The 71,078-nt window shown below is 44.4% G+C and overlaps 4 protein-coding genes and 2 non-coding genes across 8 annotated transcripts; 3 read left to right on the forward strand and 3 right to left on the reverse strand.

The window, feature by feature from the left end:
- Positions 1–13,441: 13,441 nt before the first annotated feature.
- Positions 13,442–17,833, forward strand: scoca (short coiled-coil protein a). 2 transcript variants are annotated; one of them, XM_028405183.1, is made up of 4 exons: positions 13,442–13,623; positions 15,674–15,745; positions 15,820–15,900; positions 16,008–17,833. In XM_028405183.1, exons 2-4 carry the CDS (start codon positions 15,724–15,726, stop codon positions 16,148–16,150), a joined length of 246 nt encoding a protein of 81 aa, XP_028260984.1. In that variant the 5' UTR covers positions 13,442–13,623; positions 15,674–15,723; the 3' UTR covers positions 16,151–17,833. The 2 variants fall into 2 exon arrangements, with proteins under 2 accessions (XP_028260984.1, XP_028260977.1); XM_028405176.1 differs by lacking the exon at positions 13,442–13,623 and adding an exon at positions 14,457–14,591.
- Positions 17,834–18,295: 462 nt separating this feature from the next.
- On the reverse strand, positions 18,296–27,574 carry clgn (calmegin). Of its 2 annotated transcripts, none has more exons than XM_028405164.1 (15): positions 27,387–27,574; positions 24,154–24,393; positions 23,992–24,065; positions 23,852–23,910; positions 23,393–23,534; positions 23,191–23,272; positions 22,825–23,017; positions 22,542–22,731; positions 22,229–22,342; positions 21,987–22,143; positions 21,238–21,453; positions 21,025–21,141; positions 20,796–20,946; positions 20,532–20,713; positions 18,296–19,106 (listed from the first exon to the last, which is right to left on the reverse strand). In XM_028405164.1, exons 2-15 carry the CDS (start codon positions 24,391–24,393, stop codon positions 19,032–19,034), a joined length of 1,992 nt encoding a protein of 663 aa, XP_028260965.1. In that variant the 5' UTR covers positions 27,387–27,574; the 3' UTR covers positions 18,296–19,031. The 2 variants fall into 2 exon arrangements, with proteins under 2 accessions (XP_028260965.1, XP_028260956.1); XM_028405155.1 differs by having other exon boundaries at positions 20,532–20,716.
- Positions 27,575–28,061: 487 nt separating this feature from the next.
- On the forward strand, positions 28,062–31,441 carry exosc9 (exosome component 9). Its single transcript, XM_028407500.1, has 11 exons — positions 28,062–28,213; positions 28,304–28,398; positions 28,487–28,606; positions 29,316–29,418; positions 29,507–29,644; positions 29,729–29,811; positions 30,150–30,282; positions 30,357–30,592; positions 30,670–30,857; positions 30,940–31,012; positions 31,087–31,441. The coding sequence occupies exons 1-11, from the start codon at positions 28,148–28,150 to the stop codon at positions 31,151–31,153; spliced, it is 1,302 nt and encodes a 433-aa protein (XP_028263301.1). The 5' UTR covers positions 28,062–28,147; the 3' UTR covers positions 31,154–31,441.
- A 144-nt stretch (positions 31,442–31,585) lies between these two features.
- trnaq-cug (transfer RNA glutamine (anticodon CUG)) lies at positions 31,586–31,657 on the reverse strand. Its single transcript has one exon. It is a non-coding gene; the product is annotated as a tRNA-Gln (tRNA).
- Positions 31,658–31,961: 304 nt separating this feature from the next.
- Positions 31,962–32,035, reverse strand: trnai-aau (transfer RNA isoleucine (anticodon AAU)). The gene has a single exon. It is a non-coding gene; the product is annotated as a tRNA-Ile (tRNA).
- A 3,186-nt stretch (positions 32,036–35,221) lies between these two features.
- LOC114445332 (adhesion G protein-coupled receptor L1-like) lies at positions 35,222–47,545 on the forward strand. The gene is made up of 10 exons (XM_028420342.1): positions 35,222–35,370; positions 36,776–36,895; positions 38,822–38,999; positions 39,289–39,398; positions 40,759–40,966; positions 41,447–41,711; positions 41,785–42,124; positions 42,208–42,263; positions 42,492–42,544; positions 47,524–47,545. The coding sequence occupies exons 2-10, from the start codon at positions 36,826–36,828 to the stop codon at positions 47,543–47,545; spliced, it is 1,302 nt and encodes a 433-aa protein (XP_028276143.1). The 5' UTR covers positions 35,222–35,370; positions 36,776–36,825.
- The last annotated feature ends 23,533 nt before the right edge of the window (positions 47,546–71,078 follow it).

Below are 71,078 nucleotides of genomic sequence, written 5' to 3' on the forward strand. Positions count from 1 at the left end.
TTATATTATTATTATGAAAACATGTGGCCCTTTGCTTTTCTTATGGAAGTCTATGTGGCCCTCGCGATAATTGCCCACCCCTGATTTAGGGGCTAACACATTAGCTAATTCCTCCACAGACCCACTAATAAGGAGCAATAATCTGCTTCCTTCATGTTACAAGAGAAGAGAAATACACACAACACTCTGACATCATGTCATTCCACCAGATTTCTATCAATTTCCAGGATGTGATATTTTGACAGTCATTACACATGAACGTGTGATCAACATGTGGTGGATGACAGAATGCTGAGGTGAAGCACAGGTCACCAAAGACGCATTCACACATGTTTATCTCAGACACATGTGGTTTGTTTGTATGTTATGTCACAGCAGAGGCCTCTCTCTCTCTCTTTCTCTGCCTCGCTCTCCCAGTTTTATTTTTATCTGCCGTGTCATGTGGGAGTTCTGAGCTCCATCCCCGACTGTTCGGGCCATATGTGCTCCCTTGTCTCTTTCTAACCATCCTACCAGCACGCACACCCCCTCACATACTGTACACACACACACTCGCACTCTGCATGGCAGTTAACCATGGACAGCATGTGTCTGTGCTTCCACTCCATTGGCTCTTATTCATTCTCTTGTTCCTGGATGTTGTGACGTCCTAACATGAACCAACAGGTTCTCAGACTGTTCATCTTGTCACCAGAAGGACACGTTTACTGGAGTATTTCCATTATTTACTGTCCGACCTCTGCAGTTCTTTCCATGAAAAGTCGTGCAGAGCTTTGTTTAGAGTCAACAGAAGAACTTAAGTTTCAAAGACAAAGACAGGAAGTCACATTCTGACTGAATATTTCTGGAAAAAAAACCCTAATAACACAACTGATCCCCAGTAATCTGTGAGGGGTACAGCGTGAAGCGGAGGACGTCTTTGTTGGGTGGTGATGCGACGCTGTCAGTGGCAGCAGCTAATTCTTACCACACTGTTTCTGACTGTTTCATCAGCCCCCATCTGCCTGACCTGAAGCCACGAGGATTTCTGACAGAACATCTCGGCTTTGGCGATGCTTTGTAGACGGAGCAAGCAGCTTTGGTTGGCGTGCAGTGGTTGGAGGAGTCGTCTTCTCTGGCCCTGGGCCAAATATTGGCTCAAATAATTCTTCCTGCTTTTTCTTTTTATGATGTGCACCTGCTTCAAAAAGACATTCTCAGACTCAGACAGACTGATCCACAGTGGATTCTTCCACCATGCACTAACCATGTTTGGGCACAGTGAGTGAATATTTATGTTTTTTAACATAATTATAGCTCAGGTCGCTGCCACCTTTGCTACACTCACACGTCACTGCTGTCCTCTTTTGTAGGATTAGCTGTGAATTAGCCATGATTTTGCCAAATAGAGCCACCAGACAGGAAACCTGCACCCCCGGTTCTGGTAACAACCTCACATTTAATTGCATGAGATTGCATTGGTATGAAAAAAACAATATCTGTGATCAAAAGTCAAGACATGAGTCCACCGTCACTGCAGTGTCTGCTCTGTAGACTTCTGACAGTGACGTTACTTCCTACTTTTTTATCCAACAATAACAAATTAAATTGGAAGGTATCAATGAGCATTTAAACACAGGTCAATGTGACATAAGCTAGCAAACAATCCAAAACCATCCCTGTAAAAACATGTATTTTTGGGCCTGTGTTCCATCCACTAACATGGAGGAGGGTTTATGACCTATACTGCAGCCAGCCACCGGGGGGCGATACAGATGTTTTGACCTCACTTTTTAGGAGCGGTTTTATCGTCCATCTTTGTATGCAGTCTATGGCTGTGTTTGAAATCACTCACTCACTCCCTACTCCCCATTTGGGGAGTTCAGTGTAGGGCAGAACAGTGAACTCATCGTGAAAGCATTTTTGGACATTTCGGACACTACGTACGTGATTTTCTGTCGCCTTTAATGCCGATCTCTGCCGGCTAAACAATCTCTGTTGTTAGCAATTATAATTTGCGCCTTTATAGCCCAATAAACGTTTTATGGCAAAACATAAATAAACAAACACAACCGGTCATGCTGCATTCTTTAAATGATCGTTATATTTATATAAGACAGGTGACGTAACTTCCGTTCCCGTTCTTTTAGCCGGTCTGCGCAATGCATGATGGGACACATCGCTAAAAGTAGTGACCATCGGATGGACACTACTTTTCAAGATGCATTGTGGGATACATTGAGGGCCCTATGTGGGGTCTAAAATTTCTCACTTAGAATTCGGACAGCACTACAAAATGGCGGAGGCTCTATATAGGGACATATGTAGTGATTAGGGAGTGATTCCGAACACAGCCTCTGTCCTGAAACAGCAGGAACGAGCAGCCATGTTTCAGCATTACTGTCCACTCCCAGCATGGTTAACGCCTTTATAGCAACAAAGAAAGCTGCTCTCAGTCAGCAGCTGGTTTGAAAACTGTTGGGAATGTCTGAGTCATGTTGCACTGGTTTGGACTGTGAAGTTAGAACTTATTCTACGCTTTTATTCGCTTGTTTTTCAGATTTGAGAGCAAATCAAAACACGTCTTTCAAATATTTGACCTTGGTCTGACTTATCGCTGCAACTTCCTCCTCTACTCCCCTGTGCAGCACAGACCATGACCACTACTCTGCGTCAGATCAACCAGCTCGTTCTACAAGCAGCCTGATAAAGAGACTCAGCTGTGTGTGTGTGTGTGTGTGTGGGGCTGTAACTGGTGATCTGGTGATGCTGCCCAGTCTGGACGGCTTAGTTCTTCAGGAATGAATGGAATGTTGTTTTACGCACACACACACACACACTTGTTTTAGAGTGCGATGGTTTTACTTTCCATCCCTTCCAGTCGTCAGCAGCAGCAGCAGCAGTGTGGTGGGAGTGGGTGGCTGTGGATGTTTGCAGGTTTTTGGAGCGGGGGAGTGTCCAGCTGCATTCTGACTCTGAAGCAGCCATTGTTAGGTTAAAATACGACTTTCTTTCCCACCATAAAAAAAAAAAAGAAAAGAAAAACTTCAGCTAGAGCTCCTTGTGATGCATTCAGACGCCTCGGTGCCCACAGCAGATACAGTGTTCCACACACAGGTAGCAGAGTGTCACACCTGGCGTTTAACTCTTGCAGTTAAAGAAAGCTTTAAAGTGATTATTACGACGTGTTAATGGCTGTTTTCCCTGGATCTGCCTCTGCTCTCACACAGAAGCACAAAAGATCATCTGTTGTTCGCCGGTGAACAAGCGAGAGACGGATTTCTTTTCTTTTCTCACTGTCATGCCGGTTTGTCTGCTCACGACTTCAAGTGTGGGTGGTAAAGAATGAGTTTACACAAAAGGCATACAAGTAGACACACACACACACACACTCACACTCAGCGGTAGAGAGGACGTGTGGTAAAAATCAGCAGCGTCTGCATCACAAACCAATCAGAGCGATTGAAAGCAAACACAAACATCCACAGAGAGAAATGTGTTGGACCTAATTTGAAGACTTCCTCCCACGCTGACACCACACGCCTCCTCCTCTTCCTCCTCCTGTTTTTCCATGTGGCTGTTTTAGCCATCTACCTCTGCGCTCGCCACATGTGCAGCGCTCTGACATTCAGGCCGAGCTGTTTCACCCTGCGATGACCCCCAGTGATGCCCGCGGGAGGGGAGGGGGAGCGGGGTTCTCCTGCCCCTCAGGTTCTTCCGGAGACTCCCGGGCCTGCGGAGTGGCACAAAGGAGGAGGAGGAGGAGGAGGAGGAGGAGAGACAGAGGAGGAAGAGCACCAGGGCTCTGTGTCGTTCTCTCAGTGGAGAGGTTGCCGGGCTGTTGCACTAGACCGCTTGCCTCTAAATATTTAATGTACGCTGCGCCGACTCCGAGAGTGAGATAAAGAGAGAATCAGGGTGGCTGATGTATTGATGAGCCACAGAGAAGAGGGGAGGACGAGGGAGGAGAGGAGCACGGCGAGCTGGACGAGGGAGGAGAGGAGCACGGCGACCTGGACGAGGGAGGAGAGGAGCACGGTGAGCTGGACGAGGTGACAGCAGAGTAACCTGAGGGTTCCAGTAGCTATATTATGTTCTCACATGTGTGTACACACAGGGGGCCGTGTGAGTACACACATGTAGGATGGAAGAAGTGTCTCTTTTCCTAAACCCAACCAAGTACTGCTGCATAATCCCAATCCCAGACTATGAGTTTCTCCCACCACCTGAGCTACACCCACCACCTGAGTTTCACCCACCACCTGAGCTACACCCACAACCTGAGCTTCATGCACCGCCTAAACTACACCCACCACCTGAGCTACACCCACCACCTGAGCTACACCCACCACCTGAGCTATACCCACCACCTGAGCAACACCCACCACCTGAGCTACACCCACCACCTGAACTATACCCACCACCTGAGCAACACCCACCACCTGAGCTACACCCACCACCTGAGCTATTTCCACCACCTGGGCTTCACCCACCACCTGAACTACAACCATCACCTCAGCTACACCCACCATTTGAACTACACCCACCACCTGAGCTACACCCACCCTGTATGTTTCTGACTGTGACAGATGTATAACCCGAAGAACACGCTTCACTCAGTCAAACATGGCGGAGGCAGTATAATGCTGTGTGGGTGTTTCAGTGCATCTTTAACAGGTAAATCCTGTCAGTGTGGAAGTAATCATGAAAAAGAAGCAGTCTGCAACAAAACTGAGTCTTGGTCATGGTTTTTCTCTTCCAACATGACGATGATCTGAAACATACGCTCTTCTAGTGAAGAACTACCTCCAGCAGAGCGAAGTAAGCGTTACTGACTGACTGCACAAAGCTCTGATTTAATTCCATTCAACATCTGTGGAGTGGACTAAAGACCATGGTCAATGCCAGGAGACCATCACATCTGAAAGAGAGAAGAATGGACGGGGACTCCTCAGGAGACGTGGCTCAGACTCAAAATAACTTCTGTGAACATGGTAAAAGGATCTGTTGCTCAACATCTGGGGAGTTTCTTATTAAAAATATGAGTGTTGTGCACTGTGTGTATGAGCACAGAGTCCGTGGCCTGGCATCACACTCAGATGTGAAGCAGTAACTGCTCCTTTTCATACAGGAATGCTATTGTTACCCACACATCACCACAGTGTTTACTCCGTGTGCACGGTGCCGCCACAGTCTGAAACCTCTGGCTGGGAAACATGGAGCGGTGACCACATTCACTCATGGCGGCTCGAGAAGACGGTCACATTGTGTGTTTGTTTTCTGCAGGATCAGCAAGAGAGAAACAGTCAAGACTCCACTGACAGATGAAGAAGACGTGCGCTGGGAAAAACATCAAAAAAACATCATGAATGGGTTAAAAAAAAAGGACACACACAGAACGAGGGGGTGGACTGTTAATGACAATAAAAAGGCTGAGATAAACAACCTCCCCCTGTAAACAATGCAAACACACATACACATGCACACAGTTGTGTTGCACACCCACGTGTGCGTGTCATGATCACAAAGGATGCTGGGTAATTATGCTAATGATGCTATAATGAGATGCACATGCCCTCTTTCATTAAGAAGCGACATCTTCTTTCCTTTCAAAATATGTTAATATCTTAAGTACCATAAACACACACACACACACACATACACAAATATGACTGACACATCCCCTCGGTGCATAGCTGACTACATCTTAACCCTGTACACACACATAGCAACAAAAACACACACACACAGACCAACACTTCTGTCACTCCAGGGGACATCACATTCATTTCTAACCCTAACTTCGAACCAGGACTGAAATGTTTACGGGGACGTTTCTGTCCCTGAAAAGAATGTAAGACACAAGAGTCCCCACAAGGTGACTAAAGCAAACCCATGCGAGTCCTAACACAGGAGGAATACAACAAACACAAGCCTTCATTTGCATATGAAACTGACTGACGTGGATAAAACGGCTGCTTTAAACAACATGGCGACATTGGATTTTATGAAAGAAAAACACATAAATCATGTTGGACAAAAACAGCACACACACACACACACACACACACGATGACTGTCTCGTCACAACGGTGCATGTGAAGGATAGACAGCAAATCGTCATTTACCACAGAACACCTTCAGTACCTCCATTACTACATGAAGCACACTGTGTGCTGGCTTGCGTTGTGTGTGTGTGTTCTAACAGGATTGTGTTGTATCAAATGGACAGTGGGCATTTGTTGAATGGCTAATCTACTAAGCTAACTCTAGCTAATAATTACAGGCTGCTAAAGGCCAATAAACATGCTAATGGCTTCTATGAGACAACATCCATGTGTAAAGCTGTTTCAACCTGCTGCTGCTTTCACAAGTTTGATAACTGTGTGTGTGTGTGTGTCAGCTACATAGAAAAGCTGAAAAGTCGCGATCCTATCTTCCCTTTTTACTCACTGTTACGGCTGCTTATTTTTAAGTTTGTCTGTTTAATTTGATGCTGATGTTATTAATCTATCTCATTTATGCACTATGTTGTTTTTCCCTGAACATTTTTTTTAAATCTCTTTTTGAGATTGTCCTCTCTGGATCTGTCTCATTATCAGTATCTGTGATCTCTGCACATGTGATTGATTAGCCAATCAAAGTACATGTGAATTGCACTATTGCACATCTATAGTTTCATTGATTGACTGGTGCTTGACTTCATTATAGAAACCTTTTTTTGTTTTTACGACAGTTAAACACACACTGCACTGAATCTCTTACTTCACAGTTCATGAATTAAAAAAGAGGAATGTATAAATGTAACCATCCATGTCAGCTTGCGTTTCACACACACACACACACACACACACAGGCACACACACACACACACACACACACACAGGCACACACACAGTCACTGTCTGACTTCTACACTCAGATTATAATGTGTGTTTTTGACTTCATTGGGACATGTCTACACGGGCCGGCTGCTGCAGAAGCAGCAACATTGCTAACCGATGTCAATAACACACACACACGCACACACACACACACACACTGACTCAGACTTGCAGAATATCCTTTAATCACTGTTATTTGATTTTTTTTGTCGTGTCATGGTGACGCAGGACAAAGAGAACAATTAAATATGACGGATGTCTGTACAAAAACAGAAAAACAAAGGTGGCCTGAACTGGGAAAAATAAAGAACTGAAAAACTATTTTCCACACAATACAATAAAAATACGTAATAAAAAATAATATAAAAAAAAAAACAAAAATCCGAAACCTGCTCGGACGCTAAAGAGGCCAACATGATGGCAGCTTAAACAAAACATACCTGAAGGTGCAAAGACTCTCCAGGTCTGTGTGGGTTTTGTCCGGGTACCCCGGTTCTCTTTATTCTCAGCCCTGTGTTAGGCTGCAGCCCCCCATCACCCTGCACTATGGGACATTTCTGCATGTGAATATTTTCGATGTTTGCTTTTCTTTTTTCTTTTGGCTCACACACAAATGTACTTGGGCCTTTGTGGTTGTGCACAGACTGTAACACCTGTGAAGTCTCTGTTCGGTTGTCATGCCCCACTCATCATCATCATCATCATTCATCCCTCGTCTCTGGTGCAGCCTTTCTGTTGGTGTGAGCCTGTGTTTGTGTACGTCTGAGCACATATTTATTCAGACAACAGGACGTCCATCGTTTTAAAAGTACTTTCAGACACATCAGAATGTGCTCGGCCGTGCTGTCGGCGATAAAGTTTTATGTGGTTGAAGTCGCTCCACATCATGCAGCTACTGATGGTGGGCGGATGACGCCCCGGGCTCTGGACTCACAGGGGGGCCCTAAATGCATCTGCTGTCTAAAAACCTTTGTACTTTTAAAATGCCAACTTTTCAAGTAATGAGATAAATGGCCTTTCTTTTTTAAAAGCTCATCTAACATGTCTCATTAAGCTTATCTGTCGCTTCTGAGGAAGCTCAATGAGCCAAAGTGTTATTAAAAACATAAAGAGGGCTCCTTCCATCAAAGAGGAGATATCAAAACCACCACCGCCAGATTAAGGTTTAACATGAGACACTGTGTGAGAGCTGTGAGTGTGGCAACCAGCCTGCACACATGAATGAACTTCAGTGTTAAAATAGTAAGGTAGAGGACTACACAGCATTATTTTGTGTGCTAAAGGAGCCGCAGTAAGTCATTTTATTTGTCATAATCTGGTTTTTGCCATCTGAAGCTGCTGTAATCCTGTAAAAAAACAGCTTCCTGTCTCTGCTGAGTGGACCGCCCAGCGGTCACGACTGGTCAGTGTTGCTCTCGTGCACCAGCCTGGATTAACGGCATCGCAGTGGTAAACATATGTGCTCATGCACAATCCAGATAGCCTTTAAACTGGATACGTTCAGACCTATTTTCAAATCTGGCCATCACACATAGGCCCCGTTCACACTGGAGAAAGTCATTCCGGCTAGAGTAGGATTGAGTCCAGACAGCCTTTAAGCTGGATGCGTTCAGACCTATTTTCAAATCTGGCTAGCACACACTTGTGTCCGCACTCAATCCGGCTTCATCCAGCGTGTTTGCTGTCCTCCAAACCACTAGGTGGCGCCTCGTAATATACAGAGTCTGTTCAGGCCGCTGTAGAACCGCGTTTGCATGCGTCGTGCAGTTTTTTGTCCCGTGTCACGCCCCGTGAACCGGAAGTAGCACATCGCTAACCGGAAGTAGCATGTCGCTAGCCGGATTCGCTAGCCACATTTGCGTTCACACCTGAGCCACATTTGAGCCAATCCGGCTAGATCCACCTCTCGTGGGTGTATCTAGCCAGATTGAAATCAAACTGGATACAGCCAGATTCGAGGTGTTCACACAGAAAAAAAACATCTGGATAGGCCCGAATCCCACTTTAGCCAGATTTTTTTTACGTCTGCACTCAATCCAACTTAATCTGGCTTGTTTGTTTTTCTCCAAACCACTAGGTGGCGCCTCGTAATAGTAGGACCGCATGCGTTGTGCTTTTTTTTTTTTGTTTTTGTCCAGCGTCGCACGTTCTTTCTTTTTTTTTCGGTTCAAACTGCAGTTTATTCCTTTGTAGCCCTGTGGAAAATAAACTCGGGGCAAAGCTGTTGTAGTTCCACGGTTGTTTACATACGGCTTTTGTATGTGACCGGACACTGTCCCCATGAACTGGAAGTATCATGTCGCTAGCAGGATTTGCTAGCTGCATTTTTGTTCAGACCTGAGCCAATCCGAGATCTAGCCGGATATATCCGGATTCACCCCGAATCCCGCTCTGGCCAGATTGATTTACTCAGTGTGAATAGGGTCTTATAAAAGTATCATTCCCAACAGTGCTCACAATTGACAGTAGCAGACTTTAGCCCTGTACAGTACGTGGGGTGTATTTCTTACACATGGTATGGAGCAGGTGTAAGGTGAAAGATCAGATGAAAGTATCCATGGCAACAATGATCAAAAAAGTAATGATCACACCACATGAACAAAAGAAAAACAATGATGGCAGTGCGCCTTGGTCACAGTGTCCAGACCAGGCGGAGACATGAGCGATCGGCTCAGACGGCGGAGTGATTGTAAGCTTTCACTCTGGCAGGCAGACACTAGTTGAGTTAATAGCAGAGCTCTCCGCTCAGATCTGATGTAAACGGCACGTTTCATGGATACTTTGGTCGACATGATCCGTGCACATCTGACAGCGGCGTGGTGTCAGAGTTTCCTGCTCTACGTTTCCTTCTTTCTCCCTCATTTACCTTCCTCTGCTTTGCATGAACTCACAGCTACAGCCGTGGTCAGTCAGGGTTGGTGCACTCTGAATTAATTCCAATTACAATGTTGGACATATCTATAACCAGAGTAACGCCCGGGTGTGTGTGACTGACAGCTTCCTGCTTCCTGCTCCTGCGACCTCCAGCCCTCTGCCTATATTTTGACTTCAGGACGACTACCAGCACAGCGGCCGTCACGGGGACTTAAAATAGCCTCTTAGGTATTTGTGGGTAAATGCTCCGTCCACAGTGATGGTGGCGGCTGGAGGTTTCACATCAATTTGAAGCAAGTTTATTCAGTTACTTCTCATTGGTGGAGATCATCCAACAACCGCCTCCTGCATGTTCACATACTGTTTAACTACTGACAACTTACAGCTGTGTAGGTAGTTCTACGTCTTCTATATCTACGTTCTGCTGGTAAAGGAAAAGACATTTCTATTCAGAGAGCAGGGAAGCACTTTCCAAGCTCAAGTATTCTTTCAGGAGTGTGTGTGCATGCTCACCCTGAGTGTGTGTGTGTGTGTGTGTGTTAGTGGGATGAGATGGAGGGAGGAAGAATAGAGTGAGGGGGGAGGAGGAGGAGGAGGAGGAGAGAAGAGCAGGGGAAACATGTATGGTGGAGATCGTAAACTAACACTGTAGCCTTCATGGCTGCCGGCAAAACCTGGTGTGGACTCTACTGGAACAGGATGGATGGATGGATGGATGGATGGATGGATGGATGGATGGATGGATGGATAGATGGTTAGATAGATAGATAGATAGATAGATAGATAGATAGATAGATAGATAGATAGATAGAGTATGACAGGCGCCTCCATGATCAGACCAGAGTGAGATCTGAATACCACTGCAGAAATAAACCCTAACAAATGCTACACCTATTCTAGGACCAGGTGACCTCTTCAGTGGCAGCGTGACCTGCAGGGTGGACACCATCGCTCACAAATCAAACGTCTGACCTCTGATGTCATCAGTAGTCACTACTCTCTGATGTTGACTTACTCTGATGCAGACATAAATATTTTACTTAGCAGAACTCACTAATTTCTGCAAAACTGGAGGAAGCCATTTAGTTGTTTTTACACTGCACTGATTTTAGCAGCAGAGTGTGTGTGTGTGTGTGTCCGTTCATTCACAGACACACACACACACACTACAGGGGACACACAAACATGCTGATGTGCTCAGTACCAGAGTAGCCCGGAGATGGACAGATGGACGAGTGCTCTTTTACAGCCTCTTCTTCTCTCCGTGTGTGTGTTTGTGTTTGTGCATGTACATGTGTGTGTTTGTGTTTGTGCATGTACATGTGTGTGTTTGCCCCATGCCTGGCATAACACTGGCAGAGCGTCGGTGCCAAAGTGGGCATCTGGTCTGTGGACTATCACAGAGAGAGAGAGAGAGAGAGAGAGAGAGAGAGAGGATAGTGTATGTTCTGTCCTCTCTCCCTCTCTCTCTCTCTCTCTCTCTCTCTCTCCCTCTCTCTCTCTCTCTCTCTCTCTCTCTCTCTCTCTCCCCATCTCTCTCTCTCCGTCTCTCTCTGTCCTCTCTCTCTCTGTCCTCTCTTTCTCCGTCTCTCTCTGTCCTCTCTCTCTCCGTCTCTCTCTCTCTCTCTGTCTCTCTCTCTCTCTCTCTCTCTCTCTCCGTCTCTCTCTGTCCTCTCTCTCTCTCTCTCTCTCTCCGTCTCTCTCTCTCTCTCCCTCTCTCTCTCTCTCTCTCTCTCTCTCTCCCCATCTCTCTCTCTCCGTCTCTCTCTGTCCTCTCTCTCTCTCTGTCCTCTCTTTCTCCGTCTCTCTCTCTCCTCTCTCTCTCCGTCTCTCTCTCTCTCTCTCTCTCCGTCTCTCTCTCTCTCTCTCTCTCCGTCTCTCTCTCTCTCTCTCTCTCTCCGTCTCTCTCTCTCTTCCTCTCTCTCTGTCCTCTCTCTCTCTCTCTCTCTCTCTCTGTCCTCTCTCTCTCTCTGTCCTCTCTCTCTGTCCTCTCTCTCTCTCCGTCTCTCTCTGTCCTCTCTCTCTCTCCGTCTCTCTCTGTCCTCTCTCTCTCTCCGTCTCTCTCTGTCCTCTCTCTCTCCGTCTCTCTCTGTCCTCTCTCTCTCTCCGTCTCTCTCTGTCCTCTCTCTCTCCGTCTCTCTCTCTGTCTCTCTCTGAAGATGTGGATGCTGCTAATCCCAGCACAGATCTTGCTCTACTTCTTGGACGACGCTACGCAGCAATAATTAACTCCACACATGGAGGAGAAAGTACACACTGGCTGCACTTTTTAACCAACAGTTGTGTATTCAAAATACAAATAAACACAGCTATTGCCAGGATTAAACTGGTGTGTGTGTGTGTGTGTGTGTGTGTGTGTGTGTGTGTGTGTCTGTGGAGCCAACTAACACACACTCCGAACATCATCCACCCCCAGCCTGTAAACCTCCGACCTTTGTGCAGTGTTCTCGGCTCATACTCTGGGTGGAGCCGCAGCTTCGGCGTCACCGGGCCAGGTCTAGCTGGCAGGGTCCTTCTCCATCCTGCATCAGAGATAATAAAACCTGATCTGAGATCATGAGCGCAGTGCGGACGTTCAGTTCGGATTATCACCAAACTGTTGCGCGTTAACGACTCTGCCTCCCTCATGAGAAAGCTCTCATAAATGTCTTTTCTTTACAGCTTTATGGGCCAATCTTCCTCTCTCTCTCTGTCTCACACACAGAAAAACAATCAACAAAGCACAGCAGAGATGCACACACACAAATATGAAGCTGTGAAAACATTATGCTCCAGACTCAAACCCAGCTGCAGTAATTCATACTGTCTGCACAGGTGCTTATTTTCAGCTGGCGAGACTTAAAATCCCAGATCTGACCGGCCTTCTTTTGTTGTATTGCTAATATTATTATTATTATTATTATTATTATTATTATTATTCCCAGACCTTCTCACTGTCGTTAGAAAGCAGCATACGGTGCTAAGTTACCAACATGTGAGCAACCACGGTGCCTGAAGATAAAGACCTGGTTCAGTCCTTCACTGGTGTCTCTGCAGCTGCTCTCTCAAAGACTCATCCCTCACTGGTTTTCTTTCCAGAACCTTCCACGTGTTTCTCTTCCTGTCTCTGACAGTCTGGTTCTGTTGGACCCTCTTAGAACTTCTTGATAACAAGAATTTGAGAGAGGAGATTTTTTTTTTTGGACTGGGCCGTCTGTCTAGAATGTAACTTCTGATTTAAAATAAAATCCTCCGCCTGCTCTCGGTTATTTTATGGTCGTCATCATTTTTGGCTTTTCACTTCAAGTTGTTGCATTTGAATGTGATAATCCATTTGAAGTTAATTATAGGTTAAATAAAGTTTGTTTTTGTCACGGCTGCTGCAACAGCAGCTGTGACTAGACTGCAGTGCTCACTGTTAACCACCAGAGGGCAGACTGCACCCACAGATCTGCCCTCCACAGACTGCAGGCTGTTTACACACACTACCAGCACACACACTTACTTTCAGGATTAATGTGTCACCAGCAGTGTGTGTGTGTGTGTGTGTGTCTTGTCTTTTGAACTTTGACCCCTGATCCTCTTCCTGTTGGGGCTCTCTGTCTCTGTGTTTTGGTCCAGCGGTTGCCGTGGTGACCTATTTCCATGACAGCAGAGTAACCCGAGCCTGCTAGTCAGGTAGGGCAGGTAACCGTGACGATGTGAGTGACTCCGGCTGCAGATATGTGTGTGTGTGAGTTGAAGCAGTAGAAAGACAGAGAGAGAACCCGAGGAGCTGGTGACCGACTCTGAGACATAAAACAAGAAGAAGACAAGCTGGAGGACGGAAAGGAGACGCAGGCCGCGGAGACCGTGGTGGACGAGGAGGATGGGACCTTCACTAACATCTCTCTGGCAGACGACGCAGGTTATTTTTTTTTTACATTAACCCTCTCCTGTCCTTCATTTTGGTGTGTTTTGGTGTGATCAGTGCTCTATGCTGTGGAATCCAGAACTATGGATCATGTCAGTCAGCTGTCGTCCTGTGGCTGAACAAAGGCTGGTGTGGAGCAGCTCGTAAAACCTGAGTGTGTGTGTGTGTGTGTGGAGGTGCGGCTCCTAACGAGGCTGCTGGATCTGCTTTAATTCACGTGCCTGATCTAAAGATAAGAAGTCAGAGGACACTTATCAGCTGAGAGATCTCATCACAACTCTGCACTGTTAGTGAACACACACAGCCACAGTCCTGCCTTAAAGTCAAACAACTGCTTCACGGGACTTTCTCAACAACATTCTCAGAAAAAAAGGAATAATCCATAAAAAATACTTTCTACAGTTTTTCTATGTAAACAGTCACAAATGTGTGGATAAGAATTCCTTTAACTTTAAATTCAGAATCATAAAAAATTCTGAATTCTTTTGTTTTATTATAAAAAAAGTGAGAATCCTGTGAGGAAACAGCTGTTTTTAAAACTCAGAATCTAACCTTTAAACTCAAATGTCTGACTTTGAATTCCAAAAAACTGAAAACAAGCATTATTCTGAGAAAACTTCATTAAAAACTATATTAAAATGAATTCTGACTTTAAATTTTTATCTGCTTCGTAGAAAACAAACAATTTTTGGGGAAAAGCCATAATTTTAAGAAAAAAATGTGTTTTTAAATCAGCCTTGAAGAGTAAAATGTCTGAGATGATTTAATGACAGACAGCTGTGTGTTTACATCTGGTGGGACTGCAGTGTGTGTGTGTACCTTTGCGCCCCCTGTCGGTCGGTGTCTTGATGTTAATGGGTGAAGTACAGCTGTCATCCTCCTCCTCCTCCTCCTCCTCTTCATCACCTCTGTAGTCTGTTTACAGACAAACTCCGCTTACAGCAGAACATTTGCTTCTTTAGGTGAGTTAAATTTATCGATGAATGTTTTTCTAACATTAAATTCTTAGCAGCTAAATTCGAGCTAGCTTCTTCTCGTTCTGCATTTTCCATCACAGCTAAAGCTAGCTGCAGTTAGCATCTCTCCGACGACACGAACCAAACCGGACTCATCAGAAACTCTCTTATAACGATGACATTAACATAACGGGGTTGTTTGGTTGTTGCTGGTGACACACTAACCTCCTGTTTGTTGTCAGACGTCTGTTCATCGCGGCTCCGTTGGCACGGCTAGCCTCACACGCTAGCTAGCTCCCCTAGCTAATGTAAACACCCACCCATTATCGGACACATCCGCGTTTTGTCCCGTTGCAACTCATTTTGGTCGATCAACGTTGTCGACAGCCGACAGAGTGTAAGTCCAGATGTTCACCCGTGGCTCTGAATGGGAAATGATTTACTTAATAAGAGGTGAAACGTTTTTTTCAGCGGACAAAACATTGTGTTTTGACATCAGTGGCTCGTTTCATTGCAGCTCTAATGATGCATGTATTGGATTACAGGAAAATAGAGGCAATCGGTGAAACTTAAATACATATAAAGCCGATTTAGTGTCATGAGAGGCTTTGAATGGGTTGTTTTAGGCTTTGAATGGATGTTTGTGCTGGTCGGCAGTGGTCAGCCTCCACAGCCTGGGTGCGGCGTGCTGCTAGCATGATGCTATGGGTTCAGTAACTTCTCAGACTTTCAGCCTTTTAAAGCCTCACTGGAACAGTTCATGCATTAAAACGCTGTCAGTAAATAAAGACTGGGAGCAGTTTATTCTGAAATAATCATCATCACTGGGATCACAGCGGATTCCAGCCTCCACTCTGGGAGAATCCATGAAATCATGGATGAATCATGTGTGGTTTGATCTTTAGTCAAACAAAGAATAAAAGCTGACAGGTTAACCAGGAGCATCTTGCATTATATTAGGACGTCTCCTGGTGTGTGTCTTCGTGAGCAGGCTCTTGTCTTGAAACCTGTGGCCTCTGCATGTCCTCTTCACAGACAGGTGAATATTTCTGTCCGTCTCACAGCGTCTGTCCTCTGTCTCCTCACAGTGGACGGTCCACCTGCAGCCCTGCATTCTAAACAGGAGGACGAGCTTTCCATGATGAACTGCGACATCGACGGTCGGTCTGCGTCCACAGCGTGTGGTCCTCAGATGCTCTGACATACACAAGTAACACCGCTGTGTTTATTTCAGGAGACATGGAGAACCAGGTGGAGATGGAGGAGAAGACGAGGTTAATCAATCAGGTTCTCGAACTCCAGCACACGCTGGAAGGTAAAGGAAAGTCCTCTAAACACGATGCGTGATGTCCATGATGTTCATACCTTCACGCGTCCCACGCTCTGAATCCGTTTCTGTGCTTGTGATTTTTTTTTTCTAAGATCTGTCGGCGCGAGTCGACGCGGTCAAAGAGGAGAACCTGAAGTTAAAGTCGGAGAACCAGGTCCTCGGTCAGTACATCGAGAACCTCATGTCGGCCTCCAGCGTCTTCCAGACCACCGACACCAAAAGCAAGCGGAAATGAATTTGACTGAACCCGGAGTCCTGGGCCGGGCAGCTGGGAGAGGAAACCCGCCCGTGGGTTTGTTTTCTCAGCAGACTCGGCTGTTTTCTGTAACTCTTCCCTTATTTAAAACGTCACCCTTTACCTTCAGCTCATAAACAGATAAATGTGATGTTAATCCGGCCCAGGCTTCCACGAGGTCACTTATAACCACTTAGAAAGCAGAATATCAAGCAGTTAAAGGTCGTCAGTACCTCCGGTTCCTCCTTAACGCTCGTGTCCTAATAGGATTAGTAAAATAACTTTACTCTGTTTATATCCTGGCTGTGGACCTTCTGACTTTCTGACCCATTAGACTAAAACTACAGCTACTGTTTGAGCTCTTCGGCCGCATGGATTTCTTTTATTTCTTTTGTTTTTGTAAAGTATTTTGTACAACAGCTGGACCTGAGTTCTTTGGTAGATCATGTCTCCTTAAGGCGTAGCTGTACTCCTCCTCCTCTGCTTCCAACTGAACAGTATTAGAGTGAAACATGTTATTTAGATGGAATGTTTGAATAATATATCTTTAGCATATCTAATGAGGACTTTTATCAACGAGTGTTGAGTGAAACGCACAGACGAACCGGCGGGTGGCGCCAGAGCTGTGTCGCTTTCCATCGACCTCTGAACTTTACAGCGGAAATGAACATGTTTACCTCCTGGTACAAGTTAAGAGTTATGATGTCTGCCAAGATGGCGACCTCGAAAAGCCTTAGAAACAAAAGACATCGCGACACAAATGTGGCGATTTAGGAACACACGTAACACTGCATGCTACTTCAGAGCACTGAGGAAAGGGAACGAGCACATGTAGCCTCGCTAGCTCGCGGTGTCGTCATAGGTTGTGACGTCAGAAGTGACAAAAATATTGTGGACAAGTCAGAACATAAAACAACATTCACACAGCTAGCGGCCATATTTAGCATCACAGAAATGAGTTGAACAAACCAGGTCAGGTCTCGTCAGAGTGCTGCTAAATCAGAGACAACATGAAGAACAACTCATAATAAAACGGTCCACTGTTTTCTGATTGTGTTCAGATTGACTTCTCTCACTGGACTCAACAGACTCTGGACACACTGATCGTCCCCTAAAGACACAGATACAGAAAATTGTCCGACCTTTTTAAACCATCTCTGCTGCAGGTGGGAACAGAACACACCCTGAACCTGTGCGAAGCAGCAAAGATCTGTAAAGATTTGTAAAACTCACAGTGATTGGCTCAAAGTAAGAAAGTAGAGGCTTTTATTCCCGCCTTCTTTATGTGCGATGTAGAGGAACAGACATGAGACAGATGCTCTGCAAGAACAAAAGCCGTTAAGAGCCCCTGAGTGTTATTGATCTGCTCAGCCCGGCCTGGAATCCATGATGCTCTGACCGGAAAACGTGCTCATGTCCTCAGGAGGGCGCGTCCTCCGACAAAAGCAAGGAGAATTTGGTGCTGCTTTAAAAGGGAAGCTGTATATGCTGTAATCTAATCGTGTTATTGTAATATTTCTAACAGCTGTACAGTCGTATTCATGCATCTTTTTATTTTGTTGTCGTCCGGCATGCTGACACACACACACACACACACACATCCTGTGCTGTGTGTGGACACTCTGCACCTTTGCCTTAAAATAATTTGTTTTGTTTAATTAAAACCTACCATCACTCCTTTCACTGGCTCTTTTCTTGAAAATAACCGTCATCAAATGTTCATATTAAATAACTTTTATTTTCAAGAGCAATGTACAATTTGCAAACAAATGTAAACAGGGATATCTATCAAACTACAAACGCTCGAGACGATAATATAAAACAAGATCCTTCCTTTGGAACTCCAGTGAAATGTTCTGAAGCAAACGCAGGTTTGAGACTCCGGCTGCAGACACGTTTACTCTTTATTAGTCACAGCGTCTAAATTGACCTATTTTTACTGCAAGCGATGTCAGTTTAAACGTAAGCTCATCGGTGGCGTTTACTTTTTTAGGAAAACTGCCTCCAAACACTGCAATAATAATACAGCAGGTCTTTATTCATACTGGCATTAAAAGAAATGAAATCCCAAACCAATAAATAGGGCTGTCAGTGTTCGTCTTCACCTGCTATAACTTAGTAAAAAACACACAAAAGTAACTGATGCTTATTACAAACTAGCTAAAATCTAAACAGAACGTCCTTTTTTTTTTTTTTTTTAGAGGTAATCTTTAACGCTAAGCTGAGGCGAACGTTTTGTTTTTTTGTTTTGTTTTTCTCAGCAGAAACGTCCCGGCGCTGCGGCGTCATCTCACGGAGCCTTCCTCACAGCCCGGCGTCCTCTCCTGTTTTTGAACCCCCAACGATTTGAAAGGAGGACAGGAACTTTGTCCTCGCACGTTCTTTTAAACAAGGACACGAGAATAAACGTCTGAGATGCAGCCCCCCCCCCCCCCTTGCTATGATATGCTGTGAAAAATAATGGGGACCAACAACACGGAGCAGCGCTGCCGCCGCCGCTCTGAGAGGAGACACATTCAGAGAGGAGAGGGTGGAGGAAGCGGAGACATTAGTTTTTTTTTTTTTTTTTTAGGCTGACAGGCATTTTGACTGCAATGGCTTATAGAGGAGGGAGATATGGACGAAGACGGTGAGGAAAGCTTTGAGGTGGAGAAGACAGCTAAACTCTCCAGGAGGAGGGAGGAACAACACGAGGGGATGGTACAGGAAGTTGGCTGTGAACCTGGGTGGAGGGGCAGCCGGGGTGACTGCAGGCTACCGGTTGGTTTTTTGGGAGGAAATACATGCTGCTGCACTCAGGGAGGAGCAGCAGAGACGACCCTTCCACCTCCTCCCCCATCGGCGGGGGAGTTAGGAGACAGCAGGCGCGGCGTCGGCTGCTTCAGTCTTTCCGTACCCTCCTCTTTCTCACAGCTTGTTTGTGGCTCTCCTCGGAGGCTTCTCCTTCCCCCTTGGCCTGAAAAGGACAAAACAGACGAGGTGAAGTGTCAACATGTGCATCTGTCACATTTACACAGACACATGGTCCGTCCGAGCTGAAACACATGATCAAAGCATCAATAAAGCTGGATCCATACTCCACGAGAACAGAGAACTCGCTCCTCGCTGCCGATTTTACGCCCACAAAATGACGTCTGTTCTGCAGCGCTCTCGGACACATGGCCCGGGCAGAACTTTTTCTCTCAGTGGTGTGCGAGAACAATTGTGTGATTGGTCGGAATTTAGTGGGCGTGATGAATGTGGAGAAGCCAAGAGCTTCTTCAGGTGCAGAACACACAGACAGAAGGAGGAAGCACAGCGAGGATGGACAGGTTAGAGGAGCAGCTGGCAAACAGCTCCTGGAAGGAGAAACACGGCGCACAGAGGAGAGTCTGTCCACAAGGTGGCGATAAAATCCCAGTATTGATCACGGTGTTACAGCGGCTCGACGCACATTAAACACCAGGAGACGGGATGTGTTACTGCAGACAGTCATCCACACGTTCACAGAGTTAAACTCTGCTACAGTCAGCTGCACTGATCTTCTATCTGTTGTCAGCTGTGCGCCCTCTTCCCTGAACATTATCAGCTCGTTAGGCCAGGTAACCACGACTGTGCTCACAATTTGCAATACAACTGCCTTGTCAACCTGTTCTCGTGATGTATGGAACAAGCTTAAGAACCAGAAGATCAGTTTAGTCTCCTTCCTAAACTGAAGGAAGGAGCCACTTCAGATACAAGAATGAATAAATTAATGTGAGTCTGTTAAACTACAAAACCAGCACCGCTGTCTTTTAGACATATTTCTTTGAAAAAATTCAGAAAATGACTCAATAATCACATCAAGAATGTAAAAAGAGACGTTTGTCCAATAGTTCCTGAACCTATCACGAGTGACACACAGTCCGTCCCTTCGTGCCACCACTAGACGGCTACGACTGACTCACATTCAAGCAGCTTCTATGATGGATGCATGAGAAACTGCAAGAGAGCGGAAAGAGGAGAAAGACAGATGGCTGCGTGCCGATCTGTTCCACCCTCTTCCTCTTTTACCATTTATGTTTATTTTTATTTGGTCATGGGCGGGAGGCGACACTGACGGGTGCAGCCGTGTTCCACAGGTTCCTGAGCGCCGAGGGTGTTGTGATGAAGACCTCCTGTCAGGCTTTCTTAATATTTACATTTTATCTTCAGGTTAATGAGACGTGTCATAAGTCCAGCAGGAGGACATCAACATGTTTTTGTAACCGCCGAGCCATCGACATGACAACCGCTGATGCTGTACAGCTTGTGTTGAAGCGAGAGCGGCTGCCAGTTCACACACACACACACACACACACTCAGACAGATGGCGCTACGAGCTGCTGAAGATCCATCAGCCTCCAGATTAAAAAACACCAACCTCATCTTCTAGTGTTCTCTCTGGTGCTTTGCTTTCCTCCTCTCCCTCGTCTTCTTCCTCCTCCTCTTCTCCTCCTTCTTCTTCTTCCTCCTCCTCCTCCTCCTCCTCTTCATCTTCCTCTTCACCATCCCCCTCTAGATTGTCCTCTCCTGCACCATTGTCTTCCTCCTCGGCTTCTTCTGCTTCTTTAAACGAGAGGACAGATAAGAACAAAGCAGCAGTAGATCTACAACACAATGGCTGTCCTGTGTTTGACCTCCTCACCTGCAGCTGCTGCTCCTTCTGTAGCCTCAGCTGCTTTGTCTCCATCTGCTGCCGCTGCTGCTGCTGCCTCCTCTTCTTCCTCCTCCTCCTCCTCCTCTTCATCAGCACGAGGCAAATCCACCTTTTTGTAAACGTAGTCGTCCTCTTGTTTCTGTGAGAGTGTCACAGTCAGTGTTTCTGTGGAGTGTTTGTATAAATCATTACAGTACAGTCAGCAGGTTTCTGGTACCTTTGGCCAGCAGAACAGCACCACGAGTCCCACAGGCAGGCTCACTGTGAGGATGTAGACCACCCAGAGCCACGGTCGCTCCTCTGCCGCCGTCATCAGCTGAGCGAAAATCCCTGGCTACAGGGGGGGGGGGGGGGGGGAGGGACAGTGACAGGTCTGTGTTAAACTACATGCACCTCCCGACACCCCTGTGTGCTCCTGCCACACACTGACCTCGTTAGCGCTGGCCACCAGCTTCTTCAGTCCCCAGCTGTCAGAGGCCCAGCGGTCAGCCACCTCCTTGTGAGAGGTGATAATGAAGTTGTCAAAGTAGATGTCCGAGGTCATGGACCACAACTCCAGTCCCAGAGCCCTGACAGGGGTCATCCTGAACGGCTGCAGGTCCTCAAAGTACTCCGGGTTATTGATCTTACGAGGCTTCCAGACTCCCTTGTGAGGAGAGAAAAAGCAGGAAAGGTTGGAGGTGTTGCGTGTTCACAACATCATTTGTGCACGAGTGATATTTTCCAGATGAGACGATTGAGGTGCTCTGGGAGCAGCAGGCCGCATGGAGGGAGGGAGACGCTGTTTATTTACACACAATACAAACTGCACACATCCTAAATCAGACAAAGCTGATTCATAATGGCCAAGCTTTACTGTCACACCATAGGGTTGCTTTTTAATGTGGCTCAAATTAAACTGTTGCTCATCATAGAAAGAAACTGAAAAACACAAATCATCTGATTTTGACCTGTATAAACCTTAAATTCATCATGTAAATGACAGTTTGACTGGAAAATATATCCCAATTTAAGCTTTAAACGTTGTCACATTTCATCAAAACCAACTTAAACTCTAAAAATTTCAAATACATAAGTCTCCAAAAATAAAGCATTTAAAAAAAACAATATAAATCTCTAATAAACCCTCATTTTTATATAAAACACTGCTGTGGATATTGAACCGATCATGACAACTACCTGATAGTTAGGATTGTCGATCAGTGGGGCTTTCCATTTGCCCTTGTACTGAGGATTGTTGATCATGGGGCGCTTCCACTCGCCACAGCCAGGAGCGGTCTCACAGGCGGGGTTGGGAATCTGCGGGGCTTCCCACTCTCCATCCATCTCCTCGTCCCTGCACACAGAGACGAGATGCCCGGCTGCACTTTTCCTCAGAATAGTAATAAGACACGATTCAGAGCCTGTGTGAGTTTCCTTACCAGTCCTCTGGTTTCTCAGCACTCGGGTCAGACACAAACTCGGGTTCGTCATCCAGCCAGCCTTCTGGCTTCACCGCATCAGGGTCTTCAATTTTTGCTGGTGCATCTTCATCCCTTCAACACAAACACCAAGGTTGTTTTGAGAGAACGCCGGTTATAAACATGTCCGGTCTGGGACAACATTTTATACACACACACACACACACAACATGGCAGAAAGGATGTGGTCTCCCTCAGAGTATGATTGTGTGTAAATGAGTTCAAACCATCATTAGTGTGTCGTAATGCCCATTAGTGAGGAGGTTATAGTCACCAGTCATCAGGCTTTGCAGCGTCGGGGTCGGGAATCTTGGCCCTCTCGTCCCAGTCGTCTGGCTTGGAGTCATTCGGGTCGTCGATCTCTTTGGGCGGGTTGACCGGTGGAACCACATCCTGCAGCAGGTTGCCGCGGCTCACACTCGACTGATCGATGAACATCTCATAGCTGTTGTCTGGACTTAGAACTGAGAACGGAAAAAAAGTACTTCAGATGTTTAGGTGATAACACCAAGTGGTCTGTCTGCCCGTAGGGGACATTTATACAGATAAACACAAACCCAGCGTGTAGAGGTGGGTCTTCTTGTCAGTGTAGAACTTCTTCAGGTCCACATCGGCCCGCTTGGCGTGCTTCTCTTCCACGTCTTTGTTCAGAGGATTTTTGTGACGGAAGATGAAGTGCAGCTTGTAGTCCTCGCCGCATTTGTCAGGTCCAAACATGATGGTGTAAGGCGTGCGGTCCTGGAACTGCTCCTACAGCGGAGAATGGAACAAAACACAGAGAGTTTACTTCAACGGGACCCGAACATTTAACACCAAAATTCAATTCAATTTTTGAATATCTTAAAACAAATTACAAAACAGGCTAGCACCATGAAACGAGGGAGAAATGAAACAACATAAATATAAACCCTTTAAATACTGACCAGGCTGAGGGTTCCGGTGTCTGACAGCAGTTTGATGTACGCTCCACCACAGTCGATACCATCCTGGAAGTTCACCTCATACCTAAAACCAGGACAGCAAACTGTTAAACAGGTTCTGGTCATTGTTCTGGCTGGAGTGTGTGTGTGTGTGTGTGTGTGTGTGTGTGTGTGTGTGTGTGTGTGTCTGGACGTGTGAACTCACTGGATGACCAGAGGTTCATCCTGGAAGACAAAGGGTTTGTCCAGCATTGCAGCGATGGCATGGTGTTTGGCTCGGGACTTGAGCACCAGGCCCTGGTCTCCAGGAACTTTGTTCTCCTTCAGTGCCTCCACAGCCCACTTCCCTACAAGCAGAAGAGAGAGAGAGAGAGATTAACAGTCCATATACAGAAGCTCTGAAACCTAAACAGTGTCTGGGTGTTTTTCCTCCTGTCACATTTTCACTGTAGTATTAGCTCCTGGACCGACATGGAAACATACAATCATGGAAAACAGTATTTATATATTTGTACAGAGGTTTTTATACCGAGGCTTTCTTATGCATTTCTGGCCATATATCTTCACACAAAAGTCAGATGTTAGCAGGTCTCAGAGGCATTTTTATCCAGCGGAAAGGAGCTTCAATTGAACCACACATGAGAAACAAGACATAGCGACTAACCATCATATTTAGCGATGTCATCGTCTGCGTCCTCCTTCACTGTTTTTGACACCTGCCATCTGCAAAGACCAACATTACAGAGCGATTACAAAACACTTCACACGACGACCACTTGTTTTTAATCAGCACCTGTGTCATACCTGTCCAGTGTTCCATCATCAAACGTCTCTGCAAAGTAAACCTCCCCGGTGGGCACAGGAGTCTTGTATGTAACCTGCAGATCAGACATCCTTTAATACATTTACACTCCACAGCTTCACAGTCAGTCCAATCTAAAGCTGGACTTGCTTCGCCCTTCTGACCTGGAAGGAGATGTTGGCGTCAGTTCCAGCCTTCCCCTTGTCCTGGGACGGCTCTTTATTCATCACCATCGCTTGCTCATCCTCTGTCATCAGAACCTTTAATTCCTCCTCGTCCAAGCCCATATCCGCCTCATCGTCGATGTCCGAGACGTCAGCCTCCGACTCGTGGGCCGCCACGGCTGCTGCAGCCAGGAAGGACAGGAGCAGCAAGCGCCACATCCATCCTCTGTCCAAATTCATCTGGAAGGGAGTGGGTGTGGGGTGTGAGATAAAGGATGAGAAGAGGAAGTGGCAAGGGAGGAAGATGAAGAGGAGGCAGGTGTGTGCAAGATATTTCTGGAGAGTGTGTGTGGTGTCGGTGATATAAATAGAGGACAAGTGTGTAAAACGATGAGGAGATGAGAGGGTGATGTTAGCACACCATGCTACATGTGCTCAGATCACACTGACAGGATTTCAGGAGAAAAACCTTTACATCTGCTGTGTAACGTAACCCTGATTCTCCTAATCCTTGATTGCGCAGGATTAATCTGCATTTGAAAAAAAAAAAAAAAGGTGATCTGCTGAATAATCAGATCAGAGACCCATTACGCCAAACAACAGCTTCACAGGCCTCCTATTGATCAGGCTACACCTGCTCACTCTTGTCGTGAGCAGCAGGAAATGAGGAGCATCACTGCAGTCTGCACAGCAGCACCTTCCTTAATTCCTAATTAACTTTAATTCCCTTACTGCTGTTGTTCTGTTTGCTAACAGAGCGCAGGAGGATCAAAAGGATCGCGATAAACATGAGGGAGAGATGATGGTGACTGAGTACACTCTAAAGAGCGCTCTTATCTTGACAAGCATCAAGATGTTGCTCAGTCGTTTGCATCTTGAGCAGATCATAACAGAAGGAGGTGGCTGACAGAAAATATTAAAATATACACAACACTTCTTCAGATGAGAACGTGGTCACAGTTCTGGTATTGATATCTTTGATACTGCCCACAATACAGATATTGACAAGTGCACCAGTCTATCTACCCATATGAACACGCCCTCTTTAGTAGCGGTAGCTGACATTACACTGCCGGATATCTGTTCTTCTGTGCCGGTCTAGCACTACACAATTTCATGTGTATGGCACAACAATGAGATTTCCTGTGATATTTTGCAGTGAGGGAGTCTATACTATAACAAATAAGATAAAATAAGTACGAGTAACATTTAAAAGAATAAATAAAGGCAAATACAGGTTGTAAAATAAATACTGAATAACAGATCGGACTTTTTCATCCTTCCTTTTCCTAGATTAATTTGCGTCCATCTTCTGTACATACTGCTCTTATCGGTGGGACCATGATCATGATCATGGTGAATTTAGGCTTGGGCGATATTGGCAAAAAAATTAATCACGATTAATTGTGGCAGACTAATTTGACGATTAATTGATGACAATTGCACTTACATGTTTAAATACTAACTAACATTAAACAGGACAAATAAGTTCAGAAAAGTCACATCAGTGATTATTTCAAGTTAAAGAATGTCTGTGCAAATGAACCTGCCGCATGCGCGGCACTATATACTACAGCTGTAGCTGGCATTGTGGCCTCGTCATGCTTTCTTCGGCTTTCTTCGTACTCCGGCTTATGGTGACAGACGTTGAACCTCTGTTAGGAACGTGCTGCTCCGCATCATTTAACTCAACACCACTGCCTTCCGCCATTATTGTTATTGTGGGCTCACATGTGCGCGCTTGCGGGTGATGGTGAGAGTACGTCGCTCACAAAAATACGATTTTGCACAAGCCTAGGTGAAATATTGTCTGATAGCTGAAACTCTGGATACAAATACTTCAAGAAATCAGTTTCTAATAGTCCATCATCATACAGTGGGTAGAAAATGTTGGGAATCGGCTAATATATCACATCGAAACAAATAATATCGGACTGGTGCATATACTAATGCACTCACTGATGTCTCAGCCAGAATTTCCATCATCATCAATTACTGGGACTCAACTAATGTAAGCTAAGCAGTCACTTCCCTTTGTTAATAGCTTTACTATTAACTTTACAGTCTGGCCATCAGACTGTATAACTCCTCCCCTTTCTGTAGGGAGAAGCGCTAGATAATCATGTCAGGCATCACTGTCATTCCCTCCACTTGTCTATAATTATGTTTACTTAGCACCTTACATCTCCATATCTGTATCCATGCATCATATATTCTGCTCATACTGCGTACTGTACTCTTATTTTGGATTATAGTGACACTTATACTCTTATACTCTGTACTTAACTGCATGTAATGTAACTTGATACCTCTGGCACAAGAATTTCCTTCGGGATTAATAAAGTTTTATCTTATCTTATCTTATCTCTTATCTTACTATGATGAGTTATTGCTGTAATGACATGAAGAAGCATCACCTCCAGTTAAAGCTCATTGTTCTGACACAGATATTATAATTTTAGCCCTGTGTGCATCAGCTTGAAGCCACTTCCTCGCTGACACAGATATCACAGCTGTCTCTTTGCTGACCACAGGCAGAAATGAGGAGCTCATATTTAAAAAGCAGCAGCAGTGACACTGATAAGATGTTTTCATCTTCACTCTACGCCCATAATGAACTAATTACAGTAAGTAAGTGCAGAAAAAAACTATGTTATCCCAAAAAGATGTCGTTTACACGTCAGTCAATTCAGGCTTAAGTTCTACTGAGAAGCTACAGTTGAAATGAGCAGGAGCTTCATCTCTTATCAGCGTCTGGTTGATGCTAAACTGCGCCAACACGCTCCCTTTTCCTTGCTAACCTTTTTCTACAAGACTCTAAATGCTGTACATATATGTGCAGCACAGAATAAAGGTCATGAGACAGGACTGTGGAGCTAACATGGCTGCCACCGAACACTGCAATGTCCAAACACTTTTAGATGAATGGCTCTGGCTGCAGCACCTGCTCCGCTAGCTAATGTTAGCTAGGCGCGCCAATCACAAACAGTCAGCGTTAGCATAACAAAAGCTTAGCTAGCAAAGTAATGGGCTTATACGCGAAGACTACTCATTAGACACACGCTTGAAAATAAAAGTATGAGCGCAAATATTAATTCTGAGGTAAAGCAGGGCAGAAACCGTCTTGTTGACTGACAGCAGAGATGAATGGGGAGAAGCAGTTAGCTTGCTAAGTTAGCAGTGATGTCGCACTGGGAGGGATGGAGGGATGAGAGAAGAGCTCAAAATCAAACCTTGTAGAGACCGCAGAACAAAAATCCTCGATAAAATTAACCGCTTCTCCAGGAAAACAGAAGAAGCGTCTCCTGCGTTTCACCCGTCGGGGGTTTCACCGACGCGCGGTGGAGAAGAACCGCTGTAGAAGATGGACCGTGGATGACAGCTCGGCTCGGATAACGCGCTGCGACGGTTGACTGCAAGCGAAGCCCCCTGAAGTGGGCATGCGCAGTTGGGACAAGAGCGTAGCGTGAGTGGTGCATTCACGGTCAAACGTTTTGTAGGAAATAACATAAGCAATGACGATGACACGGCGCTGTTGGCTGTGAGCATTTTTCTTAATATTTAAAAAAAAAAATAAAAAGACTGTTTATGTAGATTTTAACTCCAGATTATTCCAAAAGAGATGTTCTCGTATGAAAAAAAAACTCGAAGGAAAGAAATGGTCGAGTTCTAACAAATACAACTGTGCATTAGAAATTACGAGCAACATCCTAATGCATCAAAACGTCGAATCGCAACACAATTTAAAAATAAAACCAAATAATTAATACATTCTCCTCAAACGTTAAAATTACCAAAAGGTAAAACAGATTAATATTCACATTTAAACAACATAATAATCATTAGCAAGCCATAATCGAAGGATGTGTTTTGGTGGAATTCCTCATGCACTTCCGGGTTAGAGTTCACAAAATAAAGATGGCGGCCACATGCTTGTACCAGCAGTGAATCAAACACTTGAAAACATAACCGAAGCTTCTTTAACTCACTCAGAATGAAGGACACGCCGCTGTCTAACTGTGAGCGGGATTTCCTGCTTAAAGCCATCGAAGAGAAGAAGGTGGGTCTGTAAACGTAGCTGCTTGTTGCTAACAGAAATCAAAGGTAGTGTATTGTAAAAGACTTTTACTCACACTCTTCTGTCCTGCAGCGGCTGGACGGAAGACAGACTTACGACTACAGGAAGATAAAGATCACATTTGGGACAGATTATGGATGCTGCTTTGTGGATCTGGGAAAAACCAGGTAGGCAGATTTTATTAAATAAATAATCCAGTAATGTAACTGTCATTGGTTCCAGTGTGACCAGCTGATCACATGCTGCTCTCCACAGGGTGATGGCCCAGGTGTCCTCTGAGCTGGTGGCTCCCAAAGAGAACCGGCCGAATGAGGGGATCATGTTTTTTAACACCGAGCTGTCGCCTCTGGCCTCACCGGCATTTGAACAGGGAAGGTGAGGACGAACAAGACTGATGTTTATTTTTGTATTTTCATCTGAAAAAGATGAATCGAGACCCTGATACTCACAGATCCTTGTTGTGAGTAGTTTTGGTTTGGGAACTACTCCACTGCACTACCTGGCATCTGCCTGACTGGATGGAATCCCTAATGATGTCCACCTGCACAGGGACACTGTTCCCTGGTGTTCCACATTTCTGCTCTTAGTTTTTACAGTGAACTGTGCCTTTAAAGGTCGGGTAGGAGATTTTTAAAAACTCAGTGAGTCAGCCAGATTTCAAAAGTAAACGCACGCCCCTTTCTCTCGGAGCTCACCCCGAAGCCACGCCTCCCAATCCCATGGACGCATCACCTGAAGACGAGCTGCGGTCTGTGACTTCGGCCATCATGCACGTACCTCTCTGGTGCACAGAGCAGGAAGAGAGTGACAACCAGCCAATACTCCTACAGGGTCCACCCGGAGGATTGGCTGATGTTTTTATGTTTTATAGCTTCAGATGATTCATATTCTTCGTTTTAAAGCGAAACTGCCGAACTAATCGGTTGCTATCGGATTGTAAAGAGAAGTTACACTAATTTAACAAAGTGCATCAGAATGAAATCTCCTACCCGACCTCTAATGGATGCATTAGTGTGTGTGTGGTTCATTTAAAGTGTTTTGTGTGCAGAGACTGTAAATGAGTGTAAATCCTGTCCCTCTCCAGACAGTCAGAGCTGTCAGTCAAGCTGAACAGACAGCTGGAAAGATGCCTGAGGAACTCCAAGTGCATCGATACGGAGTCGCTGTGTGTGGTGTCTGGAGAAAAGGTAAAACACACACACACACACACACACACACACTTAGAGAACACACCCAAGTGAACCCATACTCACTGTGGTGACGATGTGCGATCAGGTGTGGCAGATCAGAGTGGACGTCCACATGTTGAATAACGATGGGAACCTGATGGATGCCGCCACCATAGCTGCCATCACCGCGCTCTGCCACTTCAGGCGCCCTGACGTCAGCATCCAGGGAGAGGAAGTCACAGTGGTGAGTCAGTGGCTTCACCGAGTCCGCGGGGGGGGGGAACTGTAACACGAAGCATACAAAGTATGTTTGTTTTTATCTTCACAGTACAGCGTAGAGGAGAGAGATCCGATTCCTCTGAGCATCTACCACATGCCCATCAGTGTCAGCTTCTCCTTCTTCCAACAAGGGTAAGATTTTCAAAACGCCATGTGCCAGAATACAAACTCGCCACATGCTGATCTACATTGGATGCCTCCTGGACGCCTCCCTGGGGAGGTGTTCCGGGCATGTCCCACTGGGAGGAGGAGGCCCCGGGGAAGACCCAGGACGCGGTGGAGAGACTATGTCTCTCGGCTGGCCTGGGAACGCCTCAGGATTCCCCCAGAGGAGCTGGAGGAAGTGTCCGGTGAGAGGGAAGTCTGGGTGTCCCTGCTTAGACTGCTGCCCCCGCGACCCGGCCCTGGATAAGCGGTTGACGATGGATGGATGGATGAATGAATGGTATTTTCTGTCCCTGTGTCTGCAGGACCTACCTGCTGGTGGACCCCAGTGAACGGGAGGAGCGCGTGATGGACGGCTTGCTGATGATCGCCATGAACAAACACAGAGAGATCTGCTACATCCAGTCCAGCGGTGGCATCATGCTGCTGAAAGAGCAGGTCAGTGTTGTGTTGCTATTATTTTGGTTTGTTGGTGTGTTAGCACAGCATCATTTTCATCTGTTATGTTAAAGGTTATGAGATGCAGTAAAATCGCCAGCGTCAAAGTGTCTGAAATCACAGAGCTCATCACCCAAGCTCTGCTTAACGACAAGAATGCCAGGAAGGCAGGCGGCCGGGGCGGCTTCGCCGAGTCCATGCCTCAGGAGCGAATCACAGCTCTGAAAATGGACGAGACTCCAGTGGAGACGACAGATGTGACAGAGAGAGCCAATGACATCGTCAAGAAAACCGAAGCGCCACCTCAGACGTATCCTGACCTGAATAATCACAGAACACAGGTGTTATTATTTAAAAAAATGTCACTTCCTTAACTGCACACGCCAGGGTGCCATCCCCTGTGGTGCCAGCTCCAGGCGTCGGGCAGGTAGGGCTGGGGCTGCAGAACACCTGGGGAATAGAGGAGGATGATGATGATGAGGAGGAGGGGATGGGGGAGGAGGACAGTGGAGAAGAGGCAGGAGGAAAGGTTGCAAAGATGGAGGTGGATCAGCATAAAAAGGAGCAACAAAGAGGTTATTCAGACTTTTATTTTGAAAGAAATTGTTTAAAAATCTGAAAATCTGTATTACTAGAAGTGTAATGTTCACTTTACAGGAGATGTAGTGGAGATATCAGACAGTGAAGAGGAAGAGGTGGTCATACTGCATCCAGAGACACCAGTGCCAAAGTAAGTGCACCACATCTTTTCTACGTAGAGAAGGGGGAATTTAAACATAATTATTAAAAAAAAAATCTTTTCAGAAATCAGAAAGGTTCCAGTTCTCACCAGAAGGGGGCGGCAACATCCAAGAAAAAGCAGAAGAAGTGAGGCCACTGCAGCCACAAACGTGTCATCTTCAGCACTGCCTCATGATGGACACTTCTGTCTATCCTGATCTAATCCTGATCTGGATAAGTGGTCTGTTTCAAGTTAAGGTTACTTCCTGTTTGTAGCGTTATGGAACAGTGTACAGAAAATGTCACATCATGTGTTTTAACATTTAAAAGATGTCGCAAAGTGCTGTACATGTTTATATTTCAGTTTGCAAGGCAGAGTTTTTTGTACAATGTTTGTAGTTTGAATAAATAATCAAAAAACAGTTTATATATACGCTCACATTGTTTCCTCTCACATTATAGTTGTGATGGAAAATATGGTGGATGGTTTAATCTGATTAAAAAGCAATCTTTTGTCAAAGTGTCTATACATAGCTTAATGTTGTGCTAATAAAACAGAAGAAAAAGCAAAGAAAAAAAACACAGGTTCCACCGAGATTTGAACTCGGATCGCTGGATTCAGAGTCCAGAGTGCTAACCATTACACCATGGAACCACTACGAGTGACTCCGAAAATTGTTGTGGTTATATACTGTATATAAAATATGTTCACCGACAACAATGTGATAAAAGTCATTATCATATGTCATATTGATGCACAAAAACAAAAAAAAGACAATCCTTGCATACGGAGAACATTCCTCCTCAATCAGATCTAAAAACATTTTTCCCAATCAAGTAAAGTCTATGCGTTCATTTTCAACATTGGATTAGGAAAAAAGTATGCATTTACTCAAACAGCAATAAAATAAAAAATACAATATTCACGTTAGTGAAAACTTCAGGGAGAAAAAAGTGAATGGCCCGTACGGGGATCGAACCCGCGACCTTGGCGTTATTAGCACCACGCTCTAACCAACTGAGCTAACCGGCCATGCGGTCTGCTGTTCACCGCGACGTTTAAAGAATTCAGTATCTGTGCACTCACACAAACACGCAATCAAGCCCGGGTGGTTTTCCTATTCTCTCTAGATTGACTCATATGAGATGAATGTATCAACAAACATGAGCTCCACCACATGGAGGTATCTGTGTGTGTGTGTGTCTGGGAACAGTTTGCAGATGGCTCCTTCCTGTTCCAACATGACTGCACAAAGCAAGGTCCATAATGAGGCTGTTTAATAGATGTGGTTGTTTTTAATGTGAAAGGTATTTACATGACGCTAAGTAATTGTTTGGCTGCTGGATTACAGGCGATACTTGTTTTTTTTAAATACAGGTTCAATTTAGCCCCAAGACTAAAACAAGTTATCACATGTAACACAACCAAAGCCTGCCCTCTGAACATGTTCCCGCCACAACGATGGATTGGAAGCTGTGACAGATTTATGATATTAAAGCTTCTTGGTATCAATCCAGCCAAACGGATGGAAAAATACAAGCGACAACAGGTGACAACAGAGCACACAGGACAGGTAATTATAAAAGAATCACAGGCGCACCCTGTCCTCAACGTCTCTGACAGCCAGGCTCTTTGAGTTTGAGTCTGTGGTTGTTTTTAGTGTTTTATAGCTTCCACTGATGATTCATATTCTTCGTTATGAGAAACTGCCAAACTAATCGATTACCTTTAATTTGAACGTTTATTAATGTTTAGATTATTAGATTTTATTTTTATTCTACTCTTACTATTTGACCCTATTTTATGGAATTTAAGCAAGCAATTTTCCCCAGGGATCAATAAAGTATTTCTGATTCTGAAAATAGAGCCACAGAGGCTGTCGGAGGAACTGCAGTTTTTACCCTTTTTCCTCTACTCATCTTTCTTTTCCACACATAAATAAAATTATTGTTCTTTTATATTTTAAATAAAGGTTCAAGTAATTTCCTTTCAAGAATTTCCTTCGGGATTAATAAAGTTTTATCTTATCTTATCTTATAATGAACACATTTCATGTTTTATTTGTGTGTTTCTACAAAGTGCACCAACTTTTTTTGTCTTTTTAGAAATGGGGAGAAATATTTGTGGTGTATGAGTGCACTAACACACTAACACACAAACAAGCCACACACCCTCACCAAACCCCTCACCACCATAAGTGTGGGAGGCTACCTGATACGCATTGGTACATCATTAAATGAGACAAGGTAGAACCTTATGAGCGGGGTGACATTCCTGAAACATTCCTGACAACGCTGCAAATCCACAGTGAACAGATCCACTGAATCTTCACACTGGAGACCCGTCATGTGGACCCCCTGTACATTTCCGTCCAGCTAACTGTGGCTAATATGAAGGATTTCTTCAGACCCTGGCCTGAAGACCAGGATGTCAGTTCTCATATGACCAGACTGGATGACATGTCAGACCAGCTGCAGTAAACCAGAGATCCTGAAGAGGTGAGATTCAGATGCATCCCAACTGTCTGTTCTGTGAGGAGGATGTTGTCTGACCTTTACTAACAGAGGATTTTATTCAGAGCTGACACATCCTTCTGCTCAGAAACCAGAGCTGACTCGTCCTAATTAAAGAGGGACCCTGTTGATTAAACCCACCTGTTGCAAACGGAGCACAAATGATCAAGAGGTCCAAACAGCTCACACATAAAGCAGAAGCCACGCTCAGCCCATCCAGCAGCCTCCTCACACTCTGCAGTTCTGTTCAGGGTGTTGATGGCCAGAGACGGGCAGAGCAGACAGAACCTATGACTCTGCATGGAGTCCTTAAACAGGTTCAAACACAGGACCCGGAGCCGAGCTTTGTTCTTCATATGACTGTGTTTACAGCATTTTAAAGAATAAATCTGCACGATAAAACAAGTCACTGTGTAGAATTTATGTAGGTCAATTTTCATACAGGGGTTAAAAGGTCTCCAAAATGGTGGCAGAAGGGTGGATGATGGATTTAACTTTGCTCCACGCTGTCACTCAGAAGGCTGGGGTTTATTGATAGAGCACATTAAGATAGACTTACTTACTAGAAGCAGCTTCAAACCCAGGCAGGTCCTGTGGTGGAGCCAGTTGACCAGACAAACTCTCAGTCAAAGGATTCCTGAGATAACCCTTTCCTTTCTGTTCCAGGTGAAGCTGATTAAGAAGTGTGTAAATAAAGCTGTGATGATGACTTTAACCCTGTAATTGCCTTCACTTCTGTTCTTTCAGCCTGCATGTACGGATCCAAACAAACATCATGAGGTTAGAATGAAGGAGAGCCCGTCCACTTCCTGTTTATATATACAACATGGCTGCAGTTCATGTAGAGGGCGCTCACGAGACCAAAACACACAAGTTACAACATTAGATTGAGATTTAGATTTTACAGCTTTTCAAATCTTAAAAGTATCATTCTATAAATATTAGTGACGGCATCCACCACAGGTTACTTTACAGCATCCGCCATGTTGATTTAACACATCCAGGGGGAGCTCTTAGAGAGATATGTGTATGTGTCTGTGGACTCCAGCTGTTGGGACTATCAGCTATAATATTATTTGTGTCCTCCTCTTTCACACCACAACACTGTCAGTGTCAAACAACTTTGAAGCGCAAGGGAACATTTCTTGGAAGAAATTGAAGGGTGAAAATATTGATTCTGCGCTGTGTTATCATGCAGTGTGTTCACATATAGAGAAGTGTGTCCCTAACATGAAGTATAACTTTTTATAAGTGTTTATTACTTAATAATGTTATTTTCATAAGTGTTTATGTGTTAGGAAGTTTTTATAGAAAATCAAAGTAATTCGAGGATATTTAATGTATTACTTAAAAGACATGTTTGCATTTAGAGGCCCAAAATCGATTGGTGGATATAGCAGAGCATTCTGTGTCGGCCTCAAAGAAAAGAGCTGCTGGCAGAAATGTACTAGTAGAGACCTGTAGATGCTCCAACGCAGGGAAAGTGCTTATTGTGCACAAATGCAGGGTATGCATTTAACCGGAGAGAGCGCAGCTGAGGGCAAGATTACGATCCTGATGAATATGTGAGGAAACGTATCAATGTTTAATTAGTCTTACTGCAGTCTTAAGAAGTGGCTCGATTCATTATGTGAAAGAAAAAGTAAACGGTCGCCGTCTGTGTTTCCTGCCTGCGACAAGCGAATGATTGACAGAGGGCGACCCCTTCTTTCCCCAGAGTCATGCATCGACCAGATCAGGGGTCAGCAAGCTTCAGCATTCAGCCATTTGAGCCGGTTTCCCACTGAACGGAGCACACTCGGAGCCACAAAGCCCTAACTACTAATCTACACCTATTTGACCACTAAATTGAAGGTAATATTAATCTATAGATAATATAGATAGATAGATACAGATAATATTTACCTAAACAGAAAATGCCAGTTTATGTGTTATTTTGATTTCAGTTAGTCCAGGGTCCGATATAAAAATATGTATTTTCACAATAACAGCTTGTTTAATAATTTCTTTCGCCTAGTTAAATGAATAAAATACACTTAAATTAAACAGCCATTATTTAGTCACATTATTATTATTATTATTTTCCAAAAATGAGCTTGCTGCCTGGGAGCCACAACAGAGGGATGAAAGAGCCTCATGCAGCTCCGGAGCCGCAGGTTGCCGACCCCTGGACCAGACAAACACACAGGCTGTGTGTTTGTCTGGCCCTGTAAGTGGCTTTGACTGCTGCATGTAGGCCTCAGCCCTCTGGAAGCTCTAGAGGCCAATGCTCTGAAAGTGACTTGTCGTCACCGAGGGCACTGTGTACGAAAAATTCGTACTTTTATTGAAAAGTATTTTGCTTCTTATGCAATGTTGGGATTTTTCTCTCTCCCCCATTCTTGATTGCTGTCATTCTCTCTCTGTCTTGTGTGTAATTTATTTCACTCCAGGCCCTCCACTCACACACTCTCACTAGAGATTGCTGCTGCTCCAAGTAGGCCAGTGGGCCAGGGCTGGATTTTGGTTGCAGGCAGGGAGCATGGTGGTGCAAAAGGGGGACTGGCTGTGTGGCTTTGTCAAGGGCCATCAGTGTCCTCGCTCTACTCGTTCACACTGGGAAAATCAATCCAGTTAGAGCGGGTTTCAGGCCGTATCTGGATATATCCTGGCTACATCCAGCTTGATTTCAATCCACCTCTCAGAGGTGGATCTAGCTGGATTGGCTCAAATGTGGCTCAGGTCTGAACGCAAATGCAGCTAGCGAATCTGGCTAGCAACGTGCTATTTCCGGTTAGCAGTGTAATACTTCTGGTTCACGGGGACAGTGAAAACGGACAGATTAAGGCTCTTTTATGGGGCAGCAGCCAGTATTGCTTCTGGCAAATTACGGACCTAAAACGCGAAATCTCACTCACAATCGCACACAGATAGTACACATGCCCAGCGTATCACCTCCCTGAGACTGCACGTTGCTATCACCATGGTAACAGTAGATTGAGGGACTTTTTGCTGCACCGATTGTTCAATTGTTATCTCTCTATTTTGCTCTCTCACACAATCTGTCTGTCTGTCTCTCAATGATTCTGTCCTCTTCTCACACTCCTGTGTTTTTTTTTCTACGTGCACTCTTTCATTGTGTGAATGGGTTATTGACTAGCAAACACACACACACACTCTCTCTCTCTCTCACACACACACACAGAGGTCTGCACACAAGAGAAGGGGGAGCGTGCAGCTCTTTACTCTCAGTCTCACGCTTCCACTGCTTCCTTCCCAGGCTCTCCAAACACGGCTGGTGGTGTGATGTCCTAACTCTTCCTGCTCAGCATGGCTGCGTTACTGTGGTCTGTGGGGGTGTGTGTGCTCATGCTGGTTCACCTTGCCCCCTCTGACCAAGGTAAGTTCTACGTGCAGATGGTGAAGCTGGCTGTATTCAGCAGGATGAATCCTTAATAATGACTGAAAAAAATATGGAAGTGATGAAGTGTATGAAAGGCTACCGTATGTGTCTTGTACACAAAAGATGACACCTGAACATGTGTGTGTCGTGACATTGTGTTTATTGACTGCCCACAGTCAATAAACACAATAAAACAAGCAGTCTTTCAGCACCACGGACAGTTACAGTACACCAGCAGCATAGTAATCACGACATGTGGGTTTAACCCCTGGGGCACTCAAAAACCGCCTCTACACTTAAGCCCTTTGGTACCCAAACGGGTACGTTCATCAAAATGCTATCAAAATGTTATACATAAATATTTCAGCAACTTCAGAGCTAATGGTAGATGTACAGTTTTTGATTATTTTTCATATTTTTTATGTTTTTATACTCCTTTTGTAATAGAGAAGATACACTTGCATAAACATGCTACCTTACTTCCAACAGGAGAGAGGAGGCTCTCGTTTGATTAAGAAACAAACATAAACAGGACTTTGAACACATGCCCCCACACACATACACACAAACACACATATTCGAAACCCCTTTCACACCATTCTATTATATCAGCCACAACACAGGACGACCACTTTATGGTGCTCAACTGTATTTTTTTGCATTCTGCATGGAAAGAGAAACTGGGCCTTTTTTGAAACTTAAATGATTTTATTTTGTTTCTATCTGGTGGTTCAAAGGGGTTATCGATTATGGCACAAGCTCAGGTCTATTAGGTATATTTGGGGAAATCATTAAAACATGCCAGGGCTAGAGTATATCACAGATTTGTGTTTATAATGGGAGTCAATGGGCCCAAATGGGCCAAAAGTGTAGGTATAGGGGTAAATCTCTTATACTATACACCTTACAACAGTGGGGATTTTTTCATTTTAAAAATAATTATAAAAAAAAGATTCCTGGCCAAGTTTCATACATTTAGCCTTAAAATCTAGCCTAAAATTTAGCATTTTGAGAATTGAAAATAAAAAATACCCATTTGGGCCAAAAAGGGCCCCAAGGGTTAATGCCGCAAACACCTTGTCATTTGCACGATACTCAAGCTGATGTGAACAACATGTGGACAAGTTTGCATGTGTTTTAACTGTGTTTGTTTAACATTTTGCCTTGATTACCCTGAGGAAGTCAGAGAAATGTGACTTTTGCCTGGCAGATCAATGCTAAGCATCTATGTCTTTGTACATGGTCTGGTTAAATATTTAGTGTCTGTCCTCATCACTCGGGGTATAACCTGGAGGGATTGTTTCTAGAGTGTGTACAAAATGACGCTGTTAGTCAGACTATCAGTGCTCCCTTAATTTTCCTTTCAGTGCCAACATGAGATACCAGATGTCTTGCTACACAGAAACATCTGGAAAGTCATCCTTTGAAACTATTTGGCAAGAACAGGCAGTTGATAGACGAGCATTTGCCTGTCACCGTCTGTTAGAGATTATAGATTAACCAGATTGCCTCTGTTGTCTCTATAGAACCTACATAAAGGCCTTAAACATGCCTGTAGCTGCCAATGGTTCCTCACAGATCGCCGAATAGGCCAGCTGGTAGTCCTAACATCAGTCTTATAATCTGCTTCATAACACCTAACTTGAGCGATGTGTTAAAGAGCTGCTAGCATGGCTTTTGTTGACACAGACACCATTGCTTTGATTCTTGTTATAATACTGCTTCAAGGCCCTCTTAAAGCTGCAAACATGCACAAGAGATACGTGCCTTGAGTAGCGCACATTCAATGCAGACGCACCTAAGATGCTAAACAGGTGTACTGTTTTGTTGCCCTTTGTAGCTAGAAGCTAATATGTGGAAATTTGCAAATAGCTTTGTGTGTAGTCACTGACGATGTGCACAAACTCTGCGTGTGTCCAAAAGCCAGGGTGCTGGCATGTGAGGGGCACCCCATAGAGCTGCTCTGCCCAGGAAGTCATGTGGTAATGGTGGAGACTGCAAATTACGGACGCACTGATGACAAGATCTGTGACGCAGACCCCTTCCAGATGGAGAACACGCAGTGTTACCTCCCTGACACATTAAAGATTGTGTCCCAGAGGTGTGTAATATTGTGTGTGCAAGTGTGGTTATGGCAAATACACAAACTATAATGTAATTCTTGAGCTATTTAAACATGTCCAAATCAATGAGAGTGTCTGTTGTTGTGGACAAACTGAATGACATATGTGTTGATTAGGAGGAAATATTAGACAAAGCCAATGCTGGTGTTGTGTGTCTCATGTGTACGTGCAATCCATCCATCCATCCATCCATCCATCCATCCGTCCATCCATTCATCCATCCATCCATCCTTCCATCCATCCCTCCATCACTCTGCTCACCTCCAGGTGTAACAACAGGACTCAGTGTGTTGTGGTCGCGGGGGTCGATGTCTTCCCAGACCCCTGTCCTGGAACATACAAGTACCTGGACATCCAGTATGAATGTGTCCCCTACAGTGAGTATGCATATATATATAAATATAACTACACAGATAAACACACACACATGTACTGTACATATGCGCAGACAAACATGTTTACACCCAGATTTAACCTATTTTTGTCAGTGTGTTTTTGAAAAACAAAAAAAGGAAGTTGGATGGAGGAAGTACAGAGAGAGAGAAACTGTAAAGAATTTGTAAACTGTATGTCTATTGTGGCCCCGTTCACACTGGAGAAAGTCATTCCAGCTAGAGTAGGATTGTATCTGGATAGTCTTTAAGCTGGATACGTTCAGACCTATTTTCTAATCTGGCTATCACACAAGCGTGTCCGCACTCAATCTGGCTTGTTTGCGGCCTCGTAATATACAGAGTCCGTTCAGGCAACGGTAGGACCGCGTGTGCGCAGGCGTCGTGTGGTTTTTTGGCCCGTGTCGCTCCCCGTGAACCGAACGTAGCACAACAATAGCACTAACCGGAAGTAGCATGTGGCTAACAGGAAGTATCACGTCACTAGCCGGATTCGCTATCTGCATTTGCGTTTAGACCTGAGCCACATTTGAGCCAATCCGGCTAGATCCACCTCCATGAGGTGGAGTGAAATCAAGCTGGATATAGCCGGATTCGCAGTGTTCACACTCAGAAAAAAACTATCAGGATATATCCAGATACGGCCCAAATCCCGCTCTAGCTGGATTGATTTCCCCAGTGTGAACAGGGTCAAAGTTCTCTCTTTCTTCAGTTTTCTCCCATCTTGCTCCTGGTCAATGTCTGTCTCTCTTATTTCTCTCCCTTAGTCTCTCTGTGCATGCAAACATAAACACAGTTTTGCCGTCTGGTTGTGTGCTTACCAAGCACTGCTTACTTGTGTGAATGTGTGTGTGTATGCGTGTGCATGCCTATTTGCATGCCAGTGTGAGATTGTACAGTATACGTATGTGTCCTATACAGTTATTGACATGTGGGTGGGCCAATCGTTGTGCTTGGCGTTAACTAACCTGCCCTCTCATTCACTTCAAGGCAAAATTTAGCCCCGCCTACTGCGTCCCTGACTCACACTCTTTTTGCACTAACCCACACACATGCACACAGACAGACAGAGCACATGAACACACTCAAACACCTTTCATTGCAGTGTCCCTGTTGTATTAGTCACCACACAGTGTTTTAAATCCCTCTCTCTTTATTTCTTAAACTCGCTGCATCGACTGCATCTGATTCAATCCATTTTTCATTGCATTAATCCATTCTCTCCCGGCACCTGCCTGCACTTCCTTTCCATTCTTCACTTTCCTTCCTGCTTGTTTACTCCCTTCCTCTTTCTTTCCTTCCTCACATCCTGCTATCAACCCTCCCTTCCACTTCCATTTTCCAGTTTTCATGTGTCCTGGCTCACTGCTCAGCATCCAGCCAGCCTCCTCGCTCCTGGAGGTGGAGGATTATTCAGGGGCCTGGTGTAAAGACCCCCTACAGGCTGGTGACCGGCTATATGTCATGCCGTGGAGACCATATAGGACAAACCTGCTGTTTGAGTATGCCTCTTGGGATGACTACCGCCAAAACAGAGCCACCACCATCTATAAGTGAGTGTTTTGTATTCTGAATGCATTAATGATATAATTGATCAGTAGATTTGTTTTTATATAGATTAATTGTTTAATCATCTTATTAATTAATGAAATCAAATCAATGAAAAAAACAATTACTGTATGCTAACCTTGGGGACCAATTTCCTGTTCAGCTGAATCAATTTAGATTGAAAACAGAGACCCAGTTTTTGCTTTTTGGCTGGAATTTACTTGCAGAGAGCCTTGTGGACCCTACAATCCATGACCCTAGTGGTCGTACAAGGTGTAGTCTACTTTAGGTAATCAACATTTTTCTGGAAATTGCACTAAGAATATTCACAGGACTATGGTGCAAGGTGTATAAACAAAACCCCTAACAAGTGAATATGATATTACCAGGACTTGTTAATTATTCCCATCTTAATATAGGTAAGTATTGTTAGAAGAAGCCGGTTCAAGCCTGAGAATCCTCACTTGTGTTTTACTGTGTCCTAGGATGCCTAGCCGTGTGGATGGCACAGGCTTTGTGGTGTATGATGGTGCCGTATTTTATAACAAGGAGCGAACACGCAACCTGGTCAAGTATGACTTGCGGACACGCATCAAGAGCGGTGAGGCAGTGGTAGTCAAAGCCAACTACCATGGCGCCTCGCCTTACCGCTGGGGTGGGATGTCGGACATCGATCTGGCAGTGGATGAGAATGGCCTGTGGGTTATCTACTCCACTGAAGAAAGTAATAGACGTATCGTAGTCAGCCAGGTAGGAGAAATGAAAATGGATGATTTGAGACAAAAAACACACTTGTTTTTTACCCATCTCATGTCTTTTGCAGGTGAATCCGTACACCCTTCGTCTTGAGGGTACGTGGACCACTGGCTTTGACAAAAAATGGGCGAGCAATGCTTTCATGGCCTGCGGTGTACTCTACGTTGTGCACTCCGTCTTGCAGGGTGATGAGGGTCAGGCAGACGGCCGGGTTGGCAGTGACATGGTGGTTTATGCCTATGACACCAGCCGAGGGCAGGAGCTACCTGTGCAGATACCGTTTCCCAACCCTTACCAGTACATCTCCTCCATAGACTACAACCCCAGAGACAACCAGCTTTATGTGTGGAATAACTACTACGTGCTGCGATACCCTCTGCAGTTCACACCTCCACCTCCTACTAAAGGTTTGTGGAACATGAGCAGTGGTGTAACTGGAAATGCAGCAGGTGAAAAATCTAGAGGGTGAGCTGTGTTTTCCTCCATCCAGATCCCCTTTCTTCTCTGATGACGACCGTCCGCTCCTACACAAATGTAGCTCTTAGCGTAAGTTCAATCAGGAAGACTCTGTTTCCCATCGTTCACCATTTATCCCTATCCGCTTCCTAATGTTTCTCCCTCTATCCCTCACTCCTCTGCTCCCCCTCTCTTCCGCTCTTTTAGTCAGACACTTAATACAAAGCACCTCCCTCACCAATCAGCTGTCGCTTTCTGTCCCTCTCCTGACCAATCACAGCTTAGCACGAAATTTAAGAGTCTCCATCTCCTCTCCAGCTTTCTTCTGATCGAACCCCACAACCCTCCTCCACCCCAAGCACCACCAGATCCACGCCAGTTAAGGCCTCCTATCTCCTGCCCTCCAGCTCTCCACCACCACCAGGTCCAGTCCCCGGGGGGATCTTCTGATCCAGCGGCCTCTGCCCTTGCGTTTTCCCCCCTTTTCGGATGTGGTCTTCACGACGGGCTCTAGGACGCCAATGCACATTCGTAGTTTGTACATTCTCATTCAGTTTGCTAAGTCTCTCATGATTGAAATACGTGACATACACACGGATTGTTAACACTGCATTACGTGCACCAACATGAAATGTAGTGAAATTACGTGCGGGCACCACGGAAAACTGTCTCCATAGAAAGTCAATGCAGGGCATTTTCGTAGGGACACCATGGACATGAGCGGCAATAGAAATGAATGAGGGACGGTTCGTAGTATTATTATACGAACTATCTGCTGCTTGAAGGCCGCTTCCTCAGCCGGACTATATGGAAAACATTATTCTTTTCGATCCCACATGCAGTTAGCTAAAGAGTGCACGTTCTGTTTTTAAATGAAAGAAAATGACGATCTAAATGGAAAGACTACACAGTCAATCGAACGTGCCGATTTGATTACAGTCATGTTGCTCTGACAATTCACGCATTTCTCTAAGCGATTTGGCCCTTAATAAACGTTTTTAGGAAACCATCACTATTATATTATTATTTAACACAAACGAACCGGCCCAACACGACCATCTATGTCGACATAACGTTTATTTGATCGATAAGAGTTTTTTTTAATGCAACAGTGCTTGATATAATTGTGTGCGACGGCATTTCCTTATAAAATAACGGGAAATGGGGCGTGTAGAAGTAACGTGGAGACACTTGTTGAAGTGAGCATGTGGTTATTTCATTGTGAAAGCTAACGTCGGTTAGCATTTGCTCTGGACGGAAGCGTTGTCACGTTGCCATGGTAATGCAACATGCGGCCCGCTGGTGGTGACGTAAATTCCCTACGCATGCATTTTACTAAGCGATTTTACCCAAATAAACGTTTATTTTTTTTGTTGGTTTCCTTGTTTAATGTAAACTTCATCTCCAAAATCTTCCACATATTTATCTGTGTCAATTTCTTGTGTCTTTTTCCCTGGTGCACGTTTTTTCATATTGTTTTCTAAGTAGTTGTGCATTAATATTTAAATTGCACTTCATATTGGTAGTAATCACGACAGTAAACATATTAATATTATGATGTATAGTATTTAGATAATATTATAATACAATAGTATTTATATCTGCAAAGTTTGGACGAAGACTACCGGAATAAACCATATGGTTTCCACGGCAACGGACGTTACATGTGCATCATCAAGCTGTCATTCATTTGGTGGCTACCTGCCAACTATTTTCTAGGCTATATGCTACAAGCTAACATTAACTGTCATATCAAGACAGCAGATTGACGACAGCTAAATGACGGCTGTTTGCATGGTGGTATCTCCACCACCGAAATCTGTCCAACTTGTAGTTATTCTCAGAGAGTTGTCAATAAAATGCAAATAGCTGCACACTAGGAGCACATTTCTGCTTTAACACATGAACTTTGAAGACAAAGTGTTCACAGCCCATGTCCAAAGGTGTTACAATAACTTTAATGTGTATGGCTGATCACTTACACCCCACCATGTTTGTTATAATCTTTGCACAGTGGAAAGACGAGGCCTCCGCCAGCCTGATTTCAGTCCAAGGCATCTACTCTGCAACTTAGATCTGCAGCCATGTCAACATACTTCAGATGATCTAATAAAATACAACAGTTACACAAAGAAATCCAACCAGGATCATGTGATTATAGTTTTTTCATCTAAGCATGTTAAAAGCCAGGTTAGGCCTCAAGCTACTGTGTGTGCTAGCAGCAGTCCAGACTAATCAGTTCCTTTTGAGGAGCTACTGGCTGCATGGGCCTTTTTAGGAGTGACTTATATAAGTAATATAATATAACTTAAGTTACATGCAAATGGTCATAATGACATGCTTTCCAATGCCATGTAACCCTCTTTTACATCGGATTTTATGTTTTACTGACACTGATTGTGGTCTGGCCACAAGCTGGTCTGGTCTGGCTGTTCAACAACTGTCATGTGTGAACTGTGTAGCTGTTGGCACACCTGCCTATCCTGAGGCCATCACGAGATAGATAGGTGGTTAGGTCCAGGTCAGGGCCATCTAGTTGGCCCTCATGTATTAGAACTCTGTTTAGTATACATTGATAGAAGGTTCCTAGATCTATTGACAATGTATAACAGCAAGCAGCCCCCTAAACCTCAGAGGCCAGAATCTATGCAATTCCCTGAAAACAGGGAGCTGCAAATCTGGTTCTAACATATGTGACAGAGTTCTTCAAGGGCTTGACTATGATCTCATAGTGTTCACTATGACATCACAACCTACATTAGTGACTAGAGGTGTCATACAAACTCATTTGTAGTGGTTGTTATGGCAACCATCTTGTTTTGAGGTCAACAATAAATCTGTAGCCTATAACTGGAGCTCTCCTGCAACATACTGTCATTGCTTGGATCCGTACCGATCAAGACTCTCCCTTCGTTTTTTTAGGCTTTTTGAAGCACGGGACTATTATTGCTTTATCCTTTGTACAATCTTTCCAGGAACAGTCCTGGAAATAAACACAAAAACTAGACCTGAAGATAAACCAAACATGTCTTGCACAGGGGACAAAGCCAACAAAGCTGGTCCTGGTCCTGGAGAGAAAGCCAACAAGGTTGGTCCTGGTCCTGGAGATAAAGACAACAAGGCTGGTCCTGGTCCTGCCAACAAGGTTGGTCCTGGTCCTGGAGATAAAGCCAACAAGGTTGGTCCTGGACATAAAGCCAAAAAGGTTGGTCCTGGACATAAAGCCAACAAGACCACTTCTGAAACGAATGAAGTCAAGTCAGGTTGTGGAGAAGACATAACTTTGACAACAGTTAAATGCAGAAGAGCAACATTAAAGAGGATTAGGAACTTCTTCTGCAGGAATAAAGTACATGGTCCTGGAGATGAAGCCAACAAGACCAATTCTGAAACGAATGAAGTCAAGTCAGGTTGTGGAGAAGACATAACTTTGACAACAGTTAAATGCAGAAGAGCAACATTAAAGAGGTTTAAGAACTTCTTCTCCAGGAGTAAAGTACATGGTCCTGGAGATGAAGCCAACAAGACCACTTCTGAAACGAATGAAGTCAAGTCAGGTTGTGGAGAAGACATAACTTTGACAACAGTTAAATGCAGAAGAGCAACATTAAAGAGGATTAGGAACTTCTTCTGCAGGAATAAAGTACATGGTCCTGGAGATAAAGCCAACAAGGCTGGTCCTGGAGATGAAGCCAACAAGACCAATTCTGAAACGAATGAAGTCAAGTCAGGTTGTGGAGAAGACATAACTTTGACAACAGTTAAATGCAGAAGAGCAACATTAACGCGGATTAGGAACTTCTTCTGCAGGAATAAAGTACATGGTCCTGGAGATAAAGCCAACAAGGCTGGTTCTGGAGATGAAGCCAACAAGGCTGGTCATGGAGATGAATCCAACCAGGCTGGTCATGGAGATGAAGTCAACAAGGCTGGTCATGGAGATGAAGCCAACAAGGCTGGTCATGGAGATGAATCCAACCAGGCTGGTCATGGAGATGAAGCCAACAAGGCTGGTCCTGGAGATGAAGCCAACAAGGCTGGTCCTGGAGATGAAGCCAAGGCTGGTCCTGGAGTTAACAAGACCACTTCTGAAACAATTTAAGTCAAGTCAGGTTGTGGAGAAGACATAACTTTGACAACAGTTAAATGCAGAAGAGCAACATTAAAGAGGTTTAAGAACTTCTTCTCTAGGAGTAAAGTACATCCGGAGTGACCTATCAGGATTCTACCTCTTCTACCAACAATCTTCTTGGTGATCCTTACAAAGACTGTATTCGTATAGGTCCTTACTTGATTGTTGTACTACAACATATAAAAGCACAACAAAATAAACTAAAAACAAATGAAAGAATATGTTGTGTGGTTATGTGTGGTGTTAAAGGAGGACCCAAATGCAGGAAAAAATTCTAAGTATAACAAAGGGTGAGATTTATTCAAAAGCCGAGGACTAAATACAACACAAACTACATCAAAAGGCAAGAAACTAAGCTAAGACTGAGAAAGGACAATGACCAAAGAACAAAAATAAAACAAAGAAATAAATAACACACCTAAACATGAATAATCCAAAAAGAGGAACTGGAGGACGAAAAGACAGGGAGGACATGACGACAAGTAAACCACAACGCAGGTAAGATGAACAATGATCCGACGAGGACAAAGGGAAGCACAGGACTTAAGAAGAGGAGGGAGACAAGACACAGGTGGAAACAATCAGGGAGGAGAAGGTCATCACAGAGGCGGGAAACAGGAGGAAGTAGAGAACACTTGTGTAGCCAGTAGGTGGCACTCTTTCAAATCCTCAATATTGTTGTATAGATGTGTTTAGGGTAAGACTCTGATCATACATGTGACATTTCGTACAGATCGGACAGGAAGTTATAGCGACTTCCTGTTTCCTCTGAAATGGTCAAACTTTGAGGCCACGCCCGGCCACACCGTAAGACTTTTGTAAGAGTTTTGCAATGCAAAAAATAATCTGATTAATGAGGGAAGAGCATCTGTGCTGCTGTGAAAGGTTTCAGAATCGTAGCTGTAAACATTTTCACCAAAAAAAGGAAATGATCCCACTGTAAACTAAAGCGCTGCTACAATATCAACAAAAAACAGCACAAAATGACATAAAAAGAACGACACCTGTCTCACACTGGGCGGACGGAGAGGAAAAGCAGGAATGGGTGAGGAGGAAAACGATGTCAGGCAGGCAGCAGAGGGGCTCACCCTGCTCCTCTGTAAATAAAAAACACCAGGTGTATTATTTTAAAGGTCTTAGATACATTATTTTACAAAAGGTATTCACTCAGCCATCCAAGTAATTGACACAGGTGTTCCAATCCCTTCCATGGCACAGGTGTATCAAAACAAGCACCTAGGCATGCAGACTGCTTCTACAATCATTTGTGAAAGCATGGGCCGCTCTCAGCTCAGTGAAATTTCCTCAATACTAAATATTCCATATTCAGTGGCATTATAACAAAGTGGAACGACAGCCACTCCCACAAAGTGGTCGCCATGTAAAAGGACAGAGCAGGGTCAGCGGATGCTGAGGCGCACAGTGTGCAGAGGTCCCCAACCTCAATCACTGAGTCAATCGCTACAGACCGCCAAAATTCATGTAGCCTTCAGATTAGCTCAAGAACAGTGTGTAGAGAATGCTTCAGCATACTGAGAGATTGTGGACAAGTCCATGCTTCCAACTCTGTGGGAACATGACTGCACATGAGTGCACAAAGCAAGGTCCATAATGACATGGATGAGCCAGTTTGGTGTGGAGGAGCTTGACTGGACTGCACAAAGTCCTGACCTCAACCAGACAGAACACCTTTGGGATGAATTAGAGACTGTGAGCCAGGCCTTCATGTCCAACATCAGCGTCTGACCTCAGCAAATACTTTTGGTAATATAGTGTAGTTTGTCACCAGCACTGCAAATAAAAACACAAGACATTCATCTGTACCTGCCGGCGGTTAAACAACAAAACATGCTGGTGTCTGAAAGTATTTGAAGGCTGGAGGAAAATGCATTTTAGAAAATCCTGCTCTCCTTGCATACAGATTTTCTCTTTTAATAAGTCACATTGGTGTACAAGACACGCAATCTTGGCATGGATCATTTCAATGATGTTACCTCAATATATCTGTTGACTCATGATAATGACTTCTTGCACTGCTAATGAATATTAGCTAGCAAGAAGATAAGAATCAAATAAAATGCACCCAGGCTTTGATCTTTGGTGAGCACGTCTTTGTTTTGGAGCTGTGGAAGTATATAAAGGTTACCTACGCGCTGACATGATACAGAGCACATATTTACTCGTATGTATGCTTTTATTCAGAGAAAAAGGGGGACTCTCTACACACACACACACATACACCCTTACAGAGAGTTAGGGAGGATGTTTACATTACTGGAGCCCTTTTGTTATGGTGAAGGTGGACGTAAGATAAAGTATCCAACATAGGAGGGAAACAGAGTGTTTCACAGTCATAAATAACATTATTATAATAAGTAGGTGTGGATAACGGGGCAACATGTCCCAATATGGAAATACCTACGAGGGTCTTGAAGAACTGTTTATCTGTTATGCAAATGTACCTCAACTTTCAATAAAACATGCCTGTGTACAGGGAAGGGCAGAACACGTATGGACGGGAGTGAAGCAGACTGAAAGGCCTGTGTTCACTGTGTTCTCCCTTTTGCAAAAGGCGAAACTACAAAACCCAGGGTATTTTCTTTCACTCAATGTTCTGAATACAGGAGACGGAATCTGACAATCCGGGGTGACCAGGGAAGGTCACGACAGAGCCCATTCACAGGCTCAGTGCTGCGCTCCGCCATGTTTTCCTCGCCATGCTGTCCTATGCGACCCAAGTCTCTGAGGAAAGATCCTTTTTTTGTGGTTGTTCCTCTGGGAGGAAGTCAGTTTTGTGTCTTTATGTTTTTTTTGTTTCAATTTGTATTAGAACTCTGTTCAGTATACATTGGTAGAAGGTTCCTAGATCTATTGACAATGTATAACAGCAAGCAGCCCCCTAAACCTCAGAGGCCAGAATCTATGCAATTCCCTGAAAACAGGGAGCTGCAAATCTGGTTCTAACATATGTGACAGAGTTCTTCAAGGGCTTGACTATGATCTCATAGTGTTCACTATGACATCACATCCTAGATTAGTGACTAGAGGTGTCATAGTGATGTCATACAAACTCATTTGTAGTGGTTGTTATGGCAACCATCTTGTTTTGAGGTCAACAATAAATCTGTAGCCTATAACTGGAGCTCTCCTGCAACATACTGTCATTGCTTGGATCCGTACCGATCAAGACTCTCCCTTCGTTTTTTAGGCTTTTTAAAGCACAGGACTATTATTGCTTTATCCTTTGTACAATCTTTCCAGGAACAGTCCTGGAAATAAACACAAAAACTAGACCTGAAGATAAACCAAACATGTCTTGCACAGGGGACAAAGCCAACAAAGCTGGTCCTGGCCCTGGAGAGAAAGCCAACAAGGCTGATCCTGGTCATGGAGATAAAGCCAACAAGGCTGATCCTGGTCCTGGAGATAAAGCCAACAAGGCTGATCCTGGTCCTGGAGAAAAAGCCAACAAGGTTGGTCCTGGACATAAAGCCAAAAAGGTTGGTCCTGGACATAAAGCCAACAAGACCACTTCTGAAACGAATGAAGTCAAGTCAGGTTGTGGAGAAGACATAACTTTGACAACAGTTAAATGCAGAAGAGCAACATTAAAGAGGATTAGGAACTTCTTCCGCAGGAATAAAGTACATGGTCCTGGAGATGAAGCCAACAAGACCAATTCTGAAACGAATGAAGTCAAGTCAGGTTGTGGAGAAGACATAACTTTGACAACAGTTAAATGCAGAAGAGCAACATTAAAGAGGTTTAAGAACTTCTTCTCCAGGAGTAAAGTACATGGTCCTGGAGATGAAGCCAACAAGACCACTTCTGAAACGAATGAAGTCAAGTCAGGTTGTGGAGAAGACATAACTTTGACAACAGTTAAATGCAGAAGAGCAACATTAAAGAGGATTAGGAACTTCTTCTGCAGGAATAAAGTACATGGTCCTGGAGATAAAGCCAACAAGGCTGGTCCTGGAGATGAAGCCAACAAGACCACTTCTGAAACGAATGAAGTCAAGTCAGGTTGTGGAGAAGACATAACTTTGACAACAGTTAAATGCAGAAGAGCAACATTAACGAGGATTAGGAACTTCTTCTGCAGGAATAAAGTACATGGTCCTGGAGATAAAGCCAACAAGGCTGGTTCTGGAGATGAAGCCAACAAGGCTGGTCATGGAGATGAATCCAACCAGGCTGGTCATGGAGATGAAGTCAACAAGGCTGGTCATGGAGATGAATCCAACCAGGCTGGTCATGGAGATGAAGCCAACAAGGCTGGTCATGGAGATGAAGCCAACAAGGCTGGTCCTGGAGATGAAGCCAACAAGGCTGGTCCTGGAGATGAAGCCAAGGCTGGTCCTGGAGTTAACAAGACCACTTCTGAAACAATTTAAGTCAAGTCAGGTTGTGGAGAAGACATAACTTTGACAACAGTTAAATGCAGAAGAGCAACATTAAAGAGGTTTAAGAACTTCTTCTCTAGGAGTAAAGTACATCCGGAGTGACCTATCAGGATTCTACCTCTTCTACCAACAATCTTCTTGGTGATCCTTACAAAGACTGTATTCGTATAGGTCCTTACTTGATTGTTGTACTACAACATATAAAAGCACAACAAAATAAACTAAAAACAAATGAAAGAATATGTTGTGTGGTTATGTGTGGTGTTAAAGGAGGACCCAAATGCAGGAAAAAATTCTAAGTATAACAAAGGGTGAGATTTATTCAAAAGCCGAGGACTAAATACAACACAAACTACATCAAAAGGCAAGAAACTAAGCTAAGACTGAGAAAGGACAATGACCAAAGAACAAAAATAAAACAAAGAAATAAATAACACACCTAAACATGAATAATCCAAAAAGAGGAACTGGAGGACGAAAAGACAGGGAGGACATGACGACAAGTAAACCACAACGCAGGTAAGATGAACAATGATCCGACGAGGACAAAGGGAAGCACAGGACTTAAGAAGAGGAGGGAGACAAGACACAGGTGGAAACAATCAGGGAGGAGAAGGTCATCACAGAGGCGGGAAACAGGAGGAAGTAGAGAACACTTGTGTAGCCAGTAGGTGGCACTCTTTCAAATCCTCAATATTGTTGTATAGATGTGTTTAGGGTAAGACTCTGATCATACATGTGACATTTCGTACAGATCGGACAGGAAGTTATAGCGACTTCCTGTTTCCTCTGAAATGGTCAAACTTTGAGGCCACGCCCGGCCACACCGTAAGACTTTTGTAAGAGTTTTGCAATGCAAAAAATAATCTGATTAATGAGGGAAGAGCATCTGTGCTGCTGTGAAAGGTTTCAGAATCGTAGCTGTAAACATTTTCACCAAAAAAAGGAAATGATCCCACTGTAAACTAAAGCGCTGCTACAATATCAACAAAAAACAGCACAAAATGACATAAAAAGAACGACACCTGTCTCACACTGGGCGGACGGAGAGGAAAAGCAGGAATGGGTGAGGAGGAAAACGATGTCAGGCAGGCAGCAGAGGGGCTCACCCTGCTCCTCTGTAAATAAAAAACACCAGGTGTATTATTTTAAAGGTCTTAGATACATTATTTTACAAAAGGTATTCACTCAGCCATCCAAGTAATTGACACAGGTGTTCCAATCCCTTCCATGGCACAGGTGTATCAAAACAAGCACCTAGGCATGCAGACTGCTTCTACAATCATTTGTGAAAGCATGGGCCGCTCTCAGCTCAGTGAAATTTCCTCAATACTAAATATTCCATATTCAGTGGCATTATAACAAAGTGGAACGACAGCCACTCCCACAAAGTGGTCGCCATGTAAAAGGACAGAGCAGGGTCAGCGGATGCTGAGGCGCACAGTGTGCAGAGGTCCCCAACCTCAATCACTGAGTCAATCGCTACAGACCGCCAAAATTCATGTAGCCTTCAGATTAGCTCAAGAACAGTGTGTAGAGAATGCTTCAGCATACTGAGAGATTGTGGACAAGTCCATGCTTCCAACTCTGTGGGAACATGACTGCACATGAGTGCACAAAGCAAGGTCCATAATGACATGGATGAGCCAGTTTGGTGTGGAGGAGCTTGACTGGACTGCACAAAGTCCTGACCTCAACCAGACAGAACACCTTTGGGATGAATTAGAGACTGTGAGCCAGGCCTTCATGTCCAACATCAGCGTCTGACCTCAGCAAATACTTTTGGTAATATAGTGTAGTTTGTCACCAGCACTGCAAATAAAAATACAAGACATTCATCTGTACCTGCCGGCGGTTAAACAACAAAACATGCTGGTGTCTGAAAGTATTTGAAGGCTGGAGGAAAATGCATTTTAGAAAATCCTGCTCTCCTTGCATACAGATTTTCTCTTTTAATAAGTCACATTGGTGTACAAGACAGAAGCCGCCATCTTGGCATGGATCATTTCAATGATGTTACCTCAATATATCTGTTGACTCATGATAATGACTTCTTGCACTGCTAATGAATATTAGCTAGCAAGAAGATAAGAATCAAATAAAATGCACCCAGGCTTTGATCTTTGGTGAGCACGTCTTTGTTGTGGAGCTGTGGAAGTATATAAAGGTTACCTACGCGCTGACATGATACAGAGCACATATTTACTCGTATGTATGCTTTTATTCAGAGAAAAAGGGGGACTCTCTACACACACACACACATACACCCTTACAGAGAGTTAGGGAGGATGTTTACATTACTGGAGCCCTTTTGTTATGGTGAAGGTGGACGTAAGATAAAGTATCCAACATAGGAGGGAAACAGAGTGTTTCACAGTCATAAATAACATTATTATAATAAGTAGGTGTGGATAACGGGGCAACATGTCCCAATATGGAAATACCTACGAGGGTCTTGAAGAACTGTTTATCTGTTATGCAAATGTACCTCAACTTTCAATAAAACATCCCTGTGTACAGGGAAGGGCAGAACACGTATGGACGGGAGTGAAGCAGACTGAAAGGCCTGTGTTCACTGTGTTCTCCCTTTTGCAAAAGGCGAAACTACAAAACCCAGGGTATTTTCTTTCACTCAATGTTCTGAATACAGGAGACTGTATCTGACAATCCGGGGTGACCAGGGAAGGTCACGACATTTTGGGGGGTCGTCCGGGATGAAAGGTAATTATATTTTTCTCAGATCCGTCAATTGAACACAGGGGTTGGTTACGAACAGACAGAGGACATGTGGCGCGCCAACAATAAGGTGAGCAGACCTTTTATATCTGCATTGACTACTCTAAAGTTTAACGTGTCCCGAGCCTTAGTAGTAATCTGCCTGTAAATTATACGAACATTGACTGAAACAAAAGAATAAGAGAAATGAAAAAAAGAGGTTAAAGAATTCTTGTAAGAGTAAAGATAAAGAATAAGAGAAAGGAAAAAGGGGTTGCAAAATCCTGAGTGTGGCGACTCCACCGGTGCTCTGACGAGAGGCCGGAAAAGCTGGGTTTGAGTCCCGGGGCTTGAGGAACCCTAAATCACTAAAAAAAAGAGAGAGGAACAGAACAAGAACAGGCAAACACATGGTATGGATGTTGGAAAGACTGGAAACTGAAACAACGACCGCACTAGTTAGGCGGAAGTTGTAGTAAGTCAACAGGCTTCCAAATTACAGACGTATAAGATTCTGGTGTCGTGGAAGAGAGGCTAGTCTCAAATCCACTGGACTGAGTACTAGGGACATAGCGTGCCATATTTCTCAGTCGGCCTGAATCTAGATAGTGAAGAACACTGTTATTTATGACTGTGAGCCTCTCTAAAAGAGAGACGGCAAGAACAGATGAACTGTGAGTAGTCGGACCGGCTACAAGAACAGAGGAAAGTCCTGTGAGTTCAAAAGCACCCCTTACTGAGACACACAGCTGAGAGTGAAGCTGTAACACACACACACATATTGAGCGCTCATATTATGGGTAATGCATGAATGAGAAATGTGGATGAGTGCCAGGGACGTGTGGGCTGAAGCAGCAGCACTGCTGGAAACCTAACCGGTGTTAACGTAAAGCAGTGGTCTGTTGAAGTAGGTTCACTCATGAACTGGATTAGTTGTTTTTTCTGATGTGTACATAGTTTGGTAGAAGATATAGAAACATTGTAACTGCAGTTTTGTAAATTTGAATTTGAACTATAGTTTTGTAATTCCTACGTGACCACGAGATTAAGACTTTAATGACTGACGACATGGACTTAAGTGTGCACAGAGATATGACTGACGATGGGTGGAGTCCGCACAGCCCACTAAAGACGGTAGAAGAACAGCTGACGGTCTTAGGTGACATACTGAACCAGACTTATGACTCTAAGACTGCAGCGGCAGAAGTGATTCTTATGAAGGATGCTGTAGTTAAGTTGTTGGCAGAAAGATGTTGTGAAAGTTGATGGTGAAAGATAGAGGAAAATTTAGAAAGGAGCAGGAGAAGGCGGAGGAGCGAAGAACTCAGTGGGCGAGATGGGCTTTGGTATGTCAAGGTGTAAATCACCTCATGACAGGAAAGCCCAAAGCAAAGAAAGGGAAAACAGAAAAGAGTAGCGACCCTCCCCCCTACACACAATCTAATATACTGCCCTTTATATCCTTTGCCTAGTGGAGCAGCCTGCCCCACCTTAAAATGGGATCTGAAACAGAGTCCAAGAGAATATATTAATCAAAGCAAAGACGCATGGATTAGACACACAGGTTGTCATCCAGCTAAATCAGGCATTCAGAGGGTGTGGTACAGGACCGCCGTCCTAAACGGGGTCCCAGAGAACGTGAAAAATGCCATGGAAAGTAAATTAGACATGGCAGATTGTGATTCCAATGTGAGGGAGAGACATCTAAGATAAGATAAAACTTTATTAATCCCGAAGGAAATTCTTGTGCCAGAGGAATCAAGTTACATTAAATGTAGTTAAGTACAGAGTATGAGTGTATAAGTGTCACTATAATCCAAATCAGAGTATAGTACGCAGTATGGGGACAATATATGATACATGGATTTTTAGTGCATCATTTGACTCGTGCCCAGGATGCAGCACACACAGAAAGTAAGGATGTACAGGAATTATAGACTCAATTATTAAAAATGCAACTGGCTGAGGCCAGACAAAAAGCTAATGACAAAAAGAAAGACAAAATTAATAAAGTCACGGTGGCCACTGAGGGCTACACTTCACCACCTGACACACCTTGGGTGCCACAGCTATTTTATCCTAATTATGATCAGCCGCCCACAGGGTCATACAGGGGCAAGGGACCAGGGAGGGGCAGCTGGGGAGGCCGGCGCAGAAGGGGTAGACCGCCTAGGGGACAGCTGAGGGGAGACTTTAGTCGTGACCGCTGCTACTACTGTGAGGAGCTCGGACACTGGATAAAGGACTGTCCATACATTATGGGGCAGTACAGCTGAGAGGGACAGCACAGTCGAGGGCGTGCAGCATCTGGTCCATAAGGGGCTTCTTTCCGCCCTGCTGGAGCTCCATGGAAGGGGCAGTTTTCTGTTTCCGGCTGGGAACAGGAAGGGGATAACATCTCCCGACAATGACACTCCCCACAGAGCAGCTCTGATGACATCGTTACGGCAGATCCGATGTTGTCTATGCGAGTAGAAGATGAGACACTGCCTTTTCTGGTAGACACAGGGGCCACCTGTTCTACTCTGATTCATACATCTTCTAAGAAACTGTCAAATGACTCTATCACAGTGATGGGCTTCTCTGGGGAGAAACAGACTCTGCCTATAACCACTCCAATGACTGCTCAGCTGGGACATCAGACTGTGTTACACTGTTTTGTATATTCACCCACAGTGCCTCTGGATATACTGGGGAGAGACTTGCTGATTAAGCTTGGAGCATCTATTTTATGCAGCCCTGACGGGTTGACAGTGACACTGCCGGACGGCACCATGTTCCACTGTGATGCCTCTGACACAGGTGGACAGTATCTTGTGAAACCTGTAGCTGACCCTTGTGCGGACATCTACTGGGGTCTGTTACATGCAGAAACGCCACACGACCAGGAATCCTCTCTGCCTACCTGCAGTGGAAGCCCTGGATAGCCCAGCTCGAGCCATATGTCACTCCCCCTGACCCCCCTCATGTGACTTTGTTTTATGGCAGGCGGCAAACTGATTGGTATCATGATAACTTCACATGCTCCCTAGAGGAGAAAAACTGGTTGATTTTAGTCTGAGATATTTTTGTGACATCTGAGGGCGTAGCAGCTGGTGTGGATTTTACACTAGAACAACAGGCTTGGTATATGATCAGTGACGAAGGGCATTCCCACGTCTCATTAGCTGTACATCCAAAACATCAGGCAAAAGAATTAGGTGGCATGGTTAAACGTGCCATAGCTCAAACAGATTGGCAACCTACACCTATAGCACAAAACATGTACTCTCCATTTGCCAAAGCATATAGAATACATGTTTCAGCTACTAACACTGTTACATTAGCACACGAACAGCTTGTCAGATATCATGGAAGAGAAAAACAGATCACCCTCTTGCTCAGGCTTTGATTAATGACTTACCGACACATTTATGAGCAGAGGGCCCCACTGATGTAGGCTTAGTGAACTGTGAGCCTGTGACATTCCGGGTTTACACATCTGAACCTTTGTGGATTAGATTTGGCTAATGCTTTCTTTTGTCTTCCTCTGGCTCATGAATGTAGAGATATTTTTTAAACTACGTTGCAAACTACACTGGTCTCATACAGCCACTTAGAGACCTAGTTAGAGAACATGGCATGTGTAATTTAACAGCCCACCTAAATTGGACACAGGAAGCTGAACGCTCTTTCATTGAACTGAAACAATCTTTGGCTACAGCAGCAGAACTAGCCACGCCAAATTACACTTTACCATTCTATTTAGATGTCTCTGGAACGGATACCTGTGCGAACGGCATCCTGTTCCAGAGAAAAGGGGGAGAGAGAGTAATACTGATGTACATGGAAAAAAACATCCTCAGTGCACACAACATGCAGCAGGAATAGCTAAGCTAATTCAGAAAACTGAACACATGGTCATGGGACACAGCTGTACGTACTCACAACATATAGTGTAGTCGCATATGTAAACTCAGAGACATTCACACTCACCCCACTGAGACAGAGGAGAATGAGCAAGATTTTGGAAGCACCAAACATCACCTTCACACATGATGGTATAAACATGGCAGAGCAGATAGGAGCTGGAGAGCCACATACATGTGCAGAGAGGGTAACCAGAGATGAAAAAGTCAGAATGGATTTACAGGCCACACTACTAACAGAGGCTAGAAATCTGTTCACACACGGGTGCTGTTTCAGACATGACACAGAAGGACTCAGAGCGGCATACGCAGTTGTTGAAGACACACGGGAAGAGATGAGAACAGTGAAAGCAGAAAGACTGGAGGGACAGCAGTCAGCACAGAGAGCAGAGGTGAGAGCAGTGATTGAAGCACTCAAAATAGGGGAAGGACAACACATCAATGTTTTCGCTGATTCAGCATATGCGGCAGGAGCAGTACATGTGGAGTTGGGCCAGTGGCTGAGAGTAGGATTTCTGACTGCAGATAACAAACCCATAAAACATGAGGCAGAAATGAGAGAACTTGCAGAAGTCCTGTTGTTGCCTAGCAAGGTAGCTGTAATAAAATGCAAAGGTCATGGAACAGGCGCTGACAGGATCACCAGAGGAAATAATGCAGCAGATCAGGCAGCAAAGCAGGCAGCAGGCTATGTTGAACAGATGATTTTGATGTGTTCAGAAACGGACTTACCTCCCCCTGTTGACTGGAATGACTTAATACAACTACAAAACAAAGCCTCTCCACAGGAAAAGACTTTGTGGAAAGCGAGGGGGGCAACTGACACAGGAGGAGTATGGAGGATGGACGACCCATACTGCCACCTGGATTGAGACAAACTGCCATGGAAGAAGCACATGGGGTAGGCCATGTGGGGTGTCGTGACAAACTGTCATTAAATTTCTGATTAACACCTACATCCCTAGACATGGTTTTCATGAAAAAATCAGATCTGACAATGGAACACATTTCAAAAATAAAGACCTCCAGCAGGTGGAGGCTATGTTGGGACTGAAGCATGCTTTTGGTACTGTTTATCATTCACAGTCTCAAGGAAAGGATGAATCAAACCTAAAACAAAAATTGGCTAAAATCTGTGCACAGACCAAATTTATATGGGTTCAAGTATTAGTATTGTATTGATGTTCTGGTAATAACGCCATATAATCTACACCTTATGAGCTTCTTACAGGTCGACAGTTTCCTGGACCAGCTGGCCAGCTGACACTGAAAGAGTATGTAGTATGATATTAACCTTTTAAACCCTGGCCATATTAAAAGAAAAAAATCACCTAAAAAGACATTCCCGAAGAAAATGAGGAAATGCACCACAATAATAATGTGCATATGCATGTTCTTGGTGTCTAGGGACATCTAGGGACCTCAGAGAATGCATGTTTAAAATATTGTGTCTATTAGTATGCCTGAGTAAATTAGAAAAAACTACAGGAGAAATGTAACAATTTTATCCTCGCCTGAGTTTTTTTCCTATTTGACAGAGGAAAACATTATGCTAACAATGATTCTATGTACACAGATGCCATTGATCACATTCAGCTATTCCTTGGCTACAAATATACCAAATTTGATAGAATTTGAACAAAGAGCAAAGCCTTCACAAAGGTTTTAGTAAGGATATCACCAGGCGGACACTCAGTTTGGCACAATTTGGCACCACATTGCCAAATAGGTTACTATAGCTATAGCTAGCTTACTCATTTCCAGTGGAAACTGGCTGGAAAATACAATTTATATCCATTTCACTAGTCTATTGCCATCTACTGGAGCTTTTGGGTATGAATTTACCTTGCACTTCATCAACTTCTACCATTATGCACAGTGTAAAATCAATAGAAAAAAACATCAAAATGTTTTGTCTCCAAATAGAGTAGTTTTTATTATAATAACTAATAACTAATGTACATTAATGAAAGTCCAACCAAATATTAGGTAAAGAAAATAAAAATAACAACAAGGAGAGGTGATGCCTCAGCGTTGAGCCCAGATGGGCCTGGAACCTCACTTTCCTCTTCTCTTCCCTCTTGGCTGTGAAAATAATAACAATTATTATTATCTGTAATTGCATACATATTGAAATACACATATTATGTAAATAATATGTAAAGACAGTATTGAATAGGATTGAATCATCCTTCTTCACCTCTGTTCAGCTGTTCCCTTAGGGGTTGCCACAGTCAATCATCACCACTATCCTCTGCATCCTCCTCTCTCACCCCAACTACCACCCTGCTGTCTACTATATTGTGTACACGTATATATATAATAAATCATTTTATCGATCAACACGGATATTAGCAACAAACAGTTTACACTTCAAAATAAATGTACAAAACTTACTCAACTTACTCAAACTGGGTCTATCTTTTCCAACGTTCAACGTTGCTGGCAACGGGGTCGAACGAATCCGGAAATTCCTGCCGTTGAAATTCTGCTCCATGCCCCTCTCGTCACGGTATCATGAAGAGATACGCTAGCTAACAACCTAAAAAAACCCTCTGACACTTACTGAAACTCACTGAAATTCACCGAAAGTCACTGAAGCACACTAAAGCAACTACAACCTCCACAAACACATACGCGTAGTTAGCTAGCGTTAGTGTTGCTGCGTCTAGTCTTTACACAGGGATTTTACGTCAGCTGGGTATTGTAGTCCATTAGATTTTTTTGTACCATTCGATTCAGTAGCTTGTCCTCTTTCATTGGACTACAAACATGGCCGCAACCGTGGCAGAATTTGATCAGAATTTGAAGTAATAGTTCCTGTACGTTTTCGGCCCTTCGACGGGCCCATCGGGTTAAACAGGTTAATATAAACCATAATGAATTTAAAGCTTTGGTGTTAGTATTTAGCCGAGTGGGTACTTCTGAGGGTCATCAAAAGGAAGTGGTCGGAGAACAAGGTGGACAGGTCCCTATCAGGTGACGGAACGCACCTCACACGCAGTTCGGCTGAGAGGAAAGGGGGACACCTGGTTCCACTGGAGCCAGTGCGCAGCTGCAGAGGAGCCTCAACGATCTCTACAGGACGTCCACGCTGATCTGAGGGCGCAGAAGTCTGAATCAGCTGATTCAGATACGGATCCAGTCACAAAAGGGGCAGAATAATCCCCTGACAGGAATCCAGGATCCCGGGTAGTCTAACCCCAGGGATCCGAAGAAAGAAAACACATTCTGCGGGACGAGAGGACCAGAGAATCAGGCGGGGCGCTGGACGATGAGGCACACGGACAGGAACACATACATGAACTGATAAAACACAATTTTGAACATTCTTACTGTAGGATAATTTTCATTATATTTGAGCTGTTAGGAGTATCTGGGGGCGGGAACGGTGAAAGACCGACCGATTAAAATACCCCCACATACTATGATGTATAACATGTATTTGTTTTCTTGTTGGGATAACCATATTAGGGTTGTTCATAATTTCTTTGATCTACTGGTTACACTGCGAGTTCCCTGGACAGAGGTGTAAAACTACATATTAATTTTTATATTAATCTTTATACTGTTCTACTTGTACTTATATTATTTTTATATTATCCTATTGGTTATAATCATGGTAGTGGTTCTATTCCTCCTGACGGTCTATGTGTGTTTACAGATGGGTCAACACACTGTAATATTCGATCCATGCACTAACTCCACTAATACTTCCCGAAACACAGAATGGCACATGGTTCCTTGTCTGTGCTGTGTTTGTAGGTCATGACCCCTGTTGGAAGGTGGGATTTTGGCGAACACATAGTCTGCCTAATACAACCACCTCCACAATCCCAGAGAGTTCAGCAGTGCAGGGGAGCTTAGTGACAGGTAAGAATAATGCTAATTCAGGAGGGGTTGTTATTGTATCAGGAACAGAAGGATTGTCTACTGATCAATGGTTTCAGGTTGATACAGGTGTCACTGGCTACAGGAATAATTGGCTTTTATTAGCTGAACAGTCAGCTAATGCATCCCAAGTTGATTGTGTGGTCTGTTTGGGACCCAGACCTTTGTTACAGGTGGTGCCAGCTTCTCTGACCACCGATTGTTTTATACCAGTTATGACTTGCTCGGTTCCCCTAAAAAATGCATGGAATGGGATGTTATATTCCCCATCATCAAGCTATCTGAGAAACATCCCGTGTTTTCCACAAATATGGCCCCTGGAGATTTTTCTTGTGTAAACCTTACTGTTACAGGTGCAAGCTTAGGACAGATTAACGAGACATGGTGAATGATCACTAACTTTTCACTAACTTTTTACAAGCCTTGAACACATGTTTACTGTTTGATTGCTCATGATTTTTTATTTTTTTATATTTTTGATACATATAATCTTTGTCACGGTTTTCTTTAGGTGTTGGACTCTAGTAGAGTCCAAAAGGGGGAATTGTGGAAGTATATAAAGGTTACCTACGCGCTGACATGATACAGAGCACATATTTACTCGTATGTATGCTTTTATTCAGAGAAAAAGGGGGACTCTCTACACACACACACACATACACCCTTACAGAGAGTTAGGGAGGTTGTTTACATTACTGGAGCCTTTTTGTTATGGTGAAGGTGGACGTAAGATAAAGTATCCAACATAGGAGGGAAACAGAGTGTTTCACAGTCATAAATAACATTATTATAATAAGTAGGTGTGGATAACGGGGCAACATGTCCCAATATGGAAATACCTACGAGGGTCTTGAAGAACTGTTTATCTGTTATGCAAATGTACCTCAACTTTCAATAAAACATGCCTGTGTACAGGGAAGGGCAGAACACGTATGGACGGGAGTGAAGCAGACTGAAAGGCCTGTGTTCACTGTGTTCTCCCGTTTGCAAAAGGCGAAACTACAAAACCCAGGGTATTTTCTTTCACTCAATGTTCTGAATACAGGAGACGGAATCTGACAATCCGGGGTGACCAGGGAAGGTCACGACAGAGCCCATTCACAGGCTCAGTGCTGCGCTCCGCCATGTTTTCCTCGCCATGCTGTCCTATGCGACCCAAGTCTCTGAGGAAAGATCCTTTTTTTGTGGTTGTTCCTCTGGGAGGAAGTCAGTTTTGTGTCTTTATGTTTTTTTTGTTTCAATTTGTATTAGAACTCTGTTCAGTATACATTGGTAGAAGGTTCCTAGATCTATTGACAATGTATAACAGCAAGCAGCCCCCTAAACCTCAGAGGCCAGAATCTATGCAATTCCCTGAAAACAGGGAGCTGCAAATCTGGTTCTAACATATGTGACAGAGTTCTTCAAGGGCTTGACTATGATCTCATAGTGTTCACTATGACATCACATCCTAGATTAGTGACTAGAGGTGTCATAGTGATGTCATACAAACTCATTTGTAGTGGTTGTTATGGCAACCATCTTGTTTTGAGGTCAACAATAAATCTGTAGCCTATAACTGGAGCTCTCCTGCAACATACTGTCATTGCTTGGATCCGTACCGATCAAGACTCTCCCTTCGTTTTTTAGGCTTTTTGAAGCACAGGACTATTATTGCTTTATCCTTTGTACAATCTTTCCAGGAACAGTCCTGGAAATAAACACAAAAACTAGACCTGAAGATAAACCAAACATGTCTTGCACAGGGGACAAAGCCAACAAAGCTGGTCCTGGCCCTGGAGAGAAAGCCAACAAGGCTGATCCTGGTCCTGGAGATAAAGCCAACAAGGCTGATCCTGGTCCTGGAGAAAAAGCCAACAAGGTTGGTCCTGGACATAAAGCCAAAAAGGTTGGTCCTGGACATAAAGCCAACAAGACCACTTCTGAAACGAATGAAGTCAAGTCAGGTTGTGGAGAAGACATAACTTTGACAACAGTTAAATGCAGAAGAGCAACATTAAAGAGGATTAGGAACTTCTTCCGCAGGAATAAAGTACATGGTCCTGGAGATGAAGCCAACAAGACCAATTCTGAAACGAATGAAGTCAAGTCAGGTTGTGGAGAAGACATAACTTTGACAACAGTTAAATGCAGAAGAGCAACATTAAAGAGGTTTAAGAACTTCTTCTCCAGGAGTAAAGTACATGGTCCTGGAGATGAAGCCAACAAGACCACTTCTGAAACGAATGAAGTCAAGTCAGGTTGTGGAGAAGACATAACTTTGACAACAGTTAAATGCAGAAGAGCAACATTAAAGAGGATTAGGAACTTCTTCTGCAGGAATAAAGTACATGGTCCTGGAGATAAAGCCAACAAGGCTGGTCCTGGAGATGAAGCCAACAAGACCAATTCTGAAACGAATGAAGTCAAGTCAGGTTGTGGAGAAGACATAACTTTGACAACAGTTAAATGCAGAAGAGCAACATTAACGAGGATTAGGAACTTCTTCTGCAGGAATAAAGTACATGGTCCTGGAGATAAAGCCAACAAGGCTGGTTCTGGAGATGAAGCCAACAAGGCTGGTCATGGAGATGAATCCAACCAGGCTGGTCATGGAGATGAAGTCAACAAGGCTGGTCATGGAGATGAATCCAACCAGGCTGGTCATGGAGATGAAGCCAACAAGGCTGGTCATGGAGATGAAGCCAACAAGGCTGGTCCTGGAGATGAAGCCAAGGCTGGTCCTGGAGTTAACAAGACCACTTCTGAAACAATTTAAGTCAAGTCAGGTTGTGGAGAAGACATAACTTTGACAACAGTTAAATGCAGAAGAGCAACATTAAAGAGGTTTAAGAACTTCTTCTCTAGGAGTAAAGTACATCCGGAGTGACCTATCAGGATTCTACCTCTTCTACCAACAATCTTCTTGGTGATCCTTACAAAGACTGTATTCGTATAGGTCCTTACTTGATTGTTGTACTACAACATATAAAAGCACAACAAAATAAACTAAAAACAAATGAAAGAATATGTTGTGTGGTTATGTGTGGTGTTAAAGGAGGACCCAAATGCAGGAAAAAATTCTAAGTATAACAAAGGGTGAGATTTATTCAAAAGCCGAGGACTAAATACAACACAAACTACATCAAAAGGCAAGAAACTAAGCTAAGACTGAGAAAGGACAATGACCAAAGAACAAAAATAAAACAAAGAAATAAATAACACACCTAAACATGAATAATCCAAAAAGAGGAACTGGAGGACGAAAAGACAGGGAGGACATGACGACAAGTAAACCACAACGCAGGTAAGATTAACAATGATCCGACGAGGACAAAGGGAAGCACAGGACTTAAGAAGAGGAGGGAGACAAGACACAGGTGGAAACAATCAGGGAGGAGAAGGTCATCACAGAGGCGGGAAACAGGAGGAAGTAGAGAACACTTGTGTAGCCAGTAGGTGGCACTCTTTCAAATCCTCAATATTGTTGTATAGATGTGTTTAGGGTAAGACTCTGATCATACATGTGACATTTCGTACAGATCGGACAGGAAGTTATAGCGACTTCCTGTTTCCTCTGAAATGGTCAAACTTTGAGGCCACGCCCGGCCACACCGTAAGACTTTTGTAAGAGTTTTGCAATGCAAAAAATAATCTGATTTATGAGGGAAGAGCATCTGTGCTGCTGTGAAAGGTTTCAGAATCGTAGCTGTAAACATTTTCACCAAAAAAAGGAAATGATCCCACTGTAAACTAAAGCGCTGCTACAATATCAACAACAAACAGCACAAAATGACATAAAAAGAACGACACCTGTCTCACACTGGGCGGACGGAGAGGAAAAGCAGGAATGGGTGAGGAGGAAAACGATGTCAGGCAGGCAGCAGAGGGGCTCACCCTGCTCCTCTGTAAATAAAAAACACCAGGTGTATTATTTTAAAGGTCTTAGATACATTATTTTACAAAAGGTATTCACTCAGCCATCCAAGTAATTGACACAGGTGTTCCAATCCCTTCCATGGCACAGGTGTATCAAAACAAGCACCTAGGCATGCAGACTGCTTCTACAATCATTTGTGAAAGCATGGGCCGCTCTCAGCTCAGTGAAATTTCCTCAATACTAAATATTCCATATTCAGTGGCATTATAACAAAGTGGAACGACAGCCACTCCCACAAAGTGGTCGCCATGTAAAAGGACAGAGCAGGGTCAGCGGATGCTGAGGCGCACAGTGTGCAGAGGTCCCCAACCTCAATCACTGAGTCAATCGCTACAGACCGCCAAAATTCATGTAGCCTTCAGATTAGCTCAAGAACAGTGTGTAGAGAATGCTTCAGCATACTGAGAGATTGTGGACAAGTCCATGCTTCCAACTCTGTGGGAACATGACTGCACATGAGTGCACAAAGCAAGGTCCATAATGACATGGATGAGCCAGTTTGGTGTGGAGGAGCTTGACTGGACTGCACAAAGTCCTGACCTCAACCAGACAGAACACCTTTGGGATGAATTAGAGACTGTGAGCCAGGCCTTCATGTCCAACATCAGCGTCTGACCTCAGCAAATACTTTTGGTAATATAGTGTAGTTTGTCACCAGCACTGCAAATAAAAACACAAGACATTCATCTGTACCTGCCGGCGGTTAAACAACAAAACATGCTGGTGTCTGAAAGTATTTGAAGGCTGGAGGAAAATGCATTTTAGAAAATCCTGCTCTCCTTGCATACAGATTTTCTCTTTTAATAAGTCACATTGGTGTACAAGACACGCCATCTTGGCATGGATCATTTCAATGATGTTACCTCAATATATCTGTTGACTCATGATAATGACTTCTTGCACTGCTAATGAATATTAGCTAGCAAGAAGATAAGAATCAAATAAAATGCACCCAGGCTTTGATCTTTGGTGAGCACGTCTTTGTTGTGGAGCTGTGGAAGTATATAAAGGTTACCTACGCGCTGACATGATACAGAGCACATATTTACTCGTATGTATGCTTTTATTCAGAGAAAAAGGGGGACTCTCTACACACACACACACATACACCCTTACAGAGAGTTAGGGAGGATGTTTACATTACTGGAGCCCTTTTGTTATGGTGAAGGTGGACGTAAGATAAAGTATCCAACATAGGAGGGAAACAGAGTGTTTCACAGTCATAAATAACATTATTATAATAAGTAGGTGTGGATAACGGGGCAACATGTCCCAATATGGAAATACCTACGAGGGTCTTGAAGAACTGTTTATCTGTTATGCAAATGTACCTCAACTTTCAATAAAACATGCCTGTGTACAGGGAAGGGCAGAACACGTATGGACGGGAGTGAAGCAGACTGAAAGGCCTGTGTTCACTGTGTTCTCCCTTTTGCAAAAGGCGAAACTACAAAACCCAGGGTATTTTCTTTCACTCAATGTTCTGAATACAGGAGACTGTATCTGACAATCCGGGGTGACCAGGGAAGGTCACGACATTTTGGGGGGTCGTCCGGGATTAAAGGTAATTATATTTTTCTCAGATCCGTCAATTGAACACAGGGGTTGATTACGAACAGACAGAGGACATGTGGCGCGCCAACAATAAGGTGAGCAGACCTTTTATATCTGCATTGACTACTCTAAAGTTTAACGTGTCCCGAGCCTTAGTAGTAATCTGCCTGTAAATTATACGAACATTGACTGAAACAAAAGAATAAGAGAAATGAAAAAAAGAGGTTAAAGAATTCTTGTAAGAGTAAAGATAAAGAATAAGAGAAAGGAAAAAGGGGTTGCAAAATCCTGAGTGTGGCGACTCCACCGGTGCTCTGACGAGAGGCCGGAAAAGCTGGGTTTGAGTCCCGGGGCTTGAGGAACCCTAAATCACTAAAAAAAAGAGAGAGGAACAGAACAAGAACAGGCAAACACATGGTATGGATGTTGGAAAGACTGGAAACTGAAACAACGACCGCACTAGTTAGGCGGAAGTTGTAGTAAGTCAACAGGCTTCCAAATTACAGACGTATAAGATTCTGGTGTCGTGGAAGAGAGGCTAGTCTCAAATCCACTGGACTGAGTACTAGGGACATAGCGTGCCATATTTCTCAGTCGGCCTGAATCTAGATAGTGAAGAACACTGTTATTTATGACTGTGAGCCTCTCTAAAAGAGAGACGGCAAGAACAGATGAACTGTGAGTAGTCGGACTGGCAAAAGAACAGAGGAAAGTCCTGTGAGTTCAAAAGCACCCCTTACTGAGACACACAGCTGAGAGTGAAGCTGTAACACACACACACATATTGAGCGCTCATATTATGGGTAATGCATGAATGAGAAATGTGGATGAGTGCCAGGGACGTGTGGGCTGAAGCAGCAGCACTGCTGGAAACCTAACCGGTGTTAACGTAAAGCAGTGGTCTGTTGAAGTAGGTTCACTCATGAACTGGATTAGTTGTTTTTTCTGATGTGTACATAGTTTGGTAGAAGATATAGAAACATTGTAAATGCAGTTTTGTAAATTTGAATTTGAACTATAGTTTTGTAATTCCTACGTGACCACGAGATTAAGACTTTAATGACTGACGACATGGACTTAAGTGTGCACAGAGATATGACTGACGATGGGTGGAGTCCGCACAGCCCACTAAAGACGGTAGAAGAACAGCTGACGGTCTTAGGCGACATACTGAACCAGACTTATGACTCTAAGACTGCAGCGGCAGAAGTGATTCTTATGAAGGATGCTGTAGTTAAGTTGTTGGCAGAAAGATGTTGTGAAAGTTGATGGTGAAAGATAGAGGAAAATTTAGTCACCTCATGACAGGAAAGCCCAAAGCAAAGAAAGGGAAAACAGAAAAGAGTAGCGACCCTCCCCCTACACACAATCTAATATACTGCCCTTTATATCCTTTGCCTAGTGGAGCAGCCTGCCCCACCTTAAAATGGGATCTGAAACAGAGTCCAAGAGAATATATTAATCAAAGCAAAGACGCATGGATTAGACACACAGGTTGTCATCCAGCTAAATCAGGGATCCAGAGGGTGTGGTACAGGACCGCCGTCCTAAACGGGGTCCCAGAGAACGTGAAAAATGCCATGGAAAGTAAATTAGACATGGCAGATTGTGATTCCAATGTGTGGGAGAGACATCTAAGATAAGATAAAACTTTATTAATCCCGAAGGAAATTCTTGTGCCAGAGGTATCAAGTTACATTAAATGCAGTTAAGTACAGAGTATAAGAGTATAAGTGTCACTATAATCCAAAATAAGAGTACAGTACGCAGTATGAGCACAATATATGATACATGGATACAAATATGGAGATGTAAGGTGCTAAGTAAACATAAACATAGACAAGTGGAGGGAATGACAGTGATGCCTGACATGATTATCTAGCGCTTCTCCCTACAGAAAGGGGAGGAGTTATACAGTCTGATGGCCACTGGCAGGAAGGACCTCCTGTGGCGTTCTGTGCTGCTCCTCGGTAGTCTCAGTCTACCGCTGAATGTGCTCCTGTAGGACAGCAGTGTGTCGTGCAGGGGGTGAGACGTGTTGTTACGAATACTGAGGAGTTTCCTCAGTATCCTCCTCTCTGTCACCTCCACCACAGACTCCAGCTCCACTCCCAGCACCGAGCCAGCCTTCCTAATGAGCTTGTTGAGTCTGTTGGTGTCGGTCGTCTTCATCCTGCTGCCCCAGCACACTACAGCGTAGAAGATGACGCTGGAGACCACCGAGTGGTAAAACATCTGCAGCATGGTCTGGCAGACGTTAAAGGACCTGAGTCTCCTCAGTAGATACAGGCGACTCTGTCCCTTCCTGTATATTGCCTCTGCGTTTGTGGACCAGTCCAGTTTGTGGTCAATGTGGACACCCAGGTATTTGTAGCTGTCCACAATGTCCACGTTGGTACCCTTGATGCTGACCGGGTTTGGGAGTGTCTGGTGCTTCCTGAAGTCCACCTCTTGTCTTTGTGACATTCAGCTGCAGGTGGTTCTGTCCGCACCACTCCACAAAGCTGTCCACCACACTCATATACTCCGCCTCCCGACCTCTGCTGGTACAGCCCACAATGGCAGAGTCATCCGAGAACTTCTGCAGGTGGCAGGACTGTGAGCAGTGTCTGAAGTCCGATGTATAGAGTGTGAACAGGAATGGAGACAGTACCGTGCCCTGGGGTGCCCCTGTGCTGCTCACTATCGTGTCCGAGACGGTGTTCCTCAGCCTCACAAATTGTGGTCGACCTGTAAGATAGTTAGTGATCCAGGTGACCAGTGGGGTCTCTACCTGCATGTCCAGGAGCTTCCTATTCAAAAGGGCAGGCTGCACGGTGTTAAACGCACTGGAAAAATCAAAGAACATGATTCTAACAGTGTTACCTGCCTCCTCCAAGTAGGTGTGTGCTCTGTGCAGCAGGTAGATGATGGCGTCCTCCACTCCAATACGGGGCTGGTAAGCAAACTGCAGGGGGTCCAGCGATGGTTCCACAACAGCACGCAGGTGTTTCAGGACCAGCCTCTCCAGAGACTTCATCACATGTGAAGTCAGAGCAACTGGTCTGTAGTCGCTGTGTGTGCTTGGATGTTTGGTCTTGGGCACAGGAACAAGGCATGTTGTCTTCCACAGGGCAGGGACAGTCATCAGGCTCAGACTCAGGGAGAAGATGTGCTGGAAGACCCCACACAGCTGTGTGGCGCAGTCCCTGAGTACTCTGGGGCTGAGTCCGTCCGGTCCTGCAGCTTTTCCCGGTCGTAGGCGACTGAACTCCCTCCTCACATCCTCTGTGGTGATGGTAACTGTGGACACAGAAGAGCAGAGAGAGAGATCTGATGGGGGAGGGTGGGGGGTTGTTAATGGAAGGTGGGGTAAGGGGGGCAGGGTGATGTTATTGATGGGGAGGTGAAGCTGGTTAGTATGGTTAGGGGGAGGGGAGGAGGAGGAGGTACATTGTTGTTATAGACAGGTGTTAATGGTGCATCACAGGGAGGGGGAGGGTGGTCAGGGAGTGGACTATCAAACCTGTTGAAAAACAGGTTCAGCTGGTTGGCCTCCTGCAGATCTCCATCCATCAGCTGGTCAGAGATCCTATTGTGGCCGGTGATGGTTCGCATGCCACTCCATACCTCCCTCAAGTTGTTCCGGGCAAGTTGGCTCTCCAGCTTCCTCCTGTAGCTCTCCTTGCCCTCTCCAATCTTCTCCCTCACCTCTGCCTGGGCCCTCCTCATCTCCTCTCTGTCTCCACTCAAGAAGGCTGTCTTCTTTCTGTTGAGTGATGCCTTGATGTCCTTTGTCACCCATGGTTTATTGTTTGGAAAGCAGCTTATTGACCTGGTGGGGATTAGAGAATCTGTACAAAAATTAACATATTCTGTGATACAGTCTGTGAGTGTGTCTACATCCTCACCGTGAGTGTCACAGAACACATCCCAGTCAGTCACCTCAAAACATCCCTGCAGGGTCTCCAGGGCTTCCGGTGTCCACCTCCGTACAGTTTTGGTGGTCACCGGCTGCCGCTGTACTGCTGGTATATACTGGGGTTTGAGGTGGACTAGGCTATGGTCTGATCTGCCCAAGGGAGGGAGAGCTATGGAGCTGTAGGCCTCTTTAACATTAGCATACAGTAAATCTAGAGTTTTATTTCCTCTTGTTTTACAGTCCACAAACTGCTTGAAAGTGGGCAGAGTTGATTTCAGATTAACATGGTTAAAATCGCCAGAAATCGCTATGAAGGCATTAGGGTGCTGGGTCTGAAGCCTCGCGGTCACAGAGCTGATGACGTCAGTAGCCCGCGACGCCTCAGCCGAGGGAGCAATGTAAACAACGAGTACAATGGCGTGAGAGAACTCTCTGGGCAAATAATATGGACGTAGACTCACCGCTAGCAGTTCAATGTC

The sequence above is a fragment of the Parambassis ranga genome, chromosome 1, assembly GCF_900634625.1.
Source record: "Parambassis ranga chromosome 1, fParRan2.1, whole genome shotgun sequence".
NCBI classification, from domain to species: domain Eukaryota; kingdom Metazoa; phylum Chordata; class Actinopteri; family Ambassidae; genus Parambassis; species Parambassis ranga.

Bases quoted from the DNA above. Each gene is read 5' to 3' on its own strand.
- scoca (XM_028405183.1), top strand. From the start codon at position 15,724: ATGATGAACTGCGACATCGACG. The intron at 15,746-15,819 runs GTCGGTCTGCGT...TGTTTATTTCAG, and splicing joins GATGAACTGCGACATCGACG to GAGACATGGAGAACCAGGTG. The intron at 15,901-16,007 runs GTAAAGGAAAGT...TTTTTTTCTAAG, and splicing joins ACTCCAGCACACGCTGGAAG to ATCTGTCGGCGCGAGTCGAC.
- clgn (XM_028405155.1), bottom strand. From the start codon at position 24,393: ATGAATTTGGACAGAGGATGGATGTGGCGCTTGCTGCTCCTGTCCTTC. The intron at 23,018-23,190 runs GTCAGTATTTAA...TCTCCGCTGTAG, and splicing joins ACACCGGAACCCTCAGCCTG to GAGCAGTTCCAGGACCGCAC. The intron at 20,947-21,024 runs GTACCAGAAACC...ACACTCTCACAG, and splicing joins TGCTGTTCTGCTGGCCAAAG to AAACAAGAGGACGACTACGT.
- exosc9 (XM_028407500.1), top strand. From the start codon at position 28,148: ATGAAGGACACGCCGCTGTCTAACTGTGAGCGGGATTTCCTGCTTAAA. The intron at 29,419-29,506 runs GTAAAACACACA...ATGTGCGATCAG, and splicing joins GTGTGGTGTCTGGAGAAAAG to GTGTGGCAGATCAGAGTGGA. The intron at 30,283-30,356 runs GTCAGTGTTGTG...GTTATGTTAAAG, and splicing joins TCATGCTGCTGAAAGAGCAG to GTTATGAGATGCAGTAAAAT.
- LOC114445332 (XM_028420342.1), top strand. From the start codon at position 36,826: ATGGCTGCGTTACTGTGGTCTGTGGGGGTGTGTGTGCTCATGCTGGTT. The intron at 39,000-39,288 runs GTGTGTAATATT...GCTCACCTCCAG, and splicing joins TTAAAGATTGTGTCCCAGAG to GTGTAACAACAGGACTCAGT. The intron at 42,125-42,207 runs GTTTGTGGAACA...TCCTCCATCCAG, and splicing joins ACCTCCACCTCCTACTAAAG to ATCCCCTTTCTTCTCTGATG.